Source organism: Neomonachus schauinslandi, chromosome 3, assembly GCF_002201575.2.
Source record: "Neomonachus schauinslandi chromosome 3, ASM220157v2, whole genome shotgun sequence".
Classification (NCBI taxonomy): Eukaryota; Metazoa; Chordata; class Mammalia; order Carnivora; family Phocidae; genus Neomonachus; species Neomonachus schauinslandi.
In genome coordinates, this window is record NC_058405.1 from 148,631,128 (window position 1) to 148,694,517 (window position 63,390).

Genomic DNA, 63,390 nt, shown 5'->3' on the forward strand with positions numbered 1-63,390 from the left:
ATAATAACATGATTCATTTTCAGACTATTCAGCCATCCAAATGCTGAATTGAATTGAATTCCATGATTCAAGTATGAATGGAAAATTGGGAGCTCATTCAATTCAGATTTTATGAATTACAAATTAGTAAACAAAATGGAATATTATGCAGCCATCAAAAGGAATGAAACCTTGCCATTTGCAACGACGTGGATGGAACTGGAGGGTATTATGCTGAGCGAAATAAGTCAATCAGAGAAAGACATGTATCATATGACCTCACTGATATGAGGAATTCTTAATCTCAGGAAACAAACTGAGGGTTGCTGGAGTGGTGGCAGGTGGCAGGGATGGGGTGGCTGGGTGATAGACATTGGGGAGGGTATGTGCTATGTTGAGCACTGTGAACTGTGTAAGACTGTTGAATCACAGACCTGTACCTTTGAAACAAATAATACATTATATGTTAAAAAAAAAAAAAAGAATAAGATAGCAGGAAGGGAAAAATGAAAGGGGGGAAATCGGAGGGGGAGACGAACCATGAGAGACTATGGACTCTGAGAAACAAACTGAGGGTTCTAGAGGGGAGGGGGGTGGGGGGGATGGGTTAGCCTGGTGATGGGTATTAAAGAGGGCACATACAGCATGGAGCACTGGGTGTATATGAATGAATATGGAACACTACATCAAAAACTAATGATGTAATGTATGGTGATTAACATAACATAATAAAAAATAAATAAATAAATAAAAATAAGGTTACAAAACAGAGTAGACAATAGCTACATGTAATTAAGAATTTTTTAAAGTCCTAGAGTATCTGGAAAACCAACTTGTTGTAGAACGCAGGCTTGAAAATAATACCGTGTTGGAGATGTCAAAAGTTTCCTCCATGTTCACTCATTTCTTAGCAATTGGTCTCCAATCTTGTTTAACTGTGCACCCCAATAGCTTAAGAAATAATTTTAGTACACATCCTCAAACATATATGTATTTACTTATTTATAGATGTTATTATACATATAAACATGTAAATATAGAAATATATATATTTAGTACTACACTCATATCTTCTAAACATGAAAACAAAATAGAAATGAAAAGAAATTATATCAGAGAAGCTACAAAGAGAGATTAACGACATCAGACCCTCATTAGAGGCAGTGACTGGCCATGCTATTACAAAGGTAGAAAAACTGTTTCTTAGGGCCTTCCTGCTTTTATTCTCCATCAAGCCCAGCTATACTTCCTACAATTTGAATCCATGAGATTTCCCAAATCCCTGTCCCTACCCTTTTCCAATAAGGACATTTATTGAGAATATTTCTGTTTCTTGCAACCAAATGATCACTAAAACAACAATTTGTAAGTAAATATTATTTACTTATAAGGCACTGTGTCCCTTTCATTTACATATATTTGAAGTACTCTACTTAAAATAATACTATTGTTTAATATTTGAGGCAATAATGAATCAACTGCTGTCCTGATAAATTAATTACTTTAGAAACAGAGCTGCATGAACTCACTAATCCAAGAATAATTTTAAAAGCTAAGATTGGCAATAGGTATTCTATTTCTTGTTGTGTTTTGAAAGTATTAATATACTTCACTTAAATATAAACTGGTCTCCAATCTTGCAGTAGGTCCATAGACCTACTGAATTAGGACATTCTTCTCTGATACCTCTTCTATGCACAAATGACCTCATCATAAGAAACCTAACTTGGAGCTTCAGAATCCAAATCCTTGTGGCCTTCAGTTTCAACTTTTGTATCCCAAGTTCCTATATGGGAGAATCTGATTGGCTCCTTGGTTTGGATACCCTCTCCAATTATCTGTGCTTTGGTGGGATTGCTCTGAGGCAGTAGTTTCCAAAGGGGGTCATTTGTAAGATGAAGCTGGGGGACATGAGATTTCAAAAGTCTAACTGCAACTTACCTCTAGTATTAATCTCATTCTCATCTCATCTGGCAAGTGCAGAAGCTGTCCTGCTTGAGAGCCAAATGACCCACAAGAGGCATTATCTCTTTTAACAAATCCATAAGCATTACTTCCAGAGTTCACACGAGGGACATGCTCAATTACAAGACTGAACACACTCAGAGGAGCATAAATTAAAGCGTCCTTATCAAGTATGTATGTATGGTTCATTTATAGTTCCTCCTCGTCCAGATGCAATTTATTAATCCGGGGTCATTTTACCATAGATAATACTGCCTATAATATACATGATATTCTATCTTTATATGGTTTCCAGTGGAATAGAGATAGAAAGTTAACTAAAGGTCACATTACTATGGTAGAAGCAGTAGAGGTTTTATTAAATCCTTAACCCACAGTCCTCACAATGGGTTCTTTAATGTACTTAACTAGCATTGACAGATTTGATTGAAGTTGCTCTTGAACAAATAAAACATGGGCCAGAGAGTGTTAGTGGAGTTAGATGCACGCCTCTCTCTTGCACTGTATCCACCTCCCAAATATCCTTCCAAGAATGTTCGGGGAATACAATGATTGCCCAGAAATATCTCAATGTGCATGGGACTCTTATGACCCATAAGAAAGAAATTTATCCCTCTCTACATACATAAGGGTTGAGATATAGATATTCATCTGATAGAGTGACTAAAAAGAAGGGGTAGAACAAAAAAGGCCAGACTATAAGGACATTCAACTGCACCCCTGAGAGAAAAGCTCCCCAGGACTGGAAAACACTTTAGGGCCTGAGAGTCAGGAGAACAGTGGTTCCCAGTACTGTTTCAAGCTGTTCTTAACTGCATGTGTACTCATCCTCTAAAGGTGCTCCTGTAGTAAAATGAAAAGATACATTGCCACAGGTTCATAGAATGCTTTTAGGGATTACTGAAAGCGTAAGACTGTCCCTACTGGTTGGAGAGCCAGGCAAACCTCAAAAGAGCAGCAGTGACTAGAGCAATAGGGCAGCTATATTGCTGGGAGAGGCTCTAATTATAGGGACAATCCCAACACCAGTATAAGCCTTGACAAAAAGTAACCTCACCAAGAACACACAAACTGGTGAGACTAAAACATTCCATAAAGGGGAGTAAAACCTGGAAAAGATGAGACTTCCTTTGGATGACTATAGACTCTTGAGGATTGTATTTTCCAAAGATAGCTATATCTCCTGTCCTAGTCTTTTCTACAATATGATGGTACCACTTCTTCCCTTGAAAGGTGAGTCCATTTCCCCTTTACTTGAAACTGGGCAGCCTTGGCCTGCTTTAAAGTCTCCAACTCTAATAATGGATTCATCTATGTCTCCTTGCGGTTTTATCAGTTTTTGCCTCATGTATTTTCATGCTCTGGTGTTAGGCACATGCACACTAAAGACTGATATGTCCTCTAGGAGAATTGACCCCTTTATCATGAGGTTATTCCCCCTTTATATCTTATAATTTTCCTTGCTCTGAAGTTTGCTTTGTCTGAAATTAATACAGTTATTCCAGCTTTCTTTTGATTGGAGTGAGCATAGCACATCTTTCTTTACTTTTCATCTATCTGTGTCTTTACATTTAAAATAAATTTCGGGGGTGCCTGCGTGGCTCAGCCAAGTGTTTGCCTTCAGCTCAAGTCATGATCCCAGGGTCCTGGGGTCGAGCCCCGCATTGGGCTCCCTGCTCAGTGGGAAGCCTGCTTCTCCCTCTCCCACTCCCCCTGCTTGTGTTCCCTCTCTTGCTGTCTCTCTCTGTCAAATAAATAAATAAAATCTCTTAAAAAAATAAAAAATAAAATAAATTTCTTGCAGAAAACAGAATTGGGTCTTGTTTTTTTATCCACTTTGATATTCTGGTTTTTAATTGGTATGTTTAGATCATTGATGTTTAAAGTGATTATTGTTATAGTTGGATTAATATCTACCATAATTTTTTTTACTATTTTCTATTTGTTACCCTTATTCTTTGTTTCTTTGTCTTCCATCCATTTTCTGCCTTCTCTTGTTTTAAATGAGCACTAGTGGCTGTCCTTCAATTTGCGATATACATTTACGACTACGAGTCCATCTTCCACTTCACAGGTAGTGCAAATACTTTAAAATATCCCCCATCCCTCCCTATTTTCCACCCTTATAACATTTCTGTCAGTTATTTCACTTATTCATATGCTATAATCATCCAATACATTGTTGGTATTTTTATTTTGAACAAACTAATAAAAAAAAATGAACAGTTTTATATTTCCTATCTCATCTTCCTTCTTTCTGAAGAACTTTTAACATTTCTTACAAGACAGGTGTATTGAAGATAAACTTCCTCAGTTTTTGTCTGAGAAAGTCTTCTTCTTCACTTTTTTTTTTTTTTTTTTTTTAAAGATTTTATTTATTTATTTGAGAGAGAGAATGAGAGAGAGCACATGAGAGGGGGGAGGGTCAGAGGGAGAAGCAGACTCCCTGCGGAGCAGGGAGCCCGATGCGGGACTCGATCCCGGGACTCCAGGATCATGACCTGAGCTGAAGGCAGTTGCTTAACCAACTGAGCCACCCAGGCGCCCTCTTCTTCACTTTTGAAAGATAATTTCACCAAATACAGAATTCTAAGTCAGTGATTTTTTTTTTCTTTCAACGTTTTAAATATTCCACTTCATTCTCTTCTTGCTTGTATGGTTTCTGAAGAGAAGTCCAACGTAATTCTTATCCTTGTTCTTCTACAGCTACTGTGGGTTTTTTTCCCTCTTTGGCTCCTTTTAAGATTTTCTCTTTGTCCTTAATTTTCTACAGTTTGAGTATGATATGCTTAGGTGTAAATATTTTTTGATATTTACCCTGCCTGGTGTTCTTCTAGCTTCCTGGATCTCTTCTTTGGTGTCTATTATTAGTTTTGTCTCAATTATTATTACTCCTATGGCTCCTTCTTCTCCTTCTGGTATTCCCATTATATATACAGTTACACCTTTTATAATCGCCCACAGTTCTTAGATATTCTGTTCCATTTTTGCATTCTTTTTTCTCTTTGCATTTCATCTTTGGAAATTTTTATTGAATTTCTTCAAGCTCACTGATTCTTTCCTTGGCAGTGTCCAGTCTGTTAATGAGCACATCAGACATTCTTCATTTCTGTTAAGGTATTTTTTATTGCCAGAATTTCCTTTTGATTCTTTCTTAGAGTTTCCATCTCTCTGTTTACATTACCTATATGTTCTTGCATTTTATCCACTTTTTCCCTAGAGCCCTGAGGATATTAATCATAGTTGTTTTAATTTCCAGTCTAATAATTCCAACATCTCTACCATATCTGTGTCTGTTTTTAATGCTTCCTCTGTTTCTTCAAACTAGTTTTTGTCTTTTAGTATGCTTCATAACTTTGTTGAAAGACAGACATGATGCACTGGGTAAAAGAAATTGAGGTAAATAGGCTTAATAAGGTTTTCTGTTTATCTAGCTAGGGTTTGGGCTCTATTTATTGTTTACAGTAGCTTTAGTTAAGCTGTATTTACTGTTTTAGTAGCTTTAGCTTTTATTTAACTTTAGGTGTCAGAGGCTAAAATATCCTGTGGCATCCTTATTTTCGTCTCTCTTCTTGTCTTTAAGTTTCCATATTGTCTTTGGGTTTCCCTAGAGACTAATCCTTAAATAGGGTCTGAGCTATGCAGTTATTTCAGTGATATTCCCCCTTCAGTATACAGGAGCTCTATCGATGTGGTGGTAAAGTGTGAGGGAGGGGAAGTTTCTACAGTGCTATGATTAGATCTTAGTCTTTTAGTGAACCTATTCCCCTAGGTTACAACATGAGTGCCTCTCAGATTTTTCCCCCTTAGGTGAGACAAAAAGGCTAAAGAGAGCAGAGTTGAGTATTTCCCTTCCCCCTGGTCAGTTGGACTCCAGTAAAAACCCAGTCAGTTAGGCTCTGGTAAGATAGCTGTCAAGGGCAGGACTTGTTAGGAAGAATAGAACAGTCTGGGCCTATTTAAAAATGGCTATTTTCCCCTCCCTATCCTGGACGCATAAGGGAATTTTTGTTTCCCATCTTCACTGTGAGAATCCGGTAGGGTTCTTGGAGGCAAAACACATGAACGTGTTGGGGTACTCCTGAGACTAGGCCCTCACGAATATTTTTTTTAACCCTTAAGCTTATCCATACTGAGCCTTCAGTAATCTGTCAATTACAGTTTAAATTTTTTTTCCCCCACACTGGCTCCAGCAGTGGTGGTTATAGCTCTTGGGCATCTGTTCTAATAAACCATGATTCTCTGTTTCTGCCTGTCTCCCATTTTGGGAGCAGGGACAGCACTTTTTCCTGTAACCTCAATTCTTTGAAAGATCTAAGAACAGTTGTTGGTTTTCAGTTTGTTCAGCTTTTTCTTGCTGGGAGGATGAGAGTAATGACTTCTATGCTCCTTACATGCTACTTTGACATGGCAGTGGGGATCCTTATGACTTATGACAGGTCATAAAAGGTCATGAAGCTATTGTTTGATTCTCTTAAGATGCTCTCTCTGCAGGATGTCAGCTACCATGTAAAAATTCCAACTACCCTAAGATTGCCATGTTGGAGAGGCCAGGTTTAGGGGCCTAGATTGACCCCAGCTAAGCTTGCAGCTGACAGCCAGCATCAACTGCCAACCATGAGGGAGCCATTTTGGATATCCAGTCAAATCAAACCTTCAAATGACTGCAGCCCCGCCAATATAAGATTACAGCTGCACAACAGACACCAAGTGAAAGTGCCTAGCCAAGACTTTCCTGAATTCCTGACCCAACAAAACTGTGAGCAAAATAAAATTGTTTTATGCCACTACATTTTGGGGGGTAATATGTTACCAGTAGTAATAAGAGAACAGACTTTTGAAATATTACTATATTACTATACATGTGATGATTTTCTTCAGTGCATCATACTCTTTTACCATGAAATTGACCAAGAGCAAACTGACTAAATGACTTCAATTTTTACAGAGTTTGTTCAAAGAAACTCTAAGCTTGGCCCCAAACTGCTTTGCAACAGCTCAATCCCTAGTTAATCCCTGAGTCTCTGAATGAATGTATACCAACATGAAATGCACCACAGAAAGTATATAGCCCCCCCCCAAGGGCAGTCTGCCAAATGCCATCTCAGACATAGCAATGGAGAACAATGAACAAGGTAGATAGTCCCAGAATGCAGAACTGGGGATTACAGGAATTAGTTCAAACCTCACTCAGGTCAAGCAACTCAAATCAAGTATAAATCAAGCATATAGGACTGCATCTTAATCTCTTTTCATTTCTATAGCTGAAGTGTCTGTGCTCCTGGCAAAGGCCAATCCCTTTACTTATACACTAGATTCCATCCTCTCTCACCTATTTAAGAAGTGTGCCAGCAATTATTTCCTTACTTCCTTTCATCGTCAGTTTTTCTCTTTCTCCTGTGTCCTCTTTCTATTAGCTGTATCTCAACCTTAGAAACAAACAAAAAAAAGCCCTTGTCTCTTGACCTCACTTCCCCTCCAGCTATCATGTTTCTTCCTTTCTTTGTACACCAAAACTCTTAAAGAGTCCTACTATCTCTAATTTCACTCCCCCATTCTCTCCTAAACCTGAAAATCAGATTTTCATTCCCATCACTCCATCAAAACTGCTCTTATCAAAGTCCCCAATGATTTCCATATTGCTAACTGCAATAGTCAATTCTTTGCCTTCCAGTTATTTAATCTATCAGTCACAGTTGACAAAAAGATCAGTTCTACCTCTTTCTTCATTTGGTTTTCATGGCATATATCCTTCCGATTTCCTTCTAAAACTGGCCAATCATTTGCTGGTTTTCTCTTCATCTTCCTGATCCCTAAATAGTAAAGTGCCTCAGGCTCACTCCATTGGTGACCTCAGCCAGTCCCATTCCTCCTCCATATCATCTATATGCCAATGACTCCCAAATTTATATCTCCAGCAGAGACCTCTGCACTAGATTCCAATAGGATATCCAACTGCCTACTCAACGTCTTCATTTTGATGTCTGATAAGAAGTTTATACCTAGTTCCACCCTCCAAAATCTGTTCTCCCATAGTCTTCCCTTCACAGTACATAGTGATCTCAATATTCAAGACTCCCAGGTCTAACCTCTGGAGTCATGTTGTCTTCCATTGTCTTACATACAACATTTCCTCTATCAGAAAATACTATTTGTTTTACATTCAAAATATACCCAGAACACAAACATTTCTCACCACTCTTATTACCCAAGTCTAAACCACCATCATCTCTTAACTGCACTATTTCAAGAGGCTCCTAATAGGGCTTCAAGCTTCAATCCTTTCCCCCATCAGTCTCTTATGTATAAGAATCAGAGTGATTCTGTTAAGAAGTTAACCTAGAGACTCTCAGTTCCTGTCAAAATGGAATCAGGACACTCCACTCTTTCTTCCACTAATTACAGCTAAAAACTCTAAACAAAACACAAAATAAACTAACAGAGGCCTCTGCAAGGTAGACAAAAGTGGGTGGACGAGGTAGGAAGATGAAGACTACAAGTAGCGACAAAAATGAAGCAGCTCTCTCTTTACCCTATCCCCATCTGGGAGTAATGTCCCCTGTGAGATGGAGCTCTTTTAATTCTCCAGGCTCTGCCCCAGATGAGATCCAATAATAAAGGTACAGTGACTCAGGAGCAATAACAATATGGCAGAGAGGGAGATGGCAGTGGTGGCCCCATATTCTTTGCCCTCACTACTTAGCCCCATTACAGGCCTTGGTGTGGAAAAGTATACAACACTGTGAGAGGAAAAACCCTGGGCTTTCTTTTTTCTTTTCTTTCTTTTTTTTTTTTTAGAGAGAGAGAGAGCATGAGCAGGGGTTGGCGGGGAGGGGCAGAGGGAGAGAAAATCTTAAGCAGGCTCCATGCCCAGCAGCCCCAGTGCAGAGCTCGATCTCACAACACTGAGATCATGACCTGAGCCAAAATCAAGAGTTGCATGCTTAACTGACTGAGCCACCAGGTGCTCCAAGCCTGGGCTTTCTAATCAGGAGGAAAATAGAGCCCAAGAATATAAAGAGTATCACAGAGGGAAGAACTGGAGAAAGGGATCCTTTAAATCATAAATACTGGGCTCACTTCTGAACTGTGCATGCATAGCCAAGGCTGGAAGGATTTCAGCACAATCCAGGATCTCTTAACATAATATCTGGGATAAAATATGAAATTATTCAACACACAAAATGAAATTATTCAACACACAAAATGAAATTATTCAACCCACAAAATTCAACACACAAAATTCAACACACAGAACAATCTCAATAACTGAAGGGAAAAGCAATCAACAAACACCAACCCCAAGATAACCCAAATGTTGAGATTATTAGAAAAAGACTTTAATTCAGTTATAACAATACTCCAAAAAGTAGGCAAAATTCACTTAAAAGAAATTGAAAGATGGAAATTTTCATGAAAAAAATAGAGGCTGTAAAAAAGAACCAAATGGAAATTAACCCAGAATGGATCATAAACCTAAATATTAAGTGTAAAACATAATATTCTTCATATAAAACATAAGAGAAAATCTTCATGAGCATGGAATAGGTAAGGAGTTCTTAGGACAACAACAACAAAAAGCATGATGCATAAAAGAAAAAAATTGAAAAACTGTATTCATCCAAACTTAAAACTTTAGTTCCATGAGAGACACTTAAAAGAATGAAAAGACAAGCCACAGAATGGGAGAAACTATTTACAATTCACATATCAGACAAAGGAAGTGTATCCGAAATAAAGAAATCTCAAAACTCAACAGTAAGAAAACCGTGAAATGTCATTAAATATGACATTTATTAGAATATGTAGATGAGAAAAATAGACATAAAAAAGTGGAGATAATATAAATTATCTATACACAAAGGACCATTAAAGTAAATAAAGGACTGGGAGAAATTAAATCAAATGATTTAACAATATTTTATAATAATGTAAATATTATAAATGGTGTCTGAAATACAAAAATTTCCTTTTAAAAGTAAAAAAAAAAAAAAAAAAAAAAACAACCACCCAATAAAACAATGGGTAAAAGATTTGAGGACCTTGCACCAAAGATGTACAGATAGGAAATAAACACATGAAAAGATGCCTAACATCATTAGTCACTAGTGAAATGAAAACTAAAACAATGGAGTCCTACTACAAATTTAATATAATGGCTAAAATAGAAAATACTGACACCAAATGCTGATAAAGATGTGAAGCCAGTAAAACTTTCATACATTACTGACTGGAATGAAAATGGTACACAAACTCTAGAAAAACAGTCCAACATTTTCTTAAAAATTTAAAGATATGATTTGACCCAGGAATCCCACTTATTGGTATTTATCCTAGAGAAAGAAAATCTCTTATTCACACAAAAACCTACAAATGAATGTTTAGAGCAGTATTAGAAGGGGGGGGGGAGAAGACTTCAACAAAAGAACGAATAAACAAACTGTGGAATATCCATACAATAGAATGTTACTCAGCAATAAGAAAGAGGAAACCACTGATCTACCCAACACGAATCTCAAATGCATTATGCTAAGTGAAAGAAGCTAGACTCAAAAGGTTATGTACTATATGATGCTATTTATATGAGTATCTGGAAAAGACAAAACTGTAGGGACAAAGAACCAATCAGTAGTTGCCTGTGTTATGGTTAATTTATGTGTCAACTTAACTGGGTCGTGGGGTTCCCAGATATTTGGCTAAACATTATTTCTAGGTTTGTCTAAGAGAGTATTTCCAGAGGAAGTTAGCATTTGAATCTATGGACTCATGGACTCAGTAAAGCAGACTGCCCTCCCCAATGTGAGTTGGCATCATTCAGGGCCCATTAAGGACCTGAAGAGAACAAAGAGAGGAGGAATGAAGAATTTGTTCCACTCTACCTGACTGTTGGACTGGGCCATTGGTCTCCTCCTGCACTTAGACTGGATTTACACCATCAGCTCCCCAGGTTCTCAGGCCTTCAGACTCAAACTGAATTACACCACCAGCTCTCCAGGGTGTCCAACTTGCAGAATGCAGATTGTGGGACTTTTCAGCCTCCATAATTGAGTGTACCAATCCCTTTAAATAGAGAGATCGATTGATCTTATTGGTTCTGTTTTTCTGGAGAACTCTGAATAATACAGATTTTAGTACTGAGAGTGGGATGCTGCTGTAATTAACAAATACCTGAAAAGGTGAAAGTGGCCTTGGAACTGGATAAGGGTACAGGCTGGAAGAGTTTTAAGGTGTGTGCTACAAAAAGTCAATACTGCCATTAAAGGACTTTTAAACATGATTCTGGCGAGGACTCCGAAAGAAAAGAGGAGGGCTGGAGAGAACTAGGGATCTGTCAAATATGCTCAGCTTCCCTTCTCAACAAAGGAGCCAAGCTTTCCTAGCTCTCTTCTATGAAATGCCTAGGGGAGTAACTGATAGTTTAATAGCACATGCAGAGAATATCAAGCCACCTTCCATCATCCTCAATATCATCTTAATTCTTTCTGGTCCTCCAAACGCTTTAGAAAATTTTGCTTGTGTATTAGTGCTTAAGAGCCAATCAACAAAGATTGATGTATTACTATACAAATGCCAGCATATGAAAGAAACTGTCAGACTTAGGAAGCAGAATTCATTATACTTAACAATTCTTGGCAAAGTGAAACCCCACACAATCTAAATTTCAAATAGTGGACTACCTAGCTCTGGCTATCTTCCAATTGTTGCTTACTGCTGCAGTATCTATCTATAGGCAATACTGCTTGCCTGATAAAATTTCATCAGTCCTTTTCCCTTCCAATTTCTTCTTAAGAAAACATACTCTCTTGTAACTCTCTTCTTCCTATGGATTTCCCCCAAACTTTAGACTAAAAGCTAAGTTAAATATTTTCCCTTTTTGGCTACCATTAGCTATTCCTCCTAGTTTCCCCAATAACTCATATCTCAATTCCACAAAACATTCCTTCAAAATAAAAATGTAGTTATCTTTCAATCCTGCAATACCTATTCTAGGAAGCTCTCCTATAGCAATAGCAACAAATTTATGTGTTCTATAGCACTATTTGCCACTTTAAAAATGTAAATGACTAAATATCCACCTTTGAGACAATGATTTAATCAATTATGGTACATTTGCTCTACAGAATACTATGCAGTCATTAAAAAGATAAAATCTGTATGCAGTGAAAGCATAAGAGAATAAAGAATTCTGTAGTGCACTGTACTGAAGAATAATGTTAAGGTATATATATACCTAGAAAAATATCAGGAAGCACATACACCAAATTTTCAATGGTGGAGATATTTGTGGGGTATAAGATGGGCTGGGATCATTCTAACCATATTTCTGTACTGAAATTATTTTACTGCAAATCTGTACTAACGTTGAATTTTTAAAATATTTTTTAACCTGCACAACTTTAACAAACACATATTCATCATGTTAAACATCCTCACAGAAATCTTTTTTTCTCATGTTACGGTCTTACTTTCTTCAGCACACAATCTTATTTACTTGTCTCTCTCCCGTTGAATCCCGTCTGTCTTGCGCTGTGCCTCACAATAATTATTTAATAATTGTTATTTGTCTCCAGAAAAACTGAAGAGTTATAAATTTTAACATATCAAGAGGTAACGCGTACAAGTCAGATCTCCTGTTCCTGCTAAAATTAAGCTGTCAGTGGCTCTTCACTCTTCGTAGTGATACAGAGCTGGCAGAGGATCGATAAATGTTTACTGGATGAGTGAATAAAGATAAGCGCCTCTAATATACAGGGACCACAAAAAAAAAAAGTACATAACTTTACAAAAAGAGTATAGAGTATGTTAAGGCTTCCTCACCCACAGGCACGGTCGACTAATGGGGGGAAGCTAAAACCAAAGCAACAGGCACAGAAGAACCCGTAGCAAGACATGGAACTTGGGCGGGGGTGGGAGGGAATGTCAGATCAGTCCGAGCGGCTCCATCGAATCGGTGAAAGAAAGATGCACCAGAATCCCGGAGCAGGAGCCAGGCGTCCAAAGGCAAAAGCAAGGCCCTCGGAGTTGTGGAGATTCTACAGGAACCTATGGTACGCTCAGCGGAACAGGAGAAAATGACGGCTAATGGGTGGGCAAACAGCTATGCAAGAAGTAGACAGCTACCTTTCCCCCCAAGAACTCAACTGCGCGGCCGAGAAACCAAGCGGTACAAAACGCTGGCGTCATCTCTCAGAGCCCGAATCAAAGCGGAGAAAGAAGCGGCCTGGTGGGTGGGGAAGGGAGGTGACTGGAGGTCACGTGATAGGACACCCTTCTCTTCTGGCGGAAGAAGATATATAATCAAACTGACAGGGCCAGAAAAAAGAAAATTAGTACTAAATAAAAGTTCAGGGGTGTCTAATACAAATTCATTGTCTCTATGTCTCTGTTTCGCTTCCACCTTTTTTACATGTGTCCTAATTTAACGTTTCCCACACAAAAGATGGCGGCACATATGCTGGGTCCTACCATCGAGACTGAAGCCTAGAGGGGCCCAGGCACGGGTTGTGTGGGCTGCGACTCGTGTTCTACGGCCCGGCCTCCCTAAAGGAAATTCTGGGCGGGCTCACGAGCGTGAGTTCCTGCATCTGCGCAAAGATGGTGGAGGAGGAGAGTGTCCGCGTGGTTCGTTGTGGCGGCAGCGAGTTGAACTTCAGGAGAGCGGTGTTTTCTGCAGATTCTAAGTATGGGGCCCCCGCGCATTGCCAACCGGGCTGAGGGACGTGAGTCGCCGGGGGGTTGGGAGGAAAGAACTGTCAGACTCGTCCGGACTCGCAAACCCGCATTCTGGGCTCAGGAAAGGGGGAGGGTGCGGGGGAGCTCCCAGGGCACGCGTGAGGGAGCCGGTGCCTGAGTGCTGTTAAGAGGAGTGAGAAACCACTTCGTGCCGTGGCACCGCAGGCTGGGGCGCGCTTCTCCTTCTCAATACAGTTTATCTGCAAGTAGATTGAGGGACCGGGGGCGAGCCCATGTGTCCAGAATCAGCTCCGCGTTGGGGGCAGCGAAAAAGTCCAGGCACAGGTTATGTACGCTGCAGCTCTTGCAATACCACGAGTATTCCTCTTTCGGAAAGAATCGGGACTTTGAGTTACTGAGAGAGTGAAGATGTCCGTTTTCTCCACACTGCCCTATTCTCTGAAAGGGTATTTTGGCAACCTTTTTGCAGCTTTTCCTGGGTACGGATGTTAGATTCTTTGCGGGATAATAACATATATAAACCCTGGTCCCTTTTCTCGGGAGTTCAGTATAGCTGGAAACCACACTACTCGCTGGGTTCAAAACCCGGTTCTCCCATCGTGTGAGCTTTGCAAGTTTTTAATCTTTGCCTCAGTTGCCTCATCTGTAAAACAGGAATGCTATTTTGTAGTCTGTCTCATAGGATTGTTGAGAGGGTTAATTGCTTTAATACATATGAAGCAGGTAAAATAAGCCTGGCAGTTAATGGCTCAGTGTGTGTCAGCTGTCATCATCATTATTGCTCTGTTGTCAGCATCATCTAGAAGTGACGCGATGTAGGAAGAGATTTCAAATCATTTAAGGACAGAGTAGCCCTTAGTAAAAACGCTATCTTAGAAGAGTAAAGATTATATCTTATGAAAGTTTGTATCCCTCACAATATCTTGCTTATGAGTATATGATAGTTGTTGAATGCATACATGGCTGAAGGAATTTTCATAAAGTGTCCTAGAGGCAAAAAAAAGAATCATCCTTGGTCTTTACATGAAAGAGGATTTTGTTGATATTCATCTTCTAAAACAGGAAGAAACCCAGACTTCAAAAGGGTGCCAAAGTTCTGCCACTTTGGACTTACATCTAGATAGCCAGTTTCTTGTTCCAGTGTACTGGAACTCCACCTTATTCGCTATAAGGAGATTCACTGTGTTTCATTTGCTCAGTCCTACAATTTAAGTATTTGTCAGCTGTCTATTATAACAGGCTGACATAACAAAAGCTAACTTTAATATGGATCCTACCTTCAAGACCTTACAATCTAATGAGGAAAAGAAAATAATAATGTTAATTTAAATAATTTTATAATTAATAATAATTGTAACATGTTTCATACTGTGGTACTTTGGGAGTTCATAAGAAGGAGAGAGTACTTCAGACTGGTGAGGTTCCTGAGGAAGTAACCTTTAGGCTAGGCCTAAACAGGTGAATGGTATTTTGACTAGGGGATGTGGACAGAAGGCATTCCAAATAGGGGGCACAATACAAGCAAAAGGAATGAACAGACTGCAGAACAGACTGTGGTACAGTTAGCTAGTGTGAATGGTATATGAAGAGAGCTAGTGTGGTTGGAAAAGGAACATGAAGCCAGTTCTTGTTTGGTCCAAAGAGTGTTTTTTTTTTTTTTAATTCCCTAGATGGAGGGTGGTGGGAGGTAACATGTTGTGGTTTCTTCAAGAAAAATTAATCCAAAAACTGTGTATAAAACTATGTAATAAGTGGTGGAGAACAGCAAGATCAGAGGTGGGTTGGCTTAGCATACTTGAGGTACAGTGTTGGCATGGAAGGGGGAGTGATGTAGTGAAAGTTTCCCTTCAGTAGTAGGACCTTGAAAGACTAATGGGAGTTTGCCCCACCATTGATTTTGGGGGAGGACATCCAGGCAAAGTGTGCAGCTTGAAATTGCTGGGGTGGGGCTGGGGGTAGGGAGTTTCATGTGTGTAAGTCAGTATAGTTGCAGCATAAGGGAAGTGGTAGAAGAATCTGGAAAAGTATAGACAGGGCTTAAAAGGCGAATGCAGGCATCCAAGCAAGAGATTGCTTTGGCCTGAACTAAGATAATATTGAAGATGAAAAGACAGAATTTTGGAGTGATTTGGCAATTAGGATTAACGAGAAGATGTTGAGTTCATTTTGGGGCGTGATGAGTGTAAGGTACCTGTGAAACAACCAGGTGGGCCAAGCAAGCGGTAGGTAGAAATTCAGTCCTGAAGGTTGGGGTATTTGGTGAAGATTTAGATGTGTTGTTGTTGTTGTTTGGTTTTTGTCTGTATAGAAGGTAGTAATTAAAATCAGTTCTCTAGCAAATTAATAGGGTTATAATGAACTCATCAAGGATTTGAATATTATCTAAAAGATACTATAGGGGTTGGCTAGGTTATACAGAAAGAAGGTAATTTTGTATTTTGCTTCAAGGAACTTATCAAGAAAGCTGAAATAGTAAATAAAACAATAGAATTGTGGAATTTTAGCTGTCTCCTCTTGGTCACTGGGGCCTCTTGGAACTAGGACACAAAAACTGTTCTGCCTACTTGAGAAGGTTGTTATGAGAGGCAAGCCGAGAGGTGAGTATACATGAGAGTAGATGGCATTCCTGTATCAGATATTACTGACTCCCGGTCCAGCACTGTATTACATCCTGTTACTTCCCACATTTATAGGATGCTCTGCATTAGGTTGCTAGGATATAGAAAATTTAAAAAGTGGGTCATTTTTGCCTTTTGCATTCTTAAATTCCCACAAAGCTAATGTCCGACTCTAAATATTTTTCTTTTGCAGACCATTCTGCGTACTGCTGCTGTAATACTTTTCCTTAAGTGTTACTGTCATAATATTATTACTCTCACCCTTATTCCTAGTCTTACTCCAAACCCTGTAACAATCTTCTGTTGCCTTCCTTAACTGTAGCTCTTTTCTCTGGCTTATGAAGCTTCCCTGATCTAGTTTAACTCTGCTTATCCCGTTGTGTTTCCTGACATAACCCATTGTACACACTTTGCTTGTTAGATAGGTACATTTCCTGTCTCTTGTAGGTTCTGGTTCTGTGTTCGTTATTTCCCAGCTTTTGCTTATGTTGCTACTCTTTTTCCTTCCCAGCTCTTAAATTATGCATCCTTCAGAGCCTCATTTAAGTTCTGGTTCCTGCTTGAAAGCATCCCTAACTTCTTTCTTCTCCACTTCATCAGCAAAGATGATTGAGTCCTGTGTGACAGGCATTGTGGTGGGTGCTTTACATGCATTTCTGTCTGCAGGATTTAGGTATTATCCTAATTTTATGGAAGCATATATTGAGTGTATACTGTGTGTATTATGGGTGCATTTGCATGTGTTGTTTCATTTCGTCCTCATAATAACCCTGTGAGGAAGTGTTAGCTGCATCTTAAAGTGGAGAACAGTGATGTTTTAGAGAAGTAAATTCTCCCAACATTATTCAGCCCATATGTGGCAAAGCTGGCGTTCGAATCCATTTGTGTTTGACTAGTTAAAAATGCATTCTTTTCCTATTATACTATATTTCTGTTATTAGATTTATAATACGTACACACACCCTTCCTCCCCTGAAAGAGCTTACAGTCTGGTAGGGGAAGTCTTTCAGTATGCCATGTGGTAAGTGCCGTGATAGAGCTAAGCCTACCTACCATCTTGTAGAAACATTCAGAGTGGTGCTGATCTGGAGTGAGAAAATGTGGGAAGGCTTCACCTGAGCTGAATCTTATCTTAAGGAAGTAGTCATAAGAAAGAGTGTTCTGTGTAGACCGAAAAATTTACAGAAGTATAGAGAGAGCATATCATTTGGGGGCTTGCATTCAAATTTAAAGCCATTCTCTACCTAGGAGCAAGGAGAGAGGAAATTCCTTTCCTCTGGGGAAGCATATCAGAGTCAGGTGTTTTCTTGGCACACCGTACCCCCTCCCCCCACCATCTTCTAAAGGACTGCCTAGAGGACCTATTAGTACTAATGGAGTATGTCTGTGGGGAGTACGAGGCTGTTGGAGCTGTGAACCACTTGAGTAGAGCATGGTTTTCAAGTGAAAAAGTAGTTCCAGGTAGACCAACTCAAATCACCAAAGGCCTTAAGAGTTTCAATCATATCCTAAAGGCAGTGGGAAAACACTGACAAATTGTAATTTAATTTTACCTCTAAGGAAGTAATGTCAAATTTGCAAAATTAATCTGGTATGAGTAGGAAAGATGAATTGAAGGGCCACACCTAGAGACTATAGGAAGGAAGCCCTTAAGAGTGGTCCAGGCTGGAGATGCTAAGACTCTGAATTACGTTACTCATGGGAATAAAGAGGAGGATCCAGCCAGAAGGGTAACCATAAATCTCAGATGTTTTGTTGCTTGAACTTCCTTAATCTATTAGACGGTTAAACACAACCATTTCCTGACTGTCTCCTGGCAACAGCACTTATAAAATGCATCCTGATTTCAGAGAGGTGAACATGTGAAAAAGGAAGTGTCTTAGAACTGATAAAATAGGGTAATGGTAACCCTGGTCAGCATTAGAAGATTTACTCTTTTGTTACTTTGTAATTTTTATTGGTTCATTTTATCCATTTAGTTTACCAAATCTTTGAGGATCGTGTGGGTTCTGTTAAACAAACTAGAGTGGACATTGGGAATCAAAGATAAATTAAGGTCTTTGCCCTATCAGAGCTTATGGCCAGATAAGGTAGATACATATGTAAACAATTTCAGCACAACATGAAAAAGAGATATAAACAATTTCAGCACAACATGGAAAATACTAGGATCAAGTCATGTACAGGGTGCTTTGAGAGCACAGAGAAGAGGTCTAGCCTAGGAATTCTGTGGTTTGTACCTTCTGTAGTGTGTGGGAAAACCCCCTGCCAGGCATGTATAATGTTTAGTAATGGCACAGAACAAACATTTTTTACTTTGTAGACATTAGAAGATTTGTACCTCTGAGCTTTGTTCTCTGCTTATATCCATAATGAAAACTGTCAAATAAATATTGCCCCCCACTTAACTACTTTTAGTAATTTAGTAGCCTCTGCCACAAATCCAAAAAGCAAAACCAACATTTTAGCAACAAGAAAAAGAACTGTCACAAAGTCTTTACACTCTGCTATAAAAGAGGCCTTGCCAACTAGAGAGAACTTTGACTTAGTGTTTATAAGGTGGTGTCTCCAGTGAACAGTGAAGAGTGGGGGACATGGGAAGATGCTGTCAGAGTAATGGTGTATAGTAAGTGAATACATAGCACACAATTTTTAATATATAGTTCTTGAAAGTGTTGTTTTGAAAGAAACCTCTGTTGGCAAGTTAAAAAATTTTTCATGGACTATAGAAAAAAATTATGCTCTCTATAGAATGCATGAAACTTAATTTTTTCTTATTTCCAGGTATATCTTCTGTGTTTCTGGAGACTTTGTTAAAGTTCATAGCACAGCTACAGAAGAATGTGTACACATACTGCAAGGGCACAGAAATCTGGTGACTGGAATCCAGCTCAACCCCAACAATCATCTACAGGTGTCAAACGATTTATAATTGACTATTTTAATACTGGCTTTGTTGTTGCCAGAAGATTGTGAATTGATTTGGGCTGGGAAACTTACCAGGTTGTAATTAGAAAAATACAGGTATCCCTTGCTTTTCAAAAGTTTGTATTCTACTTCGTTTTTACAAAGAAAGAAAGAAGAAAAGCAAAAATAGCATTCAGTACTTATTTTGCAGCGAGGTGTTATAGAGGCAGCGTGTGCACCTTCCAGCGAGAGTAGCACATCAGTCTCCTTCCCCAGGAGCTATACTCAGCATCTCAGCACCAAACCACCGTAGCTTTAAACTGTCTGCTGTGAGCATCTGTGCTCACATCATACATCCATTAGCAAGATGAGTCCTAGGGTATCAGAAAAGCCTAAGAGAGGTTATTTTTGGGGTCTGGGAACACTCAGAATTTTTCCACATGAATTAATGGTAACTGCTTCTTGTTTTACATCATTTCTACTACAAAAGATTTCATAAGAATACTTTCTCATAGCAGGGGAAGCCTGTATGTTGATTATCTGATTCAGGATATTTTTCACATATATTTAGTTTTTAAAATAGGGTCACAGCCTAGAACTGCATTGCCCCTCATTCTGTGAACCATTTGTTCCAAAGGATGCTACTAGGTGTTGCTTGAAAGAAGACATTCTTGGCTATATGAGTTTCTGAAATTCAGGGCTAGGCACAGTTAGATGAATTTCTTGGTTTAGATCCTCTCAGGTCCTTTTATAAGCATTGTGAATATCCAAAAGGGGTGTTTCCCAAGCTTATATGCCCTTGAACCCTTTGGTTTTTGGAACACGTTTTTGAAAATGCTGGCTAAAAGGGATTGATGCTATAGATCTGTTCCCTTATAGATGAGGCTCTTCAATGTTGATGCAGATGTTACCTAATCTTAAGGCCAGTGCTGGACAAGAAGGGCTTCAATGGATGGACCAGTTAATTTCAGGACGAACTTGGGAGTCCAGTTTCATGCAGATCCTTCCATTCACCCCACAAAGCAGCTCTTCTCAGAATTCAAAAATAATGAAATGTCATTTTAATTCTGTCCTTACATTTCAGCAGCTGCTAAAGAGATCTCAAAAACATTTTACTCTTGCTCTCGTTTTTGATCAAGTTCCATTTTTCTAGATTAGTCACAGCTAACTTGGAAGTTATTGCTTGATACAAGAATAGGTTTGCATTGCTATTTACTGTATTATCACAGAGGAAGTAGGGCATAAAGTGACAATGATCTTTTCTTTCCAAAATTAAATGAGCTACTGTGAAAATCAAAGTTAAGTAGCTCTTCTGCAGGGTGCAAGCACACATTTCTTTTTCCTTGCTGTCCTCTGAGGGTTTGACAAAACAGCTTATTGTTACGTGTAGCATTTGAATGTTTTTCATAGCAGAGATATCCTTTCTTTAAAATTGGAATTTGTGAAGTCTGTATTACCAAATTTTGTAGCAAAACAAAAAACATATACAAAGCATAAAAGATCTATTTCATGTTACTGAAAGTTAATAAAATTAGAGGAGGACAATTTTATTGACAGGTTTGGTTGAGGTGATAGGGAGTGCAGATTCTCTGGACTTCGGAGTCATGGGATTTGTGTGCTAACCATTGTATTGACAGTGATTGTATGGTTGCCTTATATTTTACTGATCCATGTTCATGATTTTTCCTTTGTAGTACTTGTGATGTATATTTCTACTTATTATAATTCTTTTACTTGAATAGGTAATGGTCATCATTTTCTGTTCTCTGATTCCATGTCCTCACTGGCAGAAATCTTAAAATTGCCACTTTCAGAAAACTTGAAATTCTTCATAAACGTTATAAGCGAAGTATTTTTCACAGTAACAGCAACAAGTAATCCACTGTGACCTTAGTAAAATTAAGTCCGTTGGGACAAAAATAAAAGTAAAAGTACATGTTACTAAGGCCTTCTGGTGCTACCAAAGTGTGGTGCACAAACCAGTGCCACAAATGGTTGGTTACCACTCTGCAACGAGAAGAGTGTAGAAATGGAGTGACCCAAAACTTTAGAGCACTTCGACATTGCCACGGCGTCCCAAGTGCATAATAACTTCTGTTGTGTTTTACAAAAGTATTGTTCCTTGATGTGTTGGACATTTCTTTCTTTCCTTTTTTTTTTTTTGAAAAACAGGACATTCTCAGGTCATCTGAGAAGCACTCCTTTAATACCCATGTAAGATGAAAGCGGTTCTGCTAATAAAAGTGCACTGGGTGCTAGGAGAAATACTAGCAAGCTCTGAAGTGCTATTCATAGCTCCATGACTTACCATCTCCCTCTTGAAGCTAGAGCGTTGACTTTTGTCCCCCCTCATGTATCATATGACCTCACTGATATGAGGAATTCTTAATCTCAGGAAACAAACTGAGGGTTGCTGGAGTGGGGGGCTGGGGTGGAAGGGATGGGGTGGCTGGGTGATAGACACTGGGGAGGGTATGTGTTGTGGTGAGCACTGTGTATTGTGTAAGACTGTTGAATCACAGATCTGTACCTCTGAAACAAATAATGCAATATATGTTAAGGGAAAAAAAAGATAGCAGGAGGGGAAGAGTGAAGGGGGGGACATCGGAGGGGGAGACGAACCATGAGAGACTATGGACTCTGAGAAACAAACTGAGGGTTCTAGAGGGGCGGGGGGTGGGAGGATGGGTTAGCCTGGTGATGGGTATTAAAGAGGGCACGTTCTGCATGGAGCACTGGGTGTTATGCACAAACAGTGAATCATGGAACAGTACGTCAAAAACTAATGATGTAATGTATGGTGATTAACAAAACAATAAAAAAATTTTAAAAAATACAAAAAGCTGTGATTAGATTTTCTATTTTGTAAAAACAGTATGAGGAGATGACTCTGCCTCTTTAAGGCTAATAATTTAATGAACAGAAAATGTCTTCTGTATCACATAATTATTCGTTTGATATCTTAAGTTCTATTTTATAATTCTGTACTGTTTTTACCCTTTTAGTTGTATTCTTGTTCCTTTGATGGCACCATTAAACTGTGGGACTATATAGATGGCATTTTAATAAAGGTACGTGTTTTGATCTTCTGTTTTTCTTATTTGAAAAGGGATGGCAACATCATTTAATGACAGACACATTGTTCTCTTCTATAAGGCCTAATCTTTAGATAGCCTTTTTTTTTTTTTTTTTTTTTTAAGATTTTATTTATTTGACAGACACAGCAAGAGAGGAACACAAGCAGGGAGAGGGCGAGAGGGAGAAGCAGGCTTCCTGCCGAGCAGGGAGCCCGATGCGGGGCTCAATCCCAGGACTCTGGGATCATGACCTGAGCCGAAGGCAGACGCTTAATGACTGAGCCACCCAGGCACCCCTAGATAGCCTTTCTAAACAAGTTGTGAAAGTCACACACCATAAAAGAAAAGAAAGTTGACTATTTGAAAATTTTAAACTTGAAACAAAAAAATGAGCAATAAAATCAGAAGAAAATACTTACAAGAGTTACTATCCCTAATACACAGAAAATACACAGAAAACCAATAAGGAAAAACTAATAACCTAGTAGGAAAAAATTGGCACAGGGTGAGAATATGTAATTCACAGGAAAAAAATAACAGCCAGTAAACATGAAAAGGTGTTTAATAACCTCAGTAATAAAAAAAATGACACAGCATTTCCCCTATCAGTTTAGCCAAATTACAGACTGCAAAAACAATCTAGTGATAGGTAAAGTGTAGAGAAACAGATACTTTTATTTTTGTACATAATTAGAGTACAAATGAAAATGAAAAAATAACTTTTGCTCCAGCAATCTCACTTTTAGGAATCTCTTGTTGAAATAATGACATGTGTGTAATAATTATAGCATTGTTTATGGAAAAAAACTGAATATAACCTTGATGTCTGTTAAAGTTTCATATTCATTCAATAGAATACCATATAACCATTGAAAAGAAACAGGTGGACCTATATGTATTAATTTGAAAATTTATTTAACAAATATATATCGAGTGTTTTCTGTATACCAAGTATTCTGATGTTGGGATACAGTGGTGAGCAAAATGGATTAAAAAAAAAAAAATCCTTGCCCTTTATGGAACTTATGTTTGGGGGTTGAGGTGAGGGTAGACAGAAGATAAACAATATGGTACTTTTTATCTTTCAGACTTTCATAGTAGGGCATAAACTTCATGCCCTCTTTACTGTAGCCTGTGCTGAGGATTCTGTCTTTGTTATAATAAATAAAGAAAAACCAGGTATAGTATAATTAATTTATTTTGTTTTATATAGCATTGGATTACTCTTTCCATAGTTTCTCAAAATGTAACAGTTTGGTTTTAGTCTGAAGTTAACAGTGTTTGGAGCTGGAATTTAAATTGCTTCTGTTATTATTGCATTCATTTTGGGGAAGCTTCCCCCTAGTTCTGAAATACACAATGCGAAAATGATTACTAAATATACAGTTGTAATAATAGATTTCAGAGCTCAAATTTCAAAGCTGTTTTGCAGAGGTGGGCTAGAGTTTGTTTTTCTACTAACCTTAATCGGCCATTCTTAAGCGTCGCTGTTCATTTTATCCGTTATTGAACACCCCTTTTGTTGATCCTGAATCTGTCAGAAATGGTATAGAAAACAGTTTGATACTAAGAGCTAGTAGTGTGATTAAATTATTCATTATCATTGGAGCATGATTTCATTGAAATTGCCATGTTTCAGAGCATTTTATGAATTCCTGGAATATCTTCAGTGGTTACAAAAATTGTCCTTTAGCAGTGAATTTGATACATCAGAACACTGACATGAGGGATATATCCAAAGAATTTTTCTAATACTGGAATTCAAGAAGGCCACTGCATCTTCTGGTGTTCTGTATAAAATATAGCTGTCTTCAGAATTCAAAAATGAAAGCTTTAAGATGTTTACTGAGCAGTCTGCTAGGTTGGCTCATGGCTCACTAGCTAAATGAATCCTTCCCATGGTATATTTTTGTTTGTTCTTTGGGTTCAGCTTAAGGGCATGATAATTTTGTTTTGTGTGTGTGTGTTTTTGGCTGGAACAAATTTGCAGATTGTTTTATATCATGGACTTTTTTTTTTTTTTTTTTTAGATTTTATTTATCTGACAGACACAGCAAGAGAGGGAACACAAGCAGGGGGAGTGGGAGAGGGAGAAGCAGGGAGCCTGATGTGGGGCTCGATCCCAGGACCCTGGGATCATGACCTGAGCCGAAGGCAGACGCTTAATGACTGAGCCACACAGGCGCCCCTATATCATGGACTTTTAAATTACCTGAGAATAGTTAAAACTATAAAAGCTAAATCTGTTTTTAGCTAAAAATCATTTGGTGAAGTTTGGTAATGAGTAATATTTTATCTATCAAAAATGTGACATGAAAGAATAAAAGCAATAAGTTCAGTTTTCTTATGTAGCCCATAAACCACCTCTAAAGGATATTCCAAAAAGTGTTCTGGAAATGGCAACATTTCTTAAAATAATTAAGTCTCCTTCCTAGTTGATGGTTTTAGATAGCCCTTTTCAGTATTTAAGTTCTGTTTTATATATAAGTGTGTGGATTCTTAATGTCTCTCCACATACTAAAAATTCAGATTCCTAATCTCCCTCACTGACAGTTGATTCATTAGTTTTGAGATTTAGTTTAGGATTCTGCATTTTTTTTTATTTCCCCAGATGATTAAGCTCATCCTTCACATTTGGTAACCAGTCTGTATACTAACACCACAATTCCTCAGTTGCAAGGGTAGTTGCTAAGAGTTGTAGCAAAACTTTTCATCCATGTTAGTAAGGTCAGTGATTCTTAACACTGGCTGCACATTAGAATCACTCCAACTAACTTAAGATTCCCTGTGCTGGGGCCTGTTTACTTAAATATTCCCTAGTTGAGTCTAATGTGCAAGCCAGGATAGAAAACTACTGATCTAAAGTAAAGATCTTGGCATTTGCCTTTTGGAGCTAACCAGATGCTATAATGTAATCTGAATTCTATTCATGGTGGGATTCGTGTTACTCTCCAGTACTTAACACATCATGAGAACTCAACGTGTGAAAATCTATTTAGCTGTTAACGTAAAAATGTGAATCGGGCCTAAGATGGCATTTCATAGAATAGATCTAAATACATATATCCTTCATTAGTTTCATCTTTGTTCCACAATCCGAAACCAGCCTCTGATTGAAAATTGTATAAATCATGTTGAAGTATGCTTCGCTGCTTTAAAAACATTTTTGATTTACATGTTATATTTTATGGTATCATTTTTTGACCATATGTAATTTATTCATTTAGTATCTAACTGAAAACCTACTACATGCCGGTTACTATTCTGGTTGCAGAGAACAAAACAGATAATCCCAACAATAAGCAGACTAGATCAGTCATCAGATGTAATAAGGTGAAAGATGCTTTAGAGAAAAATATAGCAGGGGAGGAGAATTGGAGAAGCAGAGGCAGCGTTGGAGAAGTACATATTTAAATAATTTAAGTGGTTCTGAGAAGAATACGCTGTGCAGCATTATTGGAGAAGCATGTTCTATAGCATTTCTAGCATGTTTGAGGAATAGCAGGGAGGTTGGATTGGAGTGATCCAGGGGAGAGTAGGTAATAAATAGCTTTATAGGCCATTGAAAGGATTTTGGTTTTTACTCTGAGTAGTTAAAAAGCTGAGTAGTTAAAAAGAGTGAAATGATCTGACTTAGTTGTACTAGATTCTCTGGCTTGACAAGAATAGACTATAGGGGGACAAGGATAGAAGTACAGAGTACAGTTAAGAGGTCCTTGCTTAGGTGGTGAGAAATGATTGTGTTCTGGGTATCTTTGGAAGATACGGCCAACAGGGTTTGCTGATGGTTTGATGTGGATATGAAAGAAGTCTAAGATAACGTAAGGAAGTCTAAGCAGCTGGGTAAATGGTGGTGCCATTTCCTGCAGTGGGTAGAGTTGGGGAAGACTAAATTTAAAAAGGAAAATCAAGAGTTCAGGGTTTGGGCATGTGAAGTTTGAGATGACTGAGAAGGCTAGAAGAACCAAGAGTTCAGAGCAAATAATCGGGCTGGAAAATGGGAAAATGGTAAATTGAGGTGTTACAGAAGTTTATATTCATTTTAATGTCTGAAGGAATAAGGAAATAGCATAGTAAAATATGGCTATTTTCTCTTGGGAGGTTTTTTAAATGGGATGTAAAGAGAACAACGTGACAGTATTATAGAAGAGGAGATATATCTTGTGACTGTGTGGCAAGCACATTGCATTTCTGAAATCTCTCGGATGGGTTGTTGCCTTTGGCTGCTCAGTTCACCGATACACCATATTCCATCTCCATTGTAAAGGGCAGCTTAATACTTTGGAATACAGAATATACCAGTAAGATAAATTGTTTTCTGTTTTAACATATATAGAGCACGTATGTGTAGGAGTTAAGAAATTAGACTTCCATTTAAAACTTGTATATTCAAATGAACAGTCCAACTTGAAGGCACATTTTGTTCAAGATAGCCTGATTTATTGCCATCAAATGAATTCTAGAGTACTAAGTAACAGTTTCATATGAATAAGTGCACATGTTCATTTTCTCTAGAGAAGATTTATATTAATATAGCTACCTTTGGCTAGATGTTTTTCAGCTGGTTTCAGTGAAACTGCCAAAATCATCAAGCCAGGAAATAGAAGCTAAGGAGCTCTCCTTTGTTTTGGATTATATAAACCAGTCACCCAAGTGCATTGCCTTTGGAAATGAGGTAAATTTGTTTTGGTTTTCTATTTTGTACATAAAATCTCTTTGCAGCAATGTTTCCTTTGAGCATTTTATGTTATAGTCACTGAATATTGCCTTGAGTTACAATATTTTTGTTAGGAGCTAAGAAGTTTGTTCCATTACTTTAGCATGTATTTATGGTGTAGATATTTTAGGATCCTTAATCTTTATATACTTATTCTTGTAAACCCTCTAATTGTTCAAAAAATACCAATATTTCAGCATTTGAACTCTTTCTTAGCCTGCTCCATGTAAAAGCCACTCACATCCTTTCATTTTAGACTATGTGTTTTTAGAAAATATGACCTCCCTGTCCATAATCAGTGTGCCCATTATAGAAAATTGGGAAGTTAAAAATAAAGTGAAGAAATTAAATCTTAAATCTCTTCCTAGACTTTTTCCTAAATGCATATAAAATAATTTTTCCCAAACTGAATTAGGATCTGAAGGCTTTTTAACCTTTGTTTTTACTTAACATTGCAACACAAGTGTATACTTACATGTTCATCAGAAATAATAACTATGATGTTTCTACCATGATTTAGCCTTTCCCTATTAATAATCACTTTGTTATTTTCAAGTCAAGCAGCACCGGAAGTCCCTAGATGACATTGTGGTGGCATGTTCCTGTAGTCTAAGTTTGTAGCATTTTTTTGGTTTTGTTCTAAAGAAAGCTAATTTCTTATAGTAGAGAAAACACTTTAACATTAAAGATGGACAGTACTGAGCATTGGCAAGATATGGAGCAAAGGTAAACATCCGTTCTTACCATGAGCCAGCAAGTTCCACTCCTAGGTAGAGAAATTAGAAAATGACCATAAAGTGACATGTACCACAATGATTAGTATTCATAGTAACTCCAAAGTGGAAATAACCTAAATGTTCATCAACAAGAGAATAAATAATTTGTGATATATATTCATTTATTGGAATGCTACTTCATAATAATAGAAACTAAAGATACAAATAAGAGCATGAATGACTCTCAAAAAGGTGAAGGTGAGCTAGAGTTCAGACACAAAATTGTACATTGCACTATTCTGTTTATATGATGTTCTAGAACAGACAGAGAAGTAAACTGTGGTGATAGAAATCAGTGGTTGCTGACAAGGGCAGGGACATTGGGAATGACTAGAAAAAGGAACAAGGAAACATTTCTGAGGTAAAGAAAATGTTCTAAATCTGGTGGTGGTGACATGGATATACATGTCAAATATGGCACTGTTTTGTATGTAAGTTGTGCCTTAATGGAAAAAATTCAAATATAGGACCTAAGTTCATCTTTTAATTTTCTATGACGATTTTAAAAGGATTATCCTTTCCATAGCTAATTATATTGTTTTTTATTAATGTGCTCAATCTGCAAAAAAAAAATGGTTACTGATGATTAACTTTTGTGATGAGAACATTTCTCGAAAAGTGTTACCTATTTTTGTGAATGTCATCTCTTTGAAATACTAGGGAGAATATGTTGCTGCAGTACGGGACTTTTACTTGTCTGTCTATTTTTTCAAAAAGAAAACAACATCGAGGTAAGAATTTCTTTTTGATAGCTTTATTTACTTGAGTTGGTTGTAATTTTATTTCATCTTCATACCTGTGATCCAGAGCTATTTCTAGTTTCATGTTGCAAGTGATTGTGAAACCACTTCATTACAGAGGTAGAGTTTTTAACCCACAATGGATAAGGTTGAAGGAATTATTAGTCACAAAAACCTAGGGAGCTTTGTTCAACCAAAACCCCTTGTCCACTTAGATTCTGGTGTGCATATATGATGTCAACATTGGATGTAGTTTGAAAAGGCTAGCCCAGGTGAACCTTAACTGCCTTTTTTTTTTTTTTTTTTTTTGGTTATAGGAGTGAATGTAGGCTTTGGGATACCCGGGTTTAAAGTGAGTCAAATTTAGTCTCTTTAAAGCTCAGTGTACCTCAAATTAACATATATTTAAAATGGGGAAAATATCTACCTAATAGAATTGTAAGGATGAATAAAATAACATATTTAAGGAGACTCTTGTCAAACACAAGTAGTGACTCTTCAAGTGACACTGTCCCCTCTTCCCTTTTACCCTGTCAAGATTAACATGTTTCTCTTTGTAGTATAATAAGGATCCTGATTATCTTTGGACACATTAGCCAGTTGTCTCAGATATAATTTATTAGGCTTGTTCATTACTAATGTTAAAATTTAGCTTCGGTTGACAAGAAATTTGAACAAACTCGGCTCAGGCAAAAGTCACTGAAAGGACTGTCTTGGCTTTACTTTGATGTCAGTGGCCTCCGTAGACAAGTTATCATGGTAGAATGTTGGTCACATGGAGTTTATATTGTATATTAATAAGTGTTTGCAAAAAAAATTCTTGATAATCACAATTTTTTTTTTTTTAAATCATGCATTTATATTCAGTGAATTTTTGGAGCTCTCCAGTTTGGTTGATAAGGGTGTGAACTCTCTTTTACTTAACTACACCACCACTTATCAAGAGACTTTAATAAGGGACAATTTTTTTCTTCTAGGTTTACTTTATCATCATCAAAAAATAAGAAACATGCTAAGAACAATTTTACATGTGTAGCATGTCACCCAAAGGAAGATTGCATAGCAACTGGTCACAAGGATGGCAAAATTCGTCTTTGGTCAGTTCACTTATGAAATGCATGGTGACCCTTTATATTATTATTTTGTGTTAGTCCTGCAGAACAGAACTATCTTTGGGTTCAGGATAAAGGATAGTACTGGTAGTAGAGATGAGGCTTTGCTGACATCCTCCCTTTCTTGTATTTCTGTGCTCTTCATTGCATAGGCTTATTTTTGAATTTCTAACCTTGGGCTTGTGGGAGGAGTTAAAATTTCCATTTTGCCTATAATTGTTTTATTAAGAACTTTTTTATCATTTTTTGCCATTACTTTCCTAACTTAATGCCTTTGGTCAAATTAACAATTTTAGTTTTCTCCAACAGGAGGAATTTTGATGATGGTAAGAAATACACATACACATGTTTACATTGGCACCATGATATGGTTATGGATTTGGCTTTTTCAGTGACAGGTAAGTGAAGTTTAATAATTAAAATAAACTTTGGAAGTATATGGATCAGTATTCACTGCATTTATAGTTTGAAAGGTTTAGAATTGCATGGACCAAAAGAATTGTAAACACTAGTATATCACCCCTGTGGTTTGAACTTTCTTCAGCACAGTACCATACACTGTAGGTTTCAGGGTATCAAAATGTACACTTGTGATAAAGTCCTTGTTGTTAACATAAAGAACCTATTAAATTACATTAGTCTTTTAAAATGTAATTATAATTAGCCATGGCTAAGTGCTTGTTGTCCATAAGAGTAGCTATAGTTTATCTTGTACAAATGATTATGCTATGCTTTACATCCACTACCTCATTTAATTCTTGAAGCTATGAAATAGGCATCATTTTGCAGATGAAGTGAGATTTGTAGTTGAGAACTAACTTGCCTAAAGTCGCACAGCTAGTAAGTGGGATTTGGACCTAGGTCTAATTCAAAAATTTGTTTTTCACTATTAGAATGCCTCATTTGCATTCACAGTTTAAAATTAATTCAGAACTTGTGTTTCATTTAAGCTGCATGAGAGTGTGGCTATAGTGATTGACAAAGTACCACATCCATTTATGATAAAACCCTCAAAAAGTAAGCTTAGAGGGAACAAACCTAATCATAATAAAGGCCATATGTGAAAAAACCCACAGCCAATATCATGCTCAATGCAAAAAAACTGAGAGCTTTTCTTCTGCAGTCAGGAACAAGATAGGGATGTCCAGTCTCACCACTGTTATTTAAGATAGTATTGGAAGTCCTAGCCTCAGCAGTCACACAATAAAAGGCATCCAGAGTGATGAGGAAGAAGTAAAACTTTGACTGTTTGCAGATGACATGATATTGTATATAGAAAATCCAAAAGACCACCAAAAAACTGCTAGAACCGATAAACGAATCCAGTAGAGTTGCAGGATACAAAATCAATGTACAGAAATCTGTTGCTTCTATACACCAATAATGAAGCAGCATAAAGAGAAATTAAGGAATCAGTCCATTTACAATTGCACCAAAAACAGTAAGTTACTTAGGAATAAACCTAACAAAGAGGTGAAAGATCTGTATTCTGAAAACTGTAAAACACTGATGAAAGAGATTGAAGATGACACAAAGAAATGGAAAGACATTCCATGCTCATGGATTAGAAAAACAAATATTGTTAAAAAGTCAGTACTAGCCAAAGCAATCTACACATTTAATGCACTCCCTATCAAAATACCAACAGCATTTTTTCACAGAGCTAGAACAAACAATTCTAAAATCTCTGTGGAACTACAAAAGACCCCAAATAGCCAAAGAATCTTGAAAAAGAAAAGCATAGCTGGAGGCATCACAATTCTAGATTTCAAGTTATATTACAAAGCCGTAGTGATCAAAACAGTATGGTACTGGCACAAAAATAGACACATACATCAAAGGGACAGAATAGAAAGCCTAGAAATGAACCCACAATTCTATGTTCAGTTAATCTTCGACAGAGCAGAAAAGAACACGGGATGGGAAGAGACAGGCCCTTCAACAAATGGTGTTGGGAAAACTGAAGAGCAACATACCAAAGAATAAAACTGGACCACTCTCTTACACCATGTACAAAAATAAATTCAAAATGGATTAAGGACATGAGAGACATGAAACCATCAAAATCCTAGAGGAGAACACAGGCAGTAACCTCTTTGACATTGGCTGTAGCAACATTTTTCCAGATAAGTCTCCTGAGGCAAGGAAAACAAAAGCAAACATAAACTACTGGGACTTCATAAAAATAAAAAGCTTTTGCACAGCAAAGGAAACAGTCAACAAGACCAAAAGCCAACCTATGAAATGGGAGAAGATATTTACAAATGAACATATCTGATAAAAGTTATATCCAAAATATATAAAGAACTTATACAACTTAACACCCAAAAAATGAATAATCCTTGTGCAGAATAAACATGGGCAGAAAACATGAACATTTTTCTAAAGAAGGCATCCAGATGGCCAACAGACACATGAAAAGATGCTTAACATCACTCATCATCAGGGAAATACAAATCAAAACTACAATGAGGTACTACCTCACACCTGCCAGAATGGCTAAAATAAAAAAAAAAAGGAATAACAGGTGTTGGTGAGAATGTGGAGAAAGGGGAACCCTCTTGCACTGTTGGTGGGAAATGCAAGTTGGTGCAACCATTTTGAAAACAATATGAAGGTTCCTCAAAAAAAAAAAAAGTTAAAAATAGAACTACCCTACGATCCAGCAATTGCACTACTAGGTATTTACCCTGAGAACGCAAAAATATTAATTCAAAGGGATATATACACTCCAGTGTTTATAGCAGTATTATCTACAATAGCCAAATTATGGAAACAGCCCAAGTATCCATCGACTGCTGAATGGATAAAGAAGTAGTGGTATATATACAATAGGCTATTACTCAGCCATAGAAAAAAATGAAATGTTGCCATTTGCAAAGACATGGATGGAACTAGAGAGTATTATGCTAAACAAAATAAGTCAGAGAAAGACAAATACCATATGATTTCATTCATATGTGGAATTTAAGAAACAAATAAACAAAGGGAGAAAGAGGCAAACCAAGAAACAAACTCTAAGAGAACAAACGGGGGGGTTACCAGAGGGGGGGGGGGGGGGGGGAGGGGGATTAAGGAGTTCACTTGTGATGAGCACCAGGTGTTGTATAGAATTGTTGAATCACTATATAGTACACCTGAAGCTAACTACACTGTATGTTAACTGGAATTTAAGTTAAAACTTTTAAAAAGTTATTAAAAATATTTAAAAATCTTCCTTGAAAATAGGATGATCAACATAAATTTTGGGAGGTACATTTTGTCTTTACTTTTAGCACCCTCACACCTATGTAGTAAAAGTTATATCAGTATATTTTGGCTGGTTTCTGAAAAAGGGGGACTGGATGCTAAAGAAGATTATGTGCCTGGAAAAAGTGAATTTTCTTTTAGCAGTTCTTCCTAGGAACTGTCAGAAAAAGTCTTAATACCATGTGCTCTGGATCCTTACAGGGTTACTTGGGTTTAACTCACTGGAACTGGAGCCTCAGGAAGGAGGAGGCATCTTCAGCCTACTTGTGGGTTGGGGTGGGGAACAGTTACTGGTGTATATGGGGGTGGGACCCTGACAGAGTAGTATAACAGTTGTGATATGGGAAGTAAGAATAGAGAATGAAGAGGATATTAACCCTCTGGATAAAAGATGTAGGCTGCTCTTATCTTTTCCACCCTCCTCACAAGCCCCTCCACAAAATACAAATGGTGGGGGCATGTGTGTGTACATACGGATGTCATATTCCATGCAGCATCATTCTGCCTTTCATCCTCAGTTTCATTTTCTCTGCTGTGGCCCCTGCCCTAATCTGGGCCAAGACCAGCTGATACTACTGTCACTGACTTTTCTCTATTTTGTTACCTTGTCCATCTTGTCTGCCTCCTCTCACACCAGTTAGCAGTCACAGCTCTCTGGGGGGGCTTTACTTAAGCCCTGGAACATTTGAGCCTGGCCTTTTCAGATGGGTCTTGGGGAAGAAGAAGAAGACTGTTTGGCACTCAAAGAAAGGGAAGGAAAAAATACAGTGCACCTCTACCGTGAGCCAAGGTTTTGGTATAGGAAGTACTGCAGCTAATCTTGGCTTATTAGAGTGTTGAATTCCTGGTTTTATAAGTCATGTGAGTATTTGTAAATAAGAATAGTTAAATATAGTACATGTGGGGCACCTGGGTGGCTCAGTCAGTTGAGCATCCCATTCTTGGTTTCAGTTTGGGTTGTGATCCCAGCGTTGTGAGACTGAGCCCTGCATTGGGCTCCACACTGGGCTCAGAGTCTGCTTAAGATTCTCTCTCCCTCTGTCCCTCCACCTGCTCTCGTGTGCACAGGTGTTCTCAAATAATAAAATTTTTAAAAATATATACACACACACCTATATATGTATGTACATATACATATAGTACAGGGTTGTCAGTAAAATGTCAGCATTGATCTTGTATCTGTGTAAGAGAATACAAGAAGAAAATTAGTTGTCTATGTAAATGAGCTACAAAGTATAGTTGCTTTGAGAACTGGTTATAAGTTCAGGCAAATATGAACAGTATAAACTGTTTTGGCTGTACTTTGCACTCAGTCACACTGTGTGTGAGCACTGAAGTAATTAGTTCTTTCCAATCCTTAATCCCTTCTTGTCTCATGTCAGTATATTAGGACCTCCAGTTAATGCTAAGTTACTGAGAATTTTTATCATGGGAGTAGAATTCTATCATTTATTTTTTCTACATCTATTAAGATACTTATGATTATTCCCTTTATTATGTAAATGGAATTAATTACACTTATTATTCAGGTGTTAAGATAACCTCACATTTTTACGGTAAACTCAGCTCTGCAATATATCATCCTCTTAATATATCCTTGGATTCAGCTTGCTAATACTTTGGGAATTTTCATCGATCATGAAATTGGCTTATAACTTTCTTATAATTTATTAGGTTGGTAAAGGATTATGTTGTTCTTGTAAACAAGTTGGGAAGTGTTCTTTGTTTTTTGGGTTTTTTGGTTACTTAGAAGAGTATAAAATTGGTTCATTTCTTAAATGTTTGGAAAAATTTGTCATTGAAGCCATCTGGTCCTAGAGGATGTTTGTCATTCAGTTTTTCTGTTATTGGCAGAAGAGTTGATCAGCAACAAACTAGTTAAATATTGTTGGAAAGGAAAATCCCAGAATCAATGACTGTTAAATCTGTTGACTCTTAATCTCAGGAAACAAACTGAGGGTTGCTAGAGGGGAGGCGGGTAGGGGGATGAGGTGGCTGGGTGATGGACACTGGGGAGGGTATATGTTATGGTGAGTGCTGTGTATTGTGTAAGACTGATGAACCACAGACCTGTTCCCCTGAAACAAATAATACATTATATGTTAATAATAAAAAAGTCTGTTGTCTTGAGTTTATTAAAAGATAGGAAGATACTTGTTTGCATATTTTTAAAAATAGTTTATATCTCTAACATAGTAGGGAGATTTTAAGTGTTAATTATATTTTTCTGTTTTTTTTCCCCAAAATACTGTCCTTTTCATTTCTGTGGATGGATGAGAAGGCACCAGTCTTCTGAGTGGTGGTCGTGAATCTGTCCTTGTAGAGTGGCGAGATGCAACAGAGAAGAATAAGGAGTTCCTCCCCCGTTTGGGAGCTACTATTGAACATATCTCAGTCTCACCAGCAGGGGATTTGTTCTGTACTTCTCACTCTGATAACAGTAAGTCTGACTTTGTTGTGAGGAGATAGAATTGTACACCTAGGGAATGGAAAATAAGAGACATAAAACTAATTAAGAGGAGTGTAAGATTTAATGAGCATTATTTCTTCCATTCTTCATCTTTTCTCGGTTTCCTTTTTTGACTCTAGATGCCACCAAAATCTAACATTTTCAGGATTGTTTTGATAAAAATGTAGGGCCAAGTGTATTTGGTTCTTGTACCATTTCCATTTCAAAACCTTTACATGTGGATGTGGGGATAATAGAGGGAGGGTTTTTGAAGTGGGCATTTGTGCCTTCACAAATGTAATGATGTTTTCAAAAGAACACTTAATGTAGCCACACTTGGTGTGGGGGTCCCGTGGGTTCTGACAGGAATAGAGGCAGTCTTGTATACCTCCAAAACTTTTTGCTCATCCTGTTACTACTCAACCTAAATGTAAATCTCAGGGCCCATTGCCTCCTTTCCCTTAAAAAAAAAAAAAAAAAAAAAAAACCCATAACTGAGCAATCCGTTAGTGCAATGAGTCATTTCAAAGTAAACTGTCTCTTTTAGAGTATATAAGTTTCTGAATTAACACTTAAAATATATTCATAGGCACAACTGATAAACCTTAAAGCCTCCCAAAAAAACAAAAAAAAAACCCTCTTCCCCAGCCCCAGTTTTTTAGCTAAATCACAAAATATATTCCTGATTTTCTTTTTTTATTCCTGATTTTAGTTCCTGAACTTACTAAGTTGTTTTAGAATCTGGTGTATTTTAGAATGACATAAATTCAGTTGATTTTTTTTGACCTTGAAGTTCTGACCAATTTATGGTTTGTTTTTTGTTTTTGTTTTTTTTACCCACAGAGATTATAATAATTCACCGAAACCTTGAGGCATCTGCAGTAATTCAAGGCCTAGTGAAAGGTATTACAAAACCCAGTGGATTTGTAATCATACACAACTTAAAAATGAATATTTGTATGACTTTAACTATTGTTTGTCACTTCTTTTGCAGACAGCAGTATCTTTACTGGTTTGATGATTGATCCCAGAACTAAAGCTTTGGTTTTGAATGGAAAACCTGGCCATTTGCAGTTTTATTCTCTTCAGCATGATAAGCAGTTATACAATGTAAGATTTTGATCCATTAACTGGCCTTAAAACTAATGAAAGTTTCCAACAGCACCACCAGGGTTAAGTAACTTATTTAGTAGCTTCTAAAACAAGATCCTGTGCCTTTGTTTGCTTGAACAATTATCAATACTGTCTTTGGTTACTTAGTTGTTTACAGCATAATTCTAATGAGGCCACAGTGGCAAAATAAGGCTACACGTAAGTCAGTTGGCACTCCTGTGCTGGCTCTCCATTTAATTATGTTTCAGACTGCAGTCTAATTAGCTGTCACATACCTGTGCCTTGAGTTACAAGAATAGGGAAATAAGAATATAAGGACTGTAAATACAAATATGTCTCTGTTTTCTGCTAAAGTGTTGTCCTGTGTACCTACCAGTGATAAAATTCTCAGTCTAAAGGGGGATCTTCTTATTGATCCAGACTTTCTACTTCTTTGTGCCCCACAGTATCCTTTATTTCTGTCAGCAGCTGTACACTTGATCTTTCTTTCCCTTGCCTTTAAACCCCCCAAAGAAAGGAAACTTAAATCTTTGTACATTTTCAGTACAGTGACTAGAAATAATAATTACTCAATATATGTTTGGTAAGTAGACAAGGGAATGGGATAAAAAACAATCATAAATAAAAGTCTACTGAAACATTGCTATCTTTCTTCACCACTTAAAAATTGTAGATTTTATTTTTCTTGTTTTTAGTGATGTGGAATTTAACTTGAGATTTTATGTAAAGCTCTTTGTTGATAGAAATAAGGGAGAAAAGCATTACTATCAATTAAGCCTTCTATTGTATCACATACATGGGTCAGTCAGTCATCACTAAAATTAAAGGTCATTAAAGAATAATTGCTACTGAACTGGTGCTATATAATGTGCTTTTTTAATGGCAGTTTTGATATCCATAACTAATAGTTTGTTTTTTCCTTTATCTGAGAACCTGTTACTATAGATTCTAGAAATTATGTTTATGGTTAGTTACCATTCCTTGAAAACTTTAACGTTTACGTATTTACATTAATGAGCATTTTGGATTTTTTTTTTAACCCATCAGTTAGATATTATACAGCAAGAATATATCAATGATTATGGTCTGATCCAGATTGAGCTAACAAAGGCTGCATTCGGCTGCTATGGTAACTGGCTTGCAACAGTGGAACAACGTCAAGAAAAGGAAACAGAGCTTGACTTGCAGATGAAACTGTGGATGTATAATAAGAAAACACAAGGGTAATACTACCTATGTGGCTACTTAACTTCAGAGTGGAAAATATGTGATTTTGTATTTTATGTTTCATTTGTCTTTAGAATGTTTCATTTTGATAAATTTTAGATTTAGACCAATGAGGGAGGTGTTACTCTCCTAATAAAGCCTTTCAGCTTTTGCTCTGAGAAAGCACTGGTGTCCCCCAAGTTGTAATGTCATCTCCACACATAAATGAGGAAACATGGGAAAGTGACCCCCCTGCCTCCCAAGGACATCAGACCTAATTGCAAGCAAAGCCAGAGTTAGAATCCAAATTTCTCAGTCCCTTTGCTCCTCTATTCACATTATACTACCTTCGGGGAGCATGGCAGTGGTAGGCAGCAGAGGTATACTGTAGTGTAGCATGTATGTTTGATTACATGGAGTTCACTGGTTTCTCAGACTTTGATTATAGTAGCCGTTTATCAAGTCCCTGCTGTGTGCTAAGACCTAGGCTTAGTGCTTTTGTATCTATTGTCCTACCAATTTCATAGAAATACTGTAAGATAAATTTCTTTTCCACATTTTACAGGTTAAAGAAACAGGTCCAGAGGGATTAATAGATTATCACTAGTCACTCTTCTGGTAGTATGGACTTTTAAAAAATCACAGCACAGGGGCGCCTGGGTGGCTCAGTTGTTAAGCATCTGCCTTCAGCTCAGGTCATGATCCCAGGATCCTGGGATCGAGCCCCGCATCAGGCTCCCTGCTCCGCAGGAAGCCTGTTTCTCCCTCTCCCACTCCCCCTGCTTGTGTTCCGTTTCTCGCTGTGTCTCTCTCTGTCAAATGACTAAAATCTTTAAAAAATAAAAATAAAAAATCACAGCACAGTCTTGCCCCAGTGTTCTTTTAAGAACACTGTGCTAGCTTAGGTTATCTTGCATTTGAAGAGGTAGTTTTCTGTATTTTCTTGCCACAAGTAGGGACTTCCACGGCCATTCCATTTTTTGCTTATTTTTGAAAGTAGATAGTCATCTGAGTTCTGTACAGTTTTCTTACAGAGTTTAATATGGTAGGCTTTCATGTATCATTCTGTGACGACTCCTATTTTATATTCATTTTGTACAAGTTGACAGTATACATAATGATCTCTATATTGTATAAGTTACACAAAGGCAGAGATAATGTGTTAGAACTCTTTATATCCTGTGGCCTTTAGAGGTAGAGCGCTCAATTGTTTGTCATTCTAGATGATTATGTATCCGTTGCTCATTCTTAAAGATACTATTATAAAATGTACAGTAAAAAATTCTTGTACTCATATGACAATATATAATACTGTTCTGATGTAAGGCTAAACTGATGATTTCCTTTCTGTTAGGTTTGTTCTTAATACAAAGATTAACATGCCACATGAAGACCACATCACAGGTCTCTGTTTCTGTAATGCAGAAAAATTTGAAAACCCCACCTTGGTTACAGCTAGTAAAGATGGTCACTTCAAAGTGTGGATATTAACAGATGATTCTGATATATACAGTAAGTTAATTAAATATGGTATGTCTGCAGAGTGCATAATTTTAAGAATTGATATCTTTAAGAATTGTGTCCATTCCAGGAGGACTTTTTCTACCTTATTTAACTTCTGTGGGTTATTGCCTAATTGATTTAAGAGATTACATTTGACATGCCTTTTCCCCAAAATCTGTATTTTTTTTTATGACAGTCTTGATTAATCAATCATGTACTGATTATTTCTGTGAGGGTACAGTGTTGGAAAAAAAAAGGCAATTCTTTCACTGTTCCACTAGAGGGAGGTCAAGATTTTCTGGAAGAGGTATATATTTCAAACCAGTCAGTGCTTTGGAGCATTTCTAACTCAAGTTTCAAGGAGCAAGGTTTTTTGTTATGCTTCTTCTGTAATCCTTACTGCTTATAACTACCCTAAAGTATTATCTAGCATTTATACCATTTCTGAACTATATGATCTATGTTTCCACAGAAAAAGCTGTTGGCTGGACCTGTGACTTTGTGGGTAGTTATCACAAATACCAAGCAACTAACTGTTGTTTCTCTGAAGATGGCTCTCTACTAGCAGTTAGTTTTGAGGAAATAGTTACAATATGGGATTCAGAGACATGGGAACTTAAATGTACATTTTGTCAACGAGCTGGGAATATAAGGTAAATAATTTGGGGAGTATGTCATACTGTTTGTTTTTAATTTAAATGAGTCTTTCCACATAAACTTTTAGTAGTAACTTATGCTTCCTCTAAAGGTAGTCTGTGGTCAGTAGCAAACCAAAGTGGTAGGAAGCTAAAAATTTTGGGTATGTGAACTATTTGCTATGGTTTTACCCATTTCTGAAATGAGGATTAACATTTAACTCTTAACCTACAGATTTTTTTTCTTCATAATAGATACTTTTCGTGGTTGTGCTACCTAAAAATAGACGCTAATAAGCCTCCATGGATCCAAACAATGCTTATCTTCTGTTTTCCCATAAAAACAATGTCATGCTCAAACCTTGTTTGTATTCAAAAAGGGCAAAAGAAAAAACAGCAACATTTGGCACTTCAGGCAGCTGGCATTTGAGGACAGAATGGCAGAGGGCTAACAAGACAGTTTTTAATTCCCAACATACCTGATTCTCAATTTGCTTTGTAAAAATTCTTCAGAATTTATATTGCAAATTTTCTTCTAGGTTAAACGAGCATAAAAAAGGGTTTTGTTAAATGACTTTGTACATTTCACATACATATTGCTTATAGTGTGTGCCAATAAATTATACAGCATATTAGAGCAAAGAATTGGTCATCAAACTTGTTTTTGTAAAGAAACAAAATAGCTAAATAAACCTTTCCTTTTGCTCTCCTTAGTCCCTTTTTCCTGCAGGATAATTGTGAACAAAAATATATCTTTCTAAAAGTCTTCATTGCGGGCGCCTGGGTGGCTCAGTTGGTTAAGCGACTGCCTTCAGCTCAGGTCATGATCCTGGAGTCCCGGGATCGAGTCCCGCATCGGGCTCCCCGCTCGGCGGGGGGTCTGCTTCTCCCTCTGATCCCCTTCCCTCTCGTGCTCTCTGTCTCTCATTCTCTGTCTCTCAAATAAATAAATAAAATCTTTAAAAAAATAAAAATAAAAAAAATAAAAGTCTTCATTGCATAAAACTATACTAGAAGTCTGCAGTCCGAAACTCAGCGTGCTAAAACTGATGGTTAACTTCTTGTGGTTTTAACATAGGCACCTTTGCTTTGGGAGATTGACTTGTTCAAAGTATCTTCTTGGTGCTACTGAAAATGGCATTCTTTGCTGTTGGAATCTGCTCAGTTGTGCATGTAAGATTTTTTTTTTTTTTTTTACTATAAAGTGATTTGACATATGATAAATGGCCATTAAATTTTGGCATTTTAGGACTTCTGGATCATATCTTCATGTCTCTATCCAGAGAGTACTTACAGTTTTTCACATGTCACATTATGCATCAAAATTTGAAGTGCTGAGCCTGTAAGGGATGTACATTATTTGTAATCTGCCTAATTGGCCATAAACTGATTTCCATTATCCTTGCCTTTCTCTGCCATGTATAACTTTCTGTTGTCCTCCATCTTCTCTATTCTCATAACAGCCTGAGGAATGTTTCTGCTGAAACGTAACCTGTATTAACATGCAGCATCCATGGCAGCTTTAAATTTGAATGTCTCCTTTCACAAGCCTCCTAACAAATGTGGACTTCGTTTTTACTCATTTTTACTTATTGGCATTTTACGCATTTGAGTATGCTTGGAAGGCATGGTGGTGGTTTAGTAATGAACATGTATGATACTGTGTTTATATATATTCTCTACAGTGATTCTTAACATTTTGCCCGTGTTAAGCTGCCAAAAGCACCAGACAGTAGTTGCACTGAAATAATAACAACCATTTCATAGTCTGTGGGAGGAGTGCTTGGTGGTTCTGCTTCCTGCCCCTTGCTCTAGTGCAGGCTTCCACAGACATTTTCAGTTTGTCTCCATGTGTTATTTGGAAGTATAATATCCCTCTTCCCAAGAAGAGAATTGTCCCAGTAAAACTTGAGTACCTACTTTAAATAACAAGCTTAAAAAAGTTTCTGGTAAATCTCTTTCTAGAAATGAATTGTTCTTTTTTCCCCGCCAGTGGAATGGAGTGCAAAATTAAACATTAGAGTTACGGAACCTGATCCTCATTCAGAGAATATTGCTGCAATCTCTCAGTCTTCGGTGGGTTCAGACTGTAAGTATAGACCATAGTTTGATAATAAGAGGAGATCTATTACCTAAATTTTCTTTTTAACATCTTTAATATAAAGTGCGTCAAACTGCCTTTAAATCAAATGTTTATTTTAGGCCATTTTGCCAGAGGTACTGTCCTCTCTTGAGTTCTTACTGCGACATCTTGTTCTGTATGCACTCATACTGACTTCTGGGAGAGCTCCAGTACATCTCTCATTTTTCACCATGCCAGTCCCACTCCACATTCAGAACGTCCCAAGAGACATTTTGCCCCTCTGAAGCATTTTAAGAAGCTTTAATCAATCTTCCTCCATCTTCTTGAAGCACTGTCTACAGATCGCTGTTCCAGTACTTAAGACAAAATATCACAATATTTTGGTGTCTGTCTTCTGCGGTTGGCCACCCTGGTCTCTGGAGCAGGGATTCTTCTTCCTCTTCTTCATCTTCATAGCCCTCATTCCTAACTGCTTGGCACATAGCAGGCATCCAATAGATATTTGAATTAAAGCCTAAAATAATCATGACTTGGACCATTTACTCAATGGGGTAAGTCCCAGGATTAGTGGGGGCTGTCAACCTGAGGCTGGAACTAACCTTTGCATGCAAAATGTTATGGTCTGTTTGTTTTTTCCCTCTAGTGTTTGTATTTAAACCTAGTGAGCCAAGACCATTGTATATTCAAAAGAATATCTCCAGAGAGGAAGTCCAGTGGGGAGTGTTTGTTCCGCGAGATGTGCCTGAATCATTCACCTCAGAAGCTTACCAGTGGCTGAACAGATCCCAGTTTTACTTCCTAACAAAGTCACAGGTAACCATCCCACCTCAAAAAGGCAGCCACTTTGTATGTGTAATTTTCAGTTCATTTTATATTTGAAAGTAGTAACTCATAACAGCTGGAACAGTAATACTAAAGGATTACTTCCCAAAAGAAGTAATCTAATATGCTCAATAAAACAGTATTACTAGTGTTAAGTGCATTAGCACAACTTTACCCCACACCTTTGAGGCTCTTTAAATATTGTTTGCATTATCTCCATGACAGCAAAAAAAAAAAAAAAAAAAACTAAAATACTTTAAATGGTACTTATTAGTGTGTGTTTTTTTTTAATTTTAGTATTTGATTTGCTATAATAAAAACTGGCTTCAGTTTGATCCATCAGTTGAATCTATTTCATTACCAGTTCTTAAATAAGTATTCTCAGAACAATCTTGTAACTGTCACAGCAATTATGTTTTAAGCCTTCTATTACTTTTCTTTGGGCAGATATATATATGTGTGTATATATATCAAGATGAAAAATGGACCTCATTTTTTAACTATAACATTTTTATTTAGATTTTGCATCATTAATCTCTCTTTTCAGAGTTTATTGACATTCAGTACAAAGTCTCCAGAAGAGAAACTCACACCAACAAGCAAACAGGTATGTTTTAGCCACTCATGGTGCAGACTGCATTGCCTCCCTACAGAGATAACCTTATCTGTTTGAATTTAGCTATGAGAAAAATGTTCCACCTGCCCTAACATGGAATTAAACATACACTTGAAAGCTACTTTGCCTCTTTGAGGTTATATTTACTCTTCTAAAATATAGTTTTAATTTGTAACATCAAAAATATATGCTTGTGATTTGAGTCAAATAGTTATACAAGACTTTCAGGAAAACTTCCTAACACCACTGCCATTACCTGCAAAGATAATCACTTTCAACTTTTTTAGCTGGAGTTTTTATTTGCCTTCCTAAGAAACATGTTTATATTGCTAATTCTGGATTTTTCAGATTTAGTTATTGTCTGTTTACTGATTATTCAAGTTATTACTCTTTTTCACACCACCACTTCCCCCATGTACATAACACACACACCTTTCCTATTCCTCAGTTTTCTCAGTATAGATAAATCAGGTCTGTATTCGTTATAACTGTGTAAACACAGTTGAGTCATGTAGTAACCAGACAGATTGTTTTCTTTTATTTGCAACACTGTTTTCTCTGGAGTTAATGATTGCCACCTTCTTATTTGCATAGTTGTCTATTTACTTCTTATCTAATTCACCCCCAAACTCAAGTTGTTTAAATCTTCTCTCAGTATTTCAGATATATTAGGTATTCTTTCAAGTCTTGAAGGAATATTTCCAAGAGCCTCTGACTTGCTTCAATCTGGACCGATTGCTCTATGAATACCTGCTGCCCAGGTGGCATAGGATCTACATTCGCCATCAGTTGGGGAATCATTTCACTTCTAGCTTTCCCCTTGCTTCGATCACTTCTTTGCTTTGGTGTGAAGCACATTCTGTTAGTGCCATGTGAGGCAAATTTAAGACGTTGTGTGTTTGGAAATGTTTCTCTTCTCCCACTTGATTGGTTGGTCGAGTTATAAAGTTATAGGTTGAAAATCATTTTCTCTTAGAACTTTGAAGGTATTGTCCTATTTTATAGCTTTGGGTGTTATTAGAAGTCTAATACCATTCTTATTCCTGTTCCTTTATGTGTAAATTAGCTTTATTATCCTCTGAAAACTTAATTGAATTTGTTCAACAATTTTTTGTTGAACCTCAATAAGCCAGGGTCTGTTCTAGATGCTTGGAATACACCAGTGAGCTAACATTCAATTCTCTAAACTTAACAGTGTTCACAATCTAGCAGGAAAATACAACAAGCATTAAATAAGTGAAATGTAGTACTTTAGAAGTGATAAGAATAATGGGTGGAGGAATAGAGGAAAAGGGTGTGGGGTGCAGCTTGCCATTTTATGTAGGCCAGGCAAAGTAGGCCTTGTGAATAAAATAGAATTTGGCTTTTCCTCTGAGTAATATGTGGAGCTCCTTGGAGAGTTTTTATCCAAGAAATGTCTAAGAATGAATTACTTCTTTTCCTTCATTTTCTGTTCTTTTTCTGGAACCCTTGTTATTTAGTGCTGAACTGTCATCTATTTTCTTTGTTTTCTGGGAGATTGTTTCATCTTTATCATCTAATCTGCTTTTTTTCTGTTTTGCATAGTCCCATTTCTATCATTTGTTTGTTTTCCATCTGTTTTAGTCTCTTTCATCCATCTGTTTTAGTCTCTTTCATTTCACAGGTTTTCATCAGAATCTCATGATTCTCGACTGTCTGCTTTTATTTAAAAGTGATCCAAAAAGCCATTTGGAAGGTCTCTGCCTAGGTGGAATTTGTCTGCTGGCCTCTACCACGGGCTGTTTTTGAGAAAGTCTCCAAAGTCATTATTTTTAGGTTTTTTGTCTTAGGCTGGTCAGATTGCCCAGATAAAATTCTTCTAAATTCTTGCCTGGAGGCTAGCAGCCTGGAAGCACCCTCTATGAAGCACAGCTGCCTTCAGCTGTGAAGACACTGCCACCAAGCCCCCCAGGCAGTTCAGTTTAAAGACACACTTTTGTTCCACTCTCCAGAGAATGTACTTCCAGCCCTCTCTTGGGGCTCAGAAGGAGATCTAGGAATATGAATGCTCTCTAAATGGACTTTCAGCCAGGCTACCCAGTTATTGTTAGCCTTTTTCCAAGGTACTGTTACTATTAGTACCAATTCCTGAGCATTTGCAGGATTCAGCAATATAAATTGGGATGTTTCTTGGCTTTCCCCCCAGCCAGCTTAGAATTCTTTCTCAGGTCTACTAAGTTACCTACTACCCTTGAACTTGCTTTCCACCTTCCAGCATCTTACTCACCCATTTTCTTTCTCACCGTGGGTTTATGTCCTTTTGAAAACCCATTTGCTGTCATTTCATTGGGGGAGAAGCAGTAGTGTGTATTTTCTCTGTCATCTAAGTGTGCACTGTTAGCTTTTTCCCTAATGGGCTGCTAGGCCTCAGTTGCTTTACCTGTAAAGTGAAAAGAATCATACCAGATAATTTTTAAAGTTCCTTTCATCCCTGACATTTTAGGACTGCAACACTTTTTATTGAGTCCAAGGCAGTTCCTCCTTTTTAATTGAAATTTTCCTTTGTCTTAAATCCTTATAGCTACTAGCAGAAGAAAGTCTTCCAACAACACCATTTTATTTCATATTGGGAAAGCACAGGGAACAGCAGGATGAAAAAATAAATGAGGCTTTGGAGAGTGAACTAGTACAACTACCCTTAACAGAAAACATACCTGCAATTAGTGAGGTAAGTAATTCACAACATGAAACAGATTAAATACATTAAAGCACCTTAAGTTAGAGTTTCTATAATTTGTAACATAACTTTTTTAAGATTTATTTGAGAGAGAGAGAGAGTGTGTGTATGTGAGCAGGGGGAGGGGCAGAAGGGGAGCGAGAAAACCTTTCACAGCCTGACACAGGGCTCCATCTCACCACCCTAAGATCAGGACCTGAGCCGAAATCAAGTCAGGTGCTTAAGACCGAGCCACCCAGGCGCCCCTGTAACAGATAACTTTTGAATAATTATTTGTATACTGTGCGGTTCTAATACGCAAACCAAATAACATAAATTTATGATTCCAGATTACTGTGGTCTGAACTGACAGGAGGGGAGAGAGGATTGTTTGTATAATTGTCAGAAGGCAGGCATAAATTTTTTTTTGGTTTGGTTTTACTGTGGAGAAAGCCTGTTGCATTTAGCTGGTGGCATTAAGTCTTTTTAAATGAAGCCCTATTTTTCTGGTTTTTTTACTCTAGCTTCTTCACACTCCAGCCCATGTATTGCCATCTGCTTCTTTCCTGTGCTCCAAGTTTGTAAATTCACTGCTGCTGTCTAAGGAGACAAAGAGGTAAAGCAGTTTTTAAAATATGTTTAGATACTGTTTGGGGAAACAGGGTAGTTTGTTACCCTTTCTTAGAATATTCTTAAACTGTGACCCTTCAACAGTGTGTGGGGTAGGACCACCGACCCCCTGCATAGTCGAAAATCCACACATAACTTATGACTCCCATAAAACTTAACTACTAATGCCTGATGGTGCTTGGAAGTCTTAATAACAAACAGTCAGATAACACACATTTTATATGTTATGTATATTATATACTGTATTCTTACAATAAAGTAAGCTAGAGAAATTAAAATCATACAGAAGAGAAAATAAATTTACAGTATTGTATCAAATCCATGTATAAGTGATGGGTGCAGTCCAAATCCATGTTGTTGAAGGTCAACTGTAATATGCAGTTAAAGGACATAGGACTATTAAACCAAGTGAATAAAATACATTGAAAATAATTACTAGATCTCGTGTGTATGGTTTAAGGAATTGATATAACTAAAAATTACACTTTGTAAATTCACCTATTCTTTTATAAGAACCCATTTTTGAAGTGCACTCAATTACAAAATTTTTCATTTACTTTCCCTGTATGGTTATAATTCTACGTAGGTGTCTTAAATTAGAAAGTTATTTAGAAACTTTTTAAGTAATAGTTTATATTTTATTCTCTTATCATGAAAGTGGTGAAGAAGTCCCTGATGATGTAGATATGGAAGAAGAAAAAGAAAGTGATGATTCAGATGAAGAAAATGATTTTACTGAAAAGACCCAGGATACAAACGACACAGATTTGGGAGAAGACATTATACACCAGTTGTCAAAATCTGAAGAAAAAGAACTAAGAAGATTCAGGAAAGTAGACTACAGCTGGATAACTGTTCTTTGAGCCTTGGAGATGGAAGGTTCTTGCATTTTGTTGTGTTTTTTTTTTTAATTATATATTGATACTCCAAAAACATCTACTTGATGTTATTTCTCTCCTTAAAATATTAAATATGAACAGGCTTTACTTTTTAAATAATTGGTAATACAAAGCTGTGTTTGCATCATGCATTAGAGTTGCTGGGTGCATTCATATACACACCATCTCATTTTTATTTTGAGTTACATCAGCCTTAGAAATATCTAGCTATTTTCTTCACAAGCAATTACAGCATATGTCGCCTTATCTGCAAGTTGGAGATATAAAAAAGTTTTGAAATTCAAAAGTTTTTGTTGATGATATTGTTAACAGCAAAATTTACTTGGTGGCCAATAGGACCTAAACAGATGTGTTGTTTTCTTTAGTCCTGCTTCATACATCTTAGTGTGTTTATTACTCAGAGAAATTTAGAGAAATAATTTGATTATGTGGTGTTCCACAGACCACACCGAGGGTATTAAATCATAATAATAATATGGGCTGCCTAAAATCTGAAAAATTCTAAAGTGAAATCATTTGGCACCAAGCCTTTCAGATAAGGGCTTATCTAACTCTACTTGGAAAGCCTTGGAAGATATAAGAAGAGCTGATATTACTTTGTCAATGTTATGGGTGTAGGAACAACTACTTTTTAACCAAAGTCCCATTGCTAGTAGACTAGGATCCAAGCCTCTGTATTATATTTAAGTAGTGAGGTGACTATTTTTTAACCATTTAGCATTTGGAGTTTTCCTATTTTACTCCTATTAAATTGACATTAAAAAGTTAACACAAAAACAGTAAAGTATACAACTTTACAGTCCAAGATAGTGTCATAGGAAGACCCTGAACTCACCTCCTCCACAGACACACCAAATCTATACCTGTTTCTGGAGCACTTCCTCCAGAAGAACTGAGGGCTGACTGAACAGCTTCTGCACAACAAAAGACAGACTACATACAGAACAGCAAGAGAGACAGTAATGAAGAGAACACCTACCCCCAACACTGCAGACTGCAGTGGGGTGAGATAATACTGAAGAACCACATGCAAGCAGATTTGTCTGCCCTGGGGCACAGGAACAAAAGCCATGGTTTAAAAGAGCAACTAGAATGTAAGTATTCAGCCCTAGAACTGCCAACCGGTGGGAGAGCTGCTGGAACTTTCTCCAAGTTGGAGGGCCTGGTGGGTGCCACAGTTTATGTTCTCTCTCCATATTGGATAGCATGGATGGGAGTAAGGTCAGGGCACCCTAACCAGCCTACCACTTCAGTGAGTCCCTGGCCCCTAGCCCATACCAGCCCCAGCCATCCCACCAAAGTGGCCTCAGTGTGGTATACACTGGACACCCCTGTTCAGGCCTCATTGTGGTTCCAGGCATCTTGCCAAGGTGACATGGGTGCAAAGCACCCTGGAACACTCCAAGCCCAGACATCCTACCAGGGCAGCCCCAGCAGAGTGAACTGGGATCTCCAGCCCATGCCAGCCAAAGTCGCCAGGCATACACAGTTTATATAGAAGATGACCATACACAAGACCATTCAAGTTTAGGAGAAGTAGCTGATCCACTTAATATATAGACACATACACAGAAAGTCAAGCAAATTGAGACAGAATATGCTCCAAATGAACAAGACAAAACCTCAGAGAACTAAGTGAAATGGTGATAGGCAATATGCCTGATAGAATTTGAAGTAATGATCATAAAGCTGCTCACCAGACTGGAAAGAAGAGTAGAATAACTCAACTTCAATAAAGAGAAAATACAGAAAACCAATTAGAGTTGAATGCAATAACTGAAATGAAAAATAAACTAGAGGGAATCAACAGAGAATGCAGAAGAATAGATCAGCAATCTGGAAGACAGGCTAATGGAAAGCACCCAAGCTGAACAGAAAAAAAAAAAAAATTTACAAACTGAAGATAGGATAAGGAATATGTTGGACAACATCAAGCCAACAAACATTCACATATAGGGGGCCCCAAAAGAAAAAAGTTTCAGGCAGAAAACTTATTTGAAGAGAGAATAGCTGGAAACTTCCCTAACCTGAAGAAGGAAGACACCCAGGTTCAGAAAGCACAAAGAGTTCCAAACAAAATGAAACCAAGGAGGTCGATACCAAGACACATAATTAAAATGTCAAAGATTCGGGGCACCTGGGTGACTCAGTTGGTTACGTGTCTGCCTTCAGCTTAGGTTATGATCCCAGGGTCCTGGGATTGAGCCCCACATTGGGATCTCTGCACAGTGGGGAGCCTGCTTGTGCTCTCCTGCTGTCAAATAAAATCTTTAAAAAAAAAATTAAAAATGTCAAAGATTAAAGATAGAGAATTTTAAAAGCAGCAAGAGAGGCAAATAGTCATGTAAAAGGGAAACCCCACAAGGCTATCAGCTGATTTTTCAGCAGAAACTGCAGGTCAGAAGGGAGTGACATGATCTATTGAAAGTGCTGAAAGGAGGGGCACCTGGGTGGCTCAGTCATTAAGCATCTGCCTTCGGCTCAGGTCATGATCCCAGGGTCCTGGAATCGAGCCCCACATCAGGCTCCCTGCTCAGTGGGAAGCCTGCTTCTCCCTCTCCCCCACTTGTGTTCCCTCTCTTGCTGTGTCTGTCTCTGTCAAATAAAAAGTAAAATCTTTAAAAAAAAAAAAAAAAAATGCTGAAAGGAAAAAACCCCTACAACCAACGATACTCTACCTAGCAAGGTTATCATTCAGAATTGAAGGAGAAATAAAGTTTCCCAGATAAATAAAAGTTAAAGGACTTCATCACCACTAAACAGGCCTTATAAGAAATGTTAAAAGGAGCTTCTTTAAATGAAAAAGAAAAAAAAGTAGAAATAGGAAAATTATGAATGAAGATAGAAAATGTTTATACATGAAACATGGAGTAAAAGTTCTTTTAGAATGTGTTCAAACAAGTGATTATCAACAATATAGACTATACTTAGAATGTCATAGATGAACCTCATGGTAACCACAAACCCAAAACCTATAATAGGTACACAAAAAATAAAAAGCCAAGCATAACATTAAAGAAAATCATCAATCACAAGGAAAGCAGGCAAGAGAAGAAAGGAACAGAGAAGTACTAAGAAAACCAGAAAGCAACAATGGCAGTAAGTACATACCTATTAATAATTAACCTTAAATGGTCTAAATACTTCAATCCAAAGACATAGAGTGGTGGAGGAAAGAAAGATTTATGTGCTGCCTATAAGAGACTTCAGACTTTAAGATACAGACAAATGGAAGTGAAAGAGAGTAACTATTTATATTAGACAAAATATTTAAAACAAAAACTATAGCAAGAGACAAGGGCATTACCTAGTGATAAAAGGATCAATCCAACAAAAAGATAAAACAACTGTAAATCCCTATGCACCCAACATTAGAGCAACTAAGTACATAAAGCAACTATTAACAGACATAAAGGGAGAAGTTGATAGTATTAATAAAAGAATAGTAGGAAATTTTAACACCCCACTTACATCAATGGATAGATCACCCAGGCAGAAAATCAATAAGGAAACTGTTTTTGAACAACACATTAGACCAAATGGGCTTAACAGATATATTCAGAACATAGCATCCAAAAACATCAGAACACACATTCTTTTCAAGTGCACCTAGAACATTCTCCAGGATAGATCACATGTTAGGCCACAAAACAAGTCTTAACTAAATTTTTTTTTTAAAGATTTTATTTATTTGAGAGAGAGTGAGAGGGCAAGGCAGACTCCCTGATGAGCAAAGAGCCCAGTGGGCTCGATCCCAGGACCCTGAGATTATGACCTGAGCCGAAGGCAGATGCTTAACTGACTGAGCCACCCAGGTGCCCCAAGTCTTACTAAATTTAAGACTGAATTCATAACACATCTTTTCTAACCACTATGGCAAGAAACTAAAAATCACAAGGAAAAAAAAATGCTACTAAACAACCAATGGATTAATGAAGAAATTAAAAACATGGAGGAAAATGAAAACTGTCCAAAGTCCTTGGGACACAGTGAAAACAGTTCTAAGGAAAATTTATAGCAATCCAGTCCTACCTCAAGAAACAAAAATCTCAAACAATCTAACCTTATACCTAAAGGAACAAAAAAAACCAACAAGAAACAAAGCCCAAGATAGTAGGCAGGAAATAATAAAAATCAGAACAGAAATAAGTGAACTACAGACAAAGTAGAAAATACCAAACCAAGAGCTGTTTCTTTCAAAAGATAAAATTGATGAAACTTCAGCCACACTCATCAAGAAAAATAGAGTACAGAAAATCAGAAATAAAAGACATCACCACCACCACCACCACAAAAACACAAAGGATTTTAAGAGACTACTACAAAAAGTTATATGCCAACAAATCAGACAACCTAGAAGAATTCCTAGAAATATAGTCTTCCAAAACAATCAGGAATAAGAAATCTGAAAAACAACTACTAGTAACAAAATTGAATTTGTAATCAAAAAACTCCCTAAAAACGGAAGTCCAGGACCAGAGGGGTTCACAGTGAATTTTACCAGACATTTAAAGAGGAGTTAATACCTATTCTAAAACTATTCCAAAAAATTGAAGAGGAAGGAAAGATTCCAAATAAATTCTACAAGGCCAACATTACCCTGATACCAAACCAGACAAAGACATTACAAAAAGGGAAACTACAGACCAGTATCCCTGATGAACATAATGCAAAAATCCTCAACAAAATATTAGCAAACTATTTAATAATACATTGAAAGTATCATCTACAAAATCAAGTGGAATTTATTTGGCCGATGCAAGGAAACTTCAATATTCACAAATCAACATGATACATTATCAAAATAAAGGATAAAAATCAGATCTCAATATTTGAAGAGCATTTGACAAAATTCAACATCCATTCATGAGAAAACTCAACAAGTGGGTGTAGAGGGAACATACCTAAACATAATTAAGGCATTATATGAAAAACAGCTAACATACTCCAGTGAAAAACTGAGTTTTTTTTCTAAGAACAGGAATAAGACAACGATGTCCACTCATCACTTTTATTCAACATCATATTAGAAGTCCTAACCACAGCAACCAGACAAGAAAAAGAAAAGATACTCAAATTGGTAAGGAAGAAGTTAAACTATCACTATTTGCAGACAACATAAAATATTTTACATAGGACCTAAAGACTTCAATACAGAACTATTAGGAATAATAAATGAATTAAGTAACATTGCAGGATACAAAACTAATACACACAAATCAGTTGTGTTTTCATACACTAATAACAAAGTAGCAGAAAGAGAAATTGAAAAAACAATCCCATTTATAATTGCATCAAAAATAACAAAATACCTAGAAATAAACATAACCATGAAGGTGAAAGGCCTTTACTCTGAAAACTATAAAACACTCTTATGAAAGAGATTGAAGACAACACAAACAAATGGAAAGATATTCCATGCTCATGGATTGGAAAAATTAATATTCAAATGTCCATGCTACCCACAGCAATCTATACATTCAATGCAATCCCTACAAAATACCAGCAGCATTTTTCACAGAATTAGACCAAATAATAAAATTTATATGGAAACTCAAAAGACCCTGAATAGCCAAAGCAATCTTGAAAGAACAAATGGAGGTATCACATTCCCAGATTTCAAGATATACTACAAATCTGTAATAATCAAAACAATATGGAACTGGCACAAAGATAAGACACATAGATCAATGGAACAGAGCGCCCAGAAATAAACCGATGCTTATATGGCCAACTAATATACAGCAAAGGAGGTAAGAATATACAATGGGGAAAAGATGGACTATTTAATAAATGGTGCTGGGAAAACTGGACTGGACAGCTACTTGCAAAAGAATGAAACTGAACCAGTTATACCATACACAAAAATCAGAATGGATTAAAGACATAAATGCCAGACTTGAAGCCATAAAACTCCTGGAAGAAAACATAGGCAGTAATTTCTCTGACATCAGCAATAGCAACATTTTTCTAGATAGGTCTCCTGAGGCTAGGGAAACAAAAACGAAAATAAACTATTGGGACTACACCAAAAAAAGCTTTTACACAGCAAAGGAAACCATCAACAAAAAGGCAACATGCTGAATGGGAGAGAGATTTGCAAATGACATCTCTGATAAGGGCTTAATATCCAAAATATATAAAGAACTTCTACAACTCAACACCGTAACAAACAATCCAATTAAAAATGGGCAGAGGACCTGAATAGACATTTTTCCAAAGAAGACTACAGATGACAGACTCATGAAAAGATGCTCAACATCACTCACTAATCAACAGAGAAATACAAATCAAAACCACATGAGATACTACCTAGACCAGCTAAAGTCAAAAAGACAAGAAATAACAGGTATTAGAAAGGATGTTGAGAGAAAGGAACCCTCATGAACTGTCAGTGGGAATGTAAATTGGTACAGGCATTGTGGAAAATAGTATGGAGGTCCTCAAAAAATTTTAAAGTAGAAATACCAAATGATCCAGTAATTCCACTACTGGGTATTTATCCAAACAAAAAGAAAACACTAATTTGAAAAGATATATGCACCCCTGTGTTTACTGTAGCATTATTTACAATAGCCAAGATATGGGGAGCAACCTAAGTATCCATTGACAGATGAATGGATAAAGAAGATGTAGGGTGTGTGTGTGTGTGTGTGTGTGTGTGTGCACGCACATGTGCACATGTGTCTGTGTAAAAAATGGAATATTACCCAGCCATAAGAAAGAACAAGATCTTGCATTTGTGACATGGATGGAGCTAGAGGGTATTATACTAAGTGAAATGAATCAGAAAGATAAATACCATAAGATTTCATTTACGTGTGGAATCTTAAAAACAACATAAATGAACAGACCCATTCAGAGAATAAATTGATGGTTGTCAGAGGGAAGGAGGTAGGAGGATGGGCAAAATGGGTGAAGAGGAATGGGAGATACAGGCTTTCAGTTACGGCATGAATTAGTCATGAGGATAAAAGTTTCCACATAGGGAATATAATCAATGATATTGTAATAGTGTATGGTGACAGATGATTGCCTCTGGTGAGCATAGAGTTGTTGCATCACCACATTGTACACCTGAAACTAATATAACATTGTGTGTCAACTATACCTCAATTAAAAACAAAACAGTAAAGTATACAAATCGTAAGAGCACATCTCAACAAATATTAACGAAAATGCTATAAATGGCTTTTCAGTGTGTTTGAGTCAGTATCCAAGGCCTATACAATTTTTTTAAATAATAGCAAGATTGAGATGTAACTCTCACACTATACAATTCACTCATTTAAAGTGTACAATTCAGTAGTTTTTTAGAATATTCACAGTTGTATATCATCACCACAATCAGTTTCAGATTATTTTCATCATCCCAAAACTCAGTGCATTAGCTATCACTTCCCATTTCTCCCAACCTACCCCATCCCACACCTTAGGCAAAGATAATACTTCTGTCCTTTCAGATTTGTTTATATGGACATTTCATATAAATGGAATCCTATCATATATGTGGTCTTTTTTGGCTGGTTTCTTTCCTTTAGCATTCGTGCTATACTATGAATCAGTACATCATGCCTTTTTATTATTTTCATTTCTCCTGGGTATATACCTAAGAGTGGAATTACCGAGTTACTTGGTAAGTCTGTGTTTAACTTTTTGAAGAATCACAAGACTTACAAATCAGTCACAGAATTTTACATTATTTACATTATGTGGAACGTTCATTGTTCCATAATCTGGGCCATTAAATTTAGGTCCCTTTGCAGGGTTATTTTTTGAGGCCAGTCTTTGAGGGTTTTTTCTGATCCCAGGAGGATGCTTTTTAGCTGTCTCTTCCTGTTTCTCTCTGGTAAACTAGCTGGTTTATAGTTTAGTTTATTGCACTGATGGAGCTACTTACAAACCTCATCTTAATTGCTTACCACCAAAATCTCCATTGTTTTTAGGGACACCCTTAGGCTCGAACTTTATTTCAAATAATGTCAGAGCTCTCTATTCTTATGGATTGTCCCTGGGCAAAATCTGTCAGCCACTGCTCCAGAACTAGGGTAGACACAATGGCCCCTTCTCTCCTAGTGACACCCTGCTTTACAAACTGGGAGGGACAACACCCTCGACTTTGCTTATTTGCTCATCTCTCCTCTTGGAACATTTGCCCTAAGCAAGGTGGGGTAGGGATGACCAGGACTCCAGTATTCTCAGCCTGCTCTCAGCCTAGGGAGTAGGGCATACTGACATAGTTACAAATAAATTTCATTATTTTGCCATATTGATGCTGACATGGTACTTCCAAGTTTAAGAAATACTTATTTTTTTGCAGCTATATATGAAAGATTCCATAGTTTCAAATCAAATAAATTTAGAACATATCTTTTTAAAATAATGATTATTATACAATCTGAGTAGTTACTTTGTATGGATTTAATTACTTTTTCTAAAAAGTTGTTCACTCTAACACTAAAACATGACAACACTGTTGGGAAGAATTATTCTAATTATTCCTCTTCCAACATTAAAAAATATATATATATACTGTTTCTTTTTCCAAAGACAACTATACAAATAAAAGCAAAATGGCCATTTTAGTCATTAAAGTCTGGACCTGTCCAGCAGATTTGTAGTGCTGGCCCTCCAGGTTTTTTTTCCCCCCACAAAGAACTAGACTGGTTCCATCATAATAAGTGAACTAATAAAGATTATTCCCCTTGTCTCCTCCCTCATTTATCTAATTTATCTGTCCATGAACCCGTTACTTGGTGCTTTCACTGGGGCAGCCTGTACTTCAGGAAGTACACAGCCTCAGCCTCATGGGGGATGGATAAACCACATGTTAACCACTTGCTAAATGCCACACATTTCACACACATCACACTTTCTCCACAACTCTATATGTCAGGTAGTCACCCCAATTTGACAAATAAGGAAACTGGCTCCAGAGAGCGCAAGTAAGTTGTATCTAGATCACTGGCCTCAAGAAGTGGGGTTAAGACACAAACCCTTCCCCATCAAATTCTAAATCCTGTGCTCTTTCTAGAATAGCACATGGTCTCCCAGGCACTTAAGACAGCTACTTATCATTACAAAGTCATCTGTAACTGGGGAAGAATCAGGATAAGAAACAAACAGAATAGAGAGCCCAGGTTTAGACCGTCCCAGCCACAGATAAGAGGTAGCTAGCTCTGTGACCTGGCTGAAGGCATTCAAGCTGCTGAACTTTAGCCCCCTCATATGTAAAATGAAGCTCTCCCACCTTATGCAAATGGTTTTGATTATCTGACTAGTACTATCATGTTCCAAATACAGGAAAAGTATATAAAATTTAGATATTTTATGAGATTATGCACTTGGTTATATGCAAATTTTTAATGAAAAGCTAACTGAACACCTACATATTAATTAGAATAAGCTCACTGTTAATGTGCTGGAGCAATGTTCCTCTTTATTTTGTTTTGTTTTCCTTATCATAGACTAGCAACCAGTACAGAAATCATAAAATATATTGTAACATTGTAATAATGTGTCTGAAATAATTTGGGGTCTCTGTACTATGACTATAATGGACCCTTCAACAGAAACCTATTAAGTTGAACATAACTGCTTGGTTAAAATTAACTAAGTCTTATAAATGGCATTGATTTTTCTATGAGGCTGTTTTATCTAAAAATTTTGCTTGCTTCTGTTAGCTCTGTTTCTTGAAAGCCATGAAAATGGCAAAATTGTCTTACAACAAAGTCAAGATTCTGTAACACCACACAATCCTAAATGAAATAGTAAAAGCTAAGACCCAGAGAGAATTTAGGATCCCAGGTAGATTGGTTATCATTGAGATTAAAGAGAAATAAAAATGGAAGTAACTGGGATTTGATAGTAGTATACCACAGAGTGGTTAATGTGAGCAGAATACAATCAACCAGAGAGATGCAATCAATGACTGAACTATTCAAATAGCTTTTGCTTTTCAAAACCCATGAACAAACCACTTACTCTCTGAATCACAGTTCCTCCCTCTAAATTGCAGAATTAAAATGATCTCTTCCAGCTCTGATACTCTGTGACCACAAAACAAAGATGCCAGAGTGGTACATTACAGTACCATTCCCACCCCATGCCCCAAAATGCCAAGAATCTGATCTTGCAAGTACTAAATTTGTGGTATCTGTATATAAATATGTACTTAGTTATCTTAGTTTCCTATCTTCAAGGATAACATACCTCTAGCTTGGAAACTCCTTAGGAGATCAGAGCACTTAGTTCACAAAATGAAATAATCAGACATGAAAGTGCACCAGTTCCTCCCATTGTTGTGTAGAGTTTTGATAATCCTTGTTACTCAGTGGTTGCCCACTTTAACGGAAGGACGAATATAAGTGCTCTGAAAACAATCACTTTAAATGCAAATATTGATATTATATTCTAACTCACATAGGAAGGTAACATTAAACTTCTTGCTCCCAAAGAAATGCCTGTTTGCAGTTGTGAAATTTGAGTCCACTAGTCAAGCTTTATTTGGTGAGCGGTATCTTATGCTAGAAAGACCATTGGTCTAGGAGTCAGAAGACTAATAGGTCCAGCTCTGCCTCTTCCTAGGTGTGTGCTTGTATTAAGTTTCTTTGAGGACATATTTTTTTTTTTACCTCTAAAAGAAGAGAGCTGTGTTTTGTTAGATGGTCTTCTAAGGCTTTTTTTTTTTTTAGCCTCTCAAATTGTGATTCCACAACATGCCCAGAAGCCTATTAGCCTTACTCAAAAAAATATGTGTGGCTTTGCTGCTTAATTACAGCCTCCTTGGTGTTGGAAACAAAAGCAAACAACCAGCTTAAAATATTTTATTTCTGAATAGGAAAGAAGATCCTGCACCTACTTAGGCTTGAGATGCACTTGACCTGAATCTCTGCAGACTTTACCCAAGAGAACAGCTTAGAATTAGAACTCTTCATCAGTAATTTCTTCAGAAACGATGAGCAAAAGCAAAAACTGGAATGAGGGAGCAGGCTATATGACACACAGGAGGCACTTACATTTGTTGAATTAAAGAGACCACAGGGTAAAGATGGTGGGAAGGTAGGTTTACAACTTTTGCCCTATCTAATCAAATCTATTTCCCAGGCCCCAATTACTCCCAGAAACCAATGAGGACTTACATATTCTGCAACATAGGCAACACAGTCCATGAGTTTTAGTCATCAGCGGGGTGGCTAAAGAAAATTGAATACAGACTGGGTTTTCTAATTTTAGAATACAGGGCTTCACTGGATATTTGAAGCTGCTGTCCACTCCCCACATTCCTGAGCACCAGGAGAGGAGGTTGGCTTACTTTCTGTTCCACACTGACAAAAACCATTGCTGCTTCATCCTTGTGCCTCATCCACAAGCACATCCTTTGAGTTGATGAGTGACTAATTCTCACTCCCGCCCTCTTGGTTTTGATCCCATTCTTTCCAGGCCGCTTGGGACCTTGCTCCAGCAATCATCACCCCTGACTCCATCTTTAATTTTCACTTTCTCCTTTCCCCTTGGCATAGGAACATGCTTACACTCAAGTATCTTCAACCTTTAAAACAAAATCCCACAGCTGACACTTTGTGTTGCATATGAATTTCATTGTTGGCATTCTTTTTCTTTGATCCCAATTGCGTTTACTTACTTTTTTTCTTCTTATTGTTTTCTGTTAAATCACATGTATTTCTGTAAGCAATCTTAAATCTTTTTGGACACAGACCTGAATATAAGGACATGCAAATATTCACATATCCTAAAGGTATCATATCCAACTTGTCAACCTAGATCTAGCAAAGTGAGTTCCAAATGAAAGTTTGAAAACTCAATGAGCAAATAGATGTCATAATTTATTAGGTAACATGCAATGAAAACAACATATTAAAGTGAGATTTTTGTTTTAGAACTGGCCATTTTTCTACAGAAATTGTGAATTCAAATATCTTAATTAACCTGATTTTTCTGGTAACCTGATCTTTCCAGGAACCAATTCTGAAACAAAAACCTTTCTCAGGCAGAGGGGAATGTAGTGTATGTGCGGCTGCAGACCAGCCCAACAAGCAAAGATGTGAGTCTCTCTGGAAAATAGGACCAACCAAATCTCCGCTCTGAGGCCCCAATCATCTCACAACCTCACAGGATCATCCTGAGCATTAAATACAATCATGTATGATAAAGCTGTTCACAAAAATACAAATTTTTGCATAAATGTTAAGCAAACCAGTTGGCAGATTTAGCCACCCTGACTAAAATGTGTTGCCTGAATAGTGAACAGATTTCACTTTCCCTTGAAGATGAATTACAGCAAGATTCAAACCTATCTTGAGGTTGATTCTTGATACTTACATTGCCAAACATATTGTATCTGTTTTATAAATCAGTTCCTTTAAGACAAAGGAAAGTACCAAGTATAAGCTCTAGAATGAAAAAGATTTGATTATCAGTAACAGAAGCCAGCCCTCTGATTCCTGAGCTACACGTAGCACAGAGGGAAGTAGGATTTTGAGATGAATACAATTTATGTCATGCAGGTCTAGATCAGCTTTCAGCACATCCCGTTTGTTCTTCACAAAACACATATTCACTATGACAAGTAGAATCAGCAGCAGGATTGTAGGACCTTGGTTCACTGTCATTTACTGTAAAGCTTATTGTCTACAGTGCTATTTATATGGTACTGCTACAAAAAATGTTTAACCTAAATTCAACCATGAGAAAACAGACAAGACCAAATTGAGGGACATTCTGCAAAACAACTGATCTGGACTCAAAAACGGCAGTCTTGAAAGAAAATAAAGCTGGGGAACTATCATAGATTAAAGGGGACCACAAACGATATAACAACTAAATGCAATGTGTGATCCTTGGTTGGATACTGGATTGGAGGGGAGAAAAAAGCTATAAATTTGAGGGACATTTTTGGGACACCTGGGAAAATTTGCATATATACAAATTTTAGATATAGGATTATATCAATGTTAAATCTCCTGAAGGTGGTAAGTAAATTGTAGTCATGTTTTCATGCCCTTGTTCTTGGAAAATAAATGACGAAATATTTAGGTGTTAAGTGTGACACAAACTATTTAAAATTCACAGGTAATATAAATGTTTCATTAACTAAAGATGCATATGAGATAGATAGAGGCAAATCTAGCAAAATGTTAACCACTGGTAAATCTAGGTAAGGGGCATATGGATATTTAATGTTCTCTTCTTGCAAACATTCTATAGGTGGAAAGTTTTCAAAATAAAAATATTTTTAAAATTATATAAAAATACTACTTCTGCTATCTCTATTGCTGTAGGACCAAGTGCTTGCAACCTGTCTATCTTTAGTTTGTCATCAGAATTGCTCAGATTCCTTGCTGATATGCCTCCTGATGACTTCCTTCTTTCCTCCTAAACTATAACTACCCTCAAGTTTCACAGCTACCATTTCCTCTTAAGTAATTTATCTAGCCTTAGCTTTGATAACACCACTCTGCTTATCCCCTTACTCTCTGCTCCTTTGTCCTCCTTTGCATCTATCTTGCTCTCCTATTCTATTGCATTTGAACCAGTTTGCATCCTCCAAGTTGAGTTCTAAGATCTTTGCCATTCCCATGTCTCCTGCATTCAGGGCAGTAAGCACTCCTGCTCAAATGGTTCTATGTGACACAATCTGTTCTGCCTTTCTGCCGTGTCTCCCCCATAATTTGGCAGATTTTTGGAATTCTTGCTAACTGAATGTACCCAAATTCATTCCATTCTACCCTCTGGTGTATCCAATGTGTAATACTCCTCTCATCCCCCCAATTCATAACCTTGGTAGAAAATATCCTATTGACTATATAAGACAACCTAAAGAAAACATCGACCACTACATTGAACACTACAAAATATACCAATATGTTCAGGTCCCTTAAATAAAGGAGCAGAGAGATGTAAAACTGGCTATTGAGAACAAACTACCCAGAAAGTGTACCCTTAATTGGTATGTCCATTAATTGGGAGTGTCTTGAGCCAAGGATAATTGCTATTTCATATTTTGCCGTTGTCTCCTAACATTTTCAAAGTCCTCTTTTAATGGGAAATTAGGTCACTCTGAATATCTCTACATCTTTTGGAAGATCTCTAGCAGGAGTAATCTGTGTGCCAGTCACTATAGGTCCATATTTGCAATTCAGGATGTTATGGAATCTACTCCCAGGCCACTCTTGGAGGGCAAAGAAAGTAGAACTCAGTCCCTGACTCAGTCACTCTGGCTCCGCTGAACTGCTTGGAAAAATCACTTAAACTTCCATGGCATCCATTTCCCCATCAGTAAAGTGGAAGGAAACTGTCATCTCTGAAGTAACTTCCAGCTCTGATAGTTCTTGACTGCAAGAGTACTACATACCTTTTGCAATTAAGATGGTAATAATAATTAGATTTCTGTGTATGATTTATGCATGAAACATTGTATCTGTTTGTATTGTAAAATGTTTCTTTAAATCTCTCTGTATAGTCATGTAATGTAATGTTTGGGAGAATAGACTCTGAAGACAGAGTCTTGGCTGGAGTCCATGCCTCACTAGCTGTGGGACCCTGGGCCAATATTGCTCTTTCCTTCCTTATTTTTCTTAAGATTTTACTTATTTGAGAGAGAGAGAGACAGAGATAGCAAGAGAGAGCACGAACAGGGAGGAGAGGGAGAAGCAGTCTCCCCACTGACATGGAGCCCAACGTGGGGCTTTGATCCGAGGACCCTGGGATCATGACCTGAGCCAGACGCTTAACCAGCTGAGCCACCCAGGCGCCCCCAATCTTGCCCTTTCTTTAAGGGCAATTTCCACTTGACAAAAGCAGAGATACTTTTTTAAAAAGATGGCAATATTTCATTATTGAATATGTTAATAGACTAGGGAATCCTACTACAATGTGCAGAATTCCTTATACAATTGAAAGAAAGAAGTGTGATTTAACAGCTACCTCTGCCCATGCCACAATGACACTGGCCCTGGCCCTACTGTCTGGGTGCTTAAGTCCAGATGTGTTTGCGTGTTTGGGGCTGGGGGTGGAGGGAGAGTCAGACATGAAACAACTCATTGCAGAAATAATTCCTACCTTCTTAAGGGCCCCACAGGTATAATAATGACTGAACAATGAGAATACCTATCATTTATTTAGGGCTCACCATGTGCCAATCCTCACGTTAGGATGTAGTTACACATTAAAATGCAGTCTTGTTTTCCCTATTTTGCCGGTAGGACTGAGGCGGAGGAAGGTTAAGTGATTTGCCCAGGGTCACAGTGCTAGTAAGTAGCAGAATGGAGGTTTGACATATATTTGGAGCTCCTAGAGCCAAATGGACCCACTCCTTTATCCAGGGCAGTCCCCACAGCCAGTAATGCAGCACCCCCTCTGGAGCATCCTCCCTCCAATGAGGCTGGGTCAGTGCTCTGCCTCTCCCTGCTGGCTGTGCTGTGGTCAATTAATCGCTACCTCTGCCCACCCTCTGGAGGCCCTTTGATCTTCTTCATATCTCTTCTCAACCTCACCATAGCCTCAGCTAGTCTGAAAATCCTGGGCATCCTTCTGATGTTGCCTGGCCTTCCTAACAAGATAGTTCTTCTCTAGAGGACCTGTTGCTGCTGGGGGAGGGACACACACCCACATTTCCCTCAGGACTTTGGAGCACCTCTATCCATACTCAGGGGCATAACTCCTGGAAGAGCAGCAGATAAGTTACCAAAGAACCCTCACCTTCAAGTCTTGTGACCTCTGGCTCCTGTGTTGTGTCCCCTTTAACTTATTACCATGCGCCCTCTGGGAGTGGAGACTTCTGGCCCTTCCCAGGTCCCAGCTGCACTATAATCTCCTATACTTTCACTTCTCCCTCACTACATGCTCTGCCTATGCCCTGCCCCATACTCAAAAGTTTTTTTTCCTAAACTAAGTGTGGATTT

At 37.4% G+C, this 63,390-nt stretch overlaps 1 protein-coding gene across 1 annotated transcript; it reads left to right on the top strand.

The window, feature by feature from the left end:
* The first annotated feature begins 13,475 nt into the window (after positions 1 to 13,475).
* WDR75 (WD repeat domain 75) lies at positions 13,476 to 47,594 on the top strand. Its single transcript, XM_021703388.2, has 21 exons — positions 13,476 to 13,625; positions 19,041 to 19,170; positions 22,169 to 22,234; positions 23,329 to 23,419; positions 26,791 to 26,915; positions 28,394 to 28,464; positions 29,451 to 29,570; positions 29,895 to 29,983; positions 35,116 to 35,274; positions 36,127 to 36,186; positions 36,278 to 36,393; positions 37,444 to 37,619; positions 38,957 to 39,114; positions 39,578 to 39,758; positions 40,819 to 40,913; positions 41,734 to 41,829; positions 42,467 to 42,636; positions 43,193 to 43,252; positions 45,804 to 45,950; positions 46,463 to 46,554; positions 47,227 to 47,594. The coding sequence occupies exons 1-21, from the start codon at positions 13,540 to 13,542 to the stop codon at positions 47,429 to 47,431; spliced, it is 2,493 nt and encodes an 830-aa protein (XP_021559063.1). The 5' UTR covers positions 13,476 to 13,539; the 3' UTR covers positions 47,432 to 47,594.
* The last annotated feature ends 15,796 nt before the right edge of the window (positions 47,595 to 63,390 follow it).

Excerpts from the sequence above, each read along its gene's own strand:
- WDR75 (XM_021703388.2), top strand. The coding sequence starts at position 13,540 with ATGGTGGAGGAGGAGAGTGTCCGCGTGGTTCGTTGTGGCGGCAGCGAG. Across the intron at positions 28,465-29,450 it reads AAAAAGAAAACAACATCGAG|GTTTACTTTATCATCATCAA; the intron begins GTAAGAATTTCT and ends TTTTTCTTCTAG. Across the intron at positions 39,115-39,577 it reads AGATGATTCTGATATATACA|AAAAAGCTGTTGGCTGGACC; the intron begins GTAAGTTAATTA and ends ATGTTTCCACAG.